Source organism: Electrona antarctica (assembly GCF_951216825.1).
Source record: "Electrona antarctica genome assembly, chromosome: 11".
Lineage (NCBI taxonomy): Eukaryota > Metazoa > Chordata > Actinopteri > Myctophiformes > Myctophidae > Electrona > Electrona antarctica.
The window spans coordinates 25,955,382-26,027,470 of NC_136792.1; the positions used below are offsets into that span (position 1 = coordinate 25,955,382).

Here is a 72,089-nt window from a genome sequence, read left to right on the forward strand (position 1 = left end):
CAACATGTTTCCAATGTCCAACTGGACAGGACCCTTGCTCTTCTTCTCATTGACCTCATTTTTCTCTGCTTGTGCTCTGGCTTTCTTATTCTTTTCCCTCTTCTTTGAAGCACCTTCTTCCCGAGTTTCTTTCTTCTGAGCGGTGCTGCTGCTGACTGACCTTTCTTTAGCGACATGCACTTTCAAAGGCTGAGAGGCAACATTAGCCCACAAGGTAACTGGCTCAGAGCCATCGGTGTCAGTCACAGCCCTAGTCGGCTGACCTGCTGGGTCAGCAGATGAACAAGGCTTAGCATCACTGGCACTTTGACGGGGCCCATGGTTTTCTCTCGGTCCAGTCCTGTTGCTCTTGGATACTTGCTTTCGAATTTGAGGCCTTGGTGACTGAGCTCTTGACACCCAGCACCCTTTATGTTGAACGGGAAGTAGTGGACTGCCAGGTGTATTTATCCTCAAGTCAGAGGAAGCAGACATCTTCACCTCAAATGGCAATGATTCCATCGGTGACGATTTGGGTTGATCTCTTTTCAACACATCCAGAGATTTCTTGACGTGCCTTATTTGCTGAGAGGAAGGGTCACTGTTGTATTTTGTGACCTTCGACTGTGCATCTCGGAAGGGCCTCTCTTTGGACCGGTAAGCACTGACATCTGCGATCCCTCTAAAACAACGGCTGTTATTATAGCCATTCTTCCTTGGGTGGTCTCCTCCCCTTTCCGGCAACATGCCATCAGTGGCTGATGGATTCTGCCTTGGGTTAGCAACTCCCTGATTCCCTTTTGAACACTGCTCAGAGACATTTGGTAATCTCCAAAGGGGAGACGATGATGCTGTGGACAGCTCCCCAGGAAGATCAATTACATCTGAGCTGTGGAATTCGGGGACAAAGGGCTTGGCAGCACGTAACAAGTTAATCTCCTTGCCCATTTGTGAGTTTGTATCATCATACAATAACAACAAGTGTGTGGGCTGTTAGATAGCTAGCGATAGGAAAAAGCTGCAGCTATACGGTTCATCAATTTATGCCCAAATATGTTGATGCCTGCCTTTTACATTGCTGACATCATACTAGTTCTGACATCACACAGGGGTCTCCATGGGGGTCAATTGGGTCAGCATGCTTTGTACCTAGATCAGCCACTTTCATTTATAATTTCAAAGTGGCCTTGCAAAAACAACAATTGACAGCGGCAAATAATGGCATGCCAGCCTTGTTGTGGATCTTCAATGTCATATATTTATAATGTCAAATATGAAGGGATAATGGGACGGGCACCATTTATTTGGTACGGACAGCAGGCATGTCTTGCTTCCTGGACCAGTGGCCCCATGGTGACGGTGTATGCTGCAGTTGTGAGCTTTGAGAAGGGCAACCATTGCCTGTAAGTCAACCTTCAAGACAGACTGCAGAAAGACAACGTTTCATTTCCAAAACAAAGCCTGCAGAACATAACACTATAGGAACTGAAGAGAGAGTGGAAACCTTGTGTGCACAGGGTAACAGGGCTCACAGGGGAATCGATTTGTGTAGTTGAGTGGGGACAACTGAGATTGTGTTTTGGAAACAAAACACCATAAGGAACTTGCAGTTTTTCCTTTTTTGCCAGCACTCAGACCAAAAGCTTCTGTGTCCCATGCACGTATGAACGCACGCACACACACACACAGATCCACTACTCATATTTCATGGAAATAGCTGTTCTTTCACACAGCTCCATTCCATCTGTCTCCTAACTTGCAGTGAACGTCTAACCACCTGAATAAAGTCTGAGAGCTCATTAGCAAGAAATTAGGCTACACATTCTCCAAAAGGATGCACAGCCTACAAAGATGAAGAGACAGAAACACACATTCAACACACCACCACCCACATTATGCATGTGCACATCAAACATACTCATACGTATTTACTCATGCACATCATGACCTTCATTTAGATGCATGCATGTGGCTGTTGCTTATAAACTAAACTCATAGACACGCAAGGAATATTAGACCACATATACAAAACCTGCCTGATTAACTTCCCATTTTCTCTTCCCTCCCTTGCTCTCTTCAAACATGAAAGAATTATCAATTAATGAGTTTCCAGACATGAAACAAACAATACAAATTACAGTTTCTCCTTGATAAACAAGCCTCTGTAGTAGTTTGTTCAGAAACTGCGGACTTTGCACTAGTACTAATTACTATGTAAACAAGGATAATGTACTTTGTGATGAGAATCTCTGACTAACCAAAAACAAGCATCTACAGTATTGCTTTGCTATTGCTTTCAAGCCTCGTAGAATGAGCAGATTAGGCCTAGGGAACCAAGAGAGCGTTAACTCTCACCACTTTCATCTTCAATTAAATCCACATAAAAGTTACTCTCGAGCGGAAGCCTCCTACCTCCACATTTCATAGGTTTGTTTTTTGTTTTCTAAAATGAATGCCATACACCATCATCATACAACAGTAGTGTTGTGCAAAAGAAGCAACAATTGTTTCCGTTTTGGACATACTGTACTGTACTGTAGGCCCTATGTGAAAACGTTTCCAACTCGCCGCATTACTAACCCTGTCCCTACTAAATAACCATAACCACACGCGGAAGCCACGTAGACGGAATGGCGGTGAATCAGAATGCCACTCTGTCTCTGGGTAAATTGTGTTCGGTAGATTCTTGACAAAGCCGGCGAACCCACAACCTCTGTGGTGGTGGGCAGGGACTTTACCACTGCACCACCCAAGTGCCCATGTGAGAATAACACTTATATTGACAATAATTGTCAGGGGGTGTGTAGATAATGAAATAAATTAGAGTCAGTTTGAGTGGTTTGATGTTGGAGTGGGGATGAGGCTTCATGGCACGCCTGTTCACTTCATGATTAGTTTGTCTGCACAGTTGCTGTTTGCTTGTCTTGACCCGCTTCAGTTCCTGTTGTTTGGCAATTAGGAATTGGCACACAATAACTGCAGAGAAGAACAGTCAGTGACAATAAATTATGTAAAAAATAAAAATAAATAAATAAATCTGCCTTTATCTCTCATTCAGGTCCCCCAATCATTCTCTCTCGCTCTCTCTCTCTATTCGCTATTGTTCTGGTTTCCTCACTTTTCTGTAATCCTTCTGTTTTTCATCTATCGCTCTAATTTATTCTGTGTTCTGCTGTTTGCACTCTCTCTGTCCAGTGAGTCAGCGTGTAGTGCTTTGACAGAGTTACAGTTGTCCCAGAGGTGGGAGCTGTCACTGTTCTGAAGGCCATATAGTGCACATACCTGTATGCACATTCGAATACAGACAGACAGACAGACAGACAGACAGACAGACAGACAGACAGACAGGCAGGCAGGCAGGCAGGCAGGCAGGCAGGCAGGCAGGCAGACAGACAGACAGACAGACAGACAGACAGACAGACAGACAGACAGACAGACAGACAGACAGACAGACAGACACACAAAGAAATGTGAAGAAGTGTGCAAATATGCATGATAATGATACATAGAAAGAGAGATGGGGAACTGTTTTTTTATTGCAAACTCTCCTTTCTCTCCAGTGTATGAAGTAGATATAAGAAACAGTGCTCAATGAATGGTAGGATATTGTACATTACTCACATTAGTCTATGGCTCTGATGCTGGCAAGCCAGCCGGACGGCGTGCCGCGTGTCACTCCCCATCTGTCTCCCCCTTTCCTATCTGTCGACTGTTCACTATCAATAAAGGCATAAAAAGCCCCAAAAACAGCTACTGCTGTTGCACTGCAACGTACATATCAATTCACCCGAGTCGTCAGTATTTTTGTACTACTGAATCTGACATAGTGCACTACTGAATCAAATCCATTTTTTTTAAATTTTTTTTTGATAGGTTGAAAGTAGACTGACAGGAAATGGGGAGAGAGATGGGGGAAGACACGCGGCTGGATCGGGAGTCGAACCCGCGGCACGCCGTCAGGCCTAGGTGCCCAGACGGTTGAGCTAACCGTCCGGGCCAGAATCAAATTCATTTTATATTAAATTAAGTTTAGGTTAATTCATTAAGGTAGGTTTTCAACAGTGATAAAAGCTTGGACAGAGTGGCGCTGGCTGATGACGTATCAGCAACATCGTGGCTACTACATAACAGGTGACGTTATGAAATACGAGTCAAACAGGAGGCTGACCAGACTGAGTAGCGAAGTGACAAAACAAATCACAGAACCCAACAAATCAGGCTGGAAACCAGGCTAGTTAAATCCTCACTGTTCATGTATCCATTTGGAACTCAGAGAGTGTACGAATGGAACCAAATGGACCATTTGTGGACTATGAGTTTCATTTAGTGTTTCACTGTCCAAGAATCCAGGATACGAATACAGATTTGTTTCGGATGTCTGAATGGTGTTATGTTAAGTTGGCTGTTCACTAAGGGCATTTTTTGTTTTAGGAAAATTCATAGAGAAGGCATGGCAGTTGACATATCCGTAACTCAACCTGGAAAATCAATTTGAGTTCTGTTTGTGGTGTATCTTGGTGTATGTAGGCTACGTTTTGTGAGTGTCTTGTAAGATGTGCGTGTGGGCTGGACATATTGTGGAGCAGCTGGACACTGTAATAATACAATCTATCTATCTATATACTGTATCTATGGACTCAGATTTAACACTGAGGAATCTGTGCAGTCACTGCAACACTAGCAATGTCCTCGTCCTTTGGCCAGCAACACAGCACGGGCTGGGATTGCAACCTAACAGTTAGGGTAACACTAGTAGAACACTGTAATACCAGCAGGCTATCATCTTGTTGTGGAAGTCTTCCATCAAGTGATGCAGTTAAATGTCAATCCCTATATGAATGAATGAATGAATGAATGATTTTATTTACGTGTCTGACTGATTTTGCAGCCCATCCCTTAAGTTACGGGATTATTCAGACACAATTTACAGTACAATATATTTCCTGTGCCAACACACTGACACCAAATTATTAAACAAAAGTAAATATACATAACATAATCAAGATTACTGTACATTCAAGTATTCCATTTTGTCGAGATAGAGACTAAAGTGGAGGGCGCGCGTGCGAGAGAGAGAGAGAGAGAGAGATAGAAAAAAGAACATAAGGAGATAATGGACAGAAGACCAATTTGTGTCTAACTTCGACAAGGTATAGATGTATACACACACATAGGCTACATACGTATATATACATGTGCATATGTACATACACACACAAATACATACACAAATAACTCAGATCTCAGCATAGGAGTTGGTATGATCCATCACCGTGCCACTATGCATAAGTTGTATGTTTTCTTCTGTTCCAGGCTTTATGGATAAAGTTTGAAATTGCGAATGCATGGTTATCAAATAAATATTTAACTAAAATGCTGTCCAGGGACAGACCTACATGTATTTTATCAAAGAGTGTTTTTCTTAAATCATGATAAAAAGGGCAGTACAATAGAAAATGGATTTCATCCTCAACCTCAACAAGTTCACAATAGCTACATAGTCTTTGCCGAGCGGAACTGTGCACACAGAGATCGTTGGCTCTTAGATAGATCATACACAACATATTTTTCACATTCATACACAGTTTTAAACTGGCAATATGTACGTAGTTTAGGTTTGTCATTGATTACTTCCAACCATTTAACTCTGTATTTTGTCATAGCCAATTCCTTGAATATCATGGAGAAGATCAGACACTTCCTGTGCCCAATAACCTCCTATTAGAATATCCCATCTGAAAATCCTATTTGCCATTCTGTCATCTGGTAGGTCAAGCATTCTGTTCCACAGGTTTATTACATTGATTGTCCACCTAACTTCACACGGTATAAGTTTTCGCTGTAAACAAGTTTGCTGCGTGAATCAATAGACAAACAAGCATGGTTGGTTGGTGGGATGTGAGGGTCAAACATTCAATCTATTTCTGTGTGCTGCTGTGATGGAAATGATAGCAGTGCAATTGTAAGTGGGGAAAAAAAACACAGCATCAACGTCCTTTTACAAACAAGAAAACACAAAACCCATGAGATTTTAATTGCAGTGCATTGCCAGCCAAACATTGATTAAGAGGACTAGGGTCTATTATGGTGCATTGTCTCAGATTGAATATTGTAGCATAACTGGAGCAGAAGCCATGAATAATTCAATATTCCTCAGTATTTCAGGTACAATAGGCTAATCAGACAAAACACATGAATAATTATCTTGAAGATGTTACAAAAATGAGAAACAACTCAATCCATAATAAAAAAGCCATAAGGGCTTCACAAAGACATGTTTACTACTACAAAAACTGCCTCAAAGCTCTTTCATAATACATTCACTGCACCAAACCGCTCCTTCTGCATTCATTAGGGTCCTGCATAATCAGGTCGATCATTAAATTATTATCGACCTTATCATTTAATGATGCCACTATCCCCTTCAACTCCCTGACGGGCCTTGTGATCCTCGGCACTGAGGGACTCCCACTGTGTCCAAATTGATAAAGATATATGTGGCTTCAAAGAGAGCCATTGTAAAGCAAATTAATGCTGAGCGTCAATGCTACACAGTTTGCCACAGCTCCTCAGAGGAGTGGCACGAATCGCCCTGATGGTGTTTGGGGACAACGGTGGTATGAAGTCACAGGGAGGGAGTTTGATATGCTTGAAAGAGGACCATACATTTGCCACGTTTATGCTTGAGCTTGACACACTTATAATAACCATACCCACTGAATGGAGAGAAGTGAAATAACAGTAATATAAAGTAGTATGCTTCAAATCAGCATGATGACATAATGATAATAATTCTGTGTGTGTGTGTGTGTGTGTGTGTGTGTGCGTGCGTGCGTGCGTGCGTGCGTGCGTGCGTGCGTGCGTGCGTGCGTGCGTGTGCACATGCCTTAAAATGTGTGTATTTTTAAAGAAGAGAAATGAATGGGTGCAGAGACTGTACACTTACACATACAGTATGCCACTAAAGCCAGCATATTAAAATGCTGTGTCTGCAGTGGCTAATGTATATTTTAGTCCCTCATGATTCCTTGAATATACATACTGTACACCTTGTGTAACTCAGAGGAGAGGGGGTTGTCCAACAACAAATTCACTTTATGGAAATGTAGCAGCAGAAGCCATGCATTTATTGTGAATCTATCCAGCTTTTTACAATAGTAAAGTAGGACCAAATTAGTTCATAGAGCAAAAACAAATACAAAAGAATAACATTATCTAAATCAGTGTAGCATGTGTAATAAGTGTACCATTGAGTAGGCCTACAACTCTTTATTATTTGGCAATACTGTCAACCATTTTTACAAAGCATCATGTTACATCATAGTTGCCTTTTAAAGTATTTTAAACCAGGTGGATTTAAAACTCTTAAACTGAGTCTTTACTTATACGTAATTGAACAGCTAGGGCACCAAGGGCTCTATCGGTCTCGGTCTGCTGCTCCACTTCTCCACAAACTCTCTTTGGTAAGAATAGCCAACTTACAATCTCACAACACATTGCATTGCAACACATTGTGAGCTTCAGCTATTTTCACAGAATGTTTGCCCCAGAATAGGTACACTATAGGTTTATTTGTTTAAAAGTACCCTATAGCCTAAAATAGTTCCTGGAAAAAAGATTGATCTGTGAATGAAAATTAAACATCCATGACTAACCGCACCATGTAGTATATGGCCAACACTGACTCAGTAAATTATGTAAGTTTGGTTAGCTGGAGAAAATGTAAACACATGCAGTATCAAAAAAATAACTCCATCAATAGGGAAATGGTATATATGTTTAGGAATTATATCTAACCGAATCTGTGAATAAACTATGACATACTGGCACTCGGATGAAATGTATATTCTTGGTCTTGCTTGTTTCATTCTACTTCCCAACTCCCCTGGTATCACAATATCATTTAATGGACGGGAACCCCTTTTGGTGTTTTAAGCATTATGTTATACTTTAGATATTGAAAAATTGCAGATCTACAAACTCATAGCCGCGCTATGAGCTTGTAGATCTGCTATTTTTGAAAAATCTTGAAAATGTGGTGCAAATCTTTGAATATATATTCTTTCACAGCGTTTTTAACTCAAATCTTTGATTCTCGGGGGTGCTTGGAACAACATATTTTCAGATGGGGGTCCGCGGCCAAATACAGATAATTCCCGGGGGTCCTTGACATGGAAAGGTTAAGAACAACTGACAGAAACATAGGTTTTTCAGAAAACTGTTCTGATTTAGAAGCCTTTTTTTTAAATCGTCCTCAGGTCTAAATGGGTTAACATTACCACTCCCTTTGCCTTTACAGAAACAGATGTGCATGTGCCCCTACGGTGTTCTGCCATTACATCTATAAATAGAGTATGTTATTATGTGTTACACCAGAGAGTCTTTTCTCAGCTCAGGACCCCAATGAAAAATCGAGCTTATGAAAACATAATGATACTGGTGTCTTCATCATCCTACTATTTTAAGTCAGTGTGGAAGTCTGGAAGCGAGGTTCTGCTAAAGCTAAATGGTCAAATTTGAAATCATAATCGTCTTGTATCATTAAAGTAACATCCTGTACATGTACAGTATGTTACTTGTCACTTGTGACACACACACACACACACACACACACACACACACACACACACACACACACACACACACACACACACACACACACACCAGTGGTGGAAGACTCTGATACGACTTTACGGGTCCCGCAGTGAAGCACGATGGTACTCTTCTACTTAATCTACGTCCGGGTCTATAGTCAGGTCTGACACCATGTTTGTGTGTATAATAATGAGACACGAGACAGCAGTGCAGTGCATTCTAGTATGACTGTATTAAACTGGGGCCGGACGTAAACATGACATACAACACTTCCCCAATGCTGCTGGGGCATACCATTCCAAGGGGAGGGGGTTTCCACTCTCTATAACAGCCACTGAACAGCCACAGTAGGCCTTGTCAATCTAAGATTTGACCCAAAATAAATTGCAATAGTAATCGTTCAAGGTTTTTTATGATCCTTAGGGTCATCCAAATAAATTTGGGATCATAGTAAATGCAGGGGTTAAACGTTGCGGTACCATTGAAAACACAAGGCAAACATTTCAAATTTGAATTACGCTATAAGTAGCATGTGACATGTCAAACTAGGAGTTATTCATGATTCTGAACCCATTCCAAGCATTAGTTTTTCACAAAAAAACACTCCTTGGGCTAAAAACGGCCATAGCCGTCTTCACAGTGGCTATGGCCTTTTTATAGCCCAAGGAGTGTGACAGTAGTTTCACTGCCGCACAAATAACACAACCCAAGAAATAATTCTCTGCACTTTTAGCAATGCACAGAGCCAGCAGACAATGAGGGATCGGGACCAATATTCTAATTTGCACATAAATGAGTCATACACAGTCCCAACATTACGTGCACATAAATCACAGCAGGGTAAGCAGTGCACCATTTGCAGGGGAAAGTTATATTCCCGATACTACATGGGCCTACAATGCTATCAAGCAGCTGAGTGTTTACATTATCTAGCCTATATCCTATGAGAGACGTACCATTAGTCATGCTGAATCACACTGTACTCACGTTGTTCAATTTCTGCTGTTGAACTAAAACTTGTTAAAATGTGTTAAAAAGAACACTATTATTGTCGAGTTTATCCCCTTAGTGCATCTATATATTAATAATTAATCCATCTTATATTGGTAACCAATGTATGTAATCAATTTATGAGTAGATGGAGACCACAAGTGGTGAGGTCAGGAAGTTCATGTACAATAGATTGATTTCATTTATATAATATAACGCATAGTGCAACATGATATTGGATTATCCACCCATATTGTTCATAATCGCAACACTCTCATCAAGACATAGGGCTGCTGCCCATTGTTGTATACACTGTATAAAACTACAATCTCCCATCTAACACCACATGGTCCGTGTTGTTGTTTATTTGTGAATATCGTGTGGCCGACTGAAAAACACACACTCTGCGGGGACCCCTGGAACCCCCTCAAAGACCCCTGGGGGTCCCCAGACCCACACTCTACAGCGCCAGTACACGCAGAAACACCACTGTTGAGAACCATTCAAAAGAATGTCCTCCATACCAAAGAATATACCAGATTTTGTTCAACATACCATATAGTTAACATGAATGAGAGTGGGGTTTCCCAAATGCCCACTGACATTACCACTCTAATAAAGACACTGCCAGACAGGTATACAAACCTTATGTTAAACCAGGTACCAAACAGTGGCGATACAGAACATGCTGGGCCTGGAAAAAGATCTCTCAGAGTTTTTGAGGGGCACGCTAACCCCTCCAATGTATGGCTTTCAAATGTCTCTGCTATGAAAAGTTCAAAAGCAATCACTTCATTATAGAAATTGAAGAAGGTGAAGTATAATTAGGCATTAGGGTACAGAGATGGCCATAGAAATAATAACAATAATACACTTGACATTTAAAGCATATTTAAACTGTGTTACAAATTGCTTTCCCTCTCAGCTTTTCAAGTATAAAAGGGTTGAGGTCAAACCACTCTCGCTCTTTAAAAACACAGCTTGTGTCTACTGGATGAGTAAACATTTAGTAGGCTATTTATTATTGACCACTCAATGTGTCCGTGGCAACACTTTAGTTTGAAGAAAATGTCCATCACAAGCCGGGATGTTGATGACCCCTGATTGATACTTTTACTTAAGTAAATCATGTGAATACCTTTTCCACTACTGCTTGCTGCACTCCACAGTGTTGCTGGCCCTCAGAAAGGAAGTCCAGGAATCTACGAAATCATGTTTTTCTTTTTTGCTCTGATTTTAGACAGCAGGTGCAAATAGTTTGAAAGCTCCTATCCTGTCTTTTTCTTTGATAGTTCACAAACCCTGGAGATTTTTTTGTTTGCTGATCAGAATTTTGTTCTGACTAATCAGAGAGAAAATAGATGTTGGCGTTGTGGCTAGACTAAGAGTTTGAGCAGATAATCCTGTTTCTAGAAAGTCTTCTTAAGTCCTGTAAAACACTCTGCTTCACTTTCAGCTTAGGGGATTGTCTGTTATCTATTCTGTCTTTCTTGTCTCTCTCCACTGAATGAGCCAATTTGTTAAAGATAATCAAAACAACAACCATAATGCCCTCAAAACAGCTTTAAAAGTATAAAGGTCAGAAAGGATTTACTTTGTTAATGGAAATGTTGTCAGTTGTCAGTTCTGGTCAATCTTTCTGAGCTAATATTTCACTTCAATTTGAGGAAAGAAGTTAGAAGGAGAAGAAAGTTTTAGGTTCAGGATTAATTCAAAGCAGAGAAAGATTTCTTGACTTTGAGAGCCCTCACATGTCATGACATACCACACTTAAAATCAGGTGTCACTGCTTATTACGATGTATTCAGTTGACAGGCAGACTGTGTGTGTGTGTGTGTGTGTGTGTGTGTGTGTGTGTGTGTGTGTGTGCGTGCGTGCGTGCGTGCGTGCGTGCGTGCGTGCGTGCGTGCGTGAGTTTTTCAGCATGCAACCAAGTATAAAATCAGCCATTACGATGCCATCACGGCCCGCCAAAATCTTTTTTAAGCAACAAAATCAACTGTAGATTTAGTAAACTAAAATCGTATGATATTTAATTGACTAAAAGTAGACTAAAACTAAAACCTTTCAGATGACTAAAATATGACTAAAACTAAATGACATTTTACTCAAAAGCCAATGACTAAACAAAATACAAATTTCCTGTCAAAATGAACACAGAGTCACTCACAATAGGCTATATCAAATTCTGACAAATAGGCATACTCTAATAGCCCTGCTGGTGTCGGGGCTGAAAGTAAGATGATGTCATTCGATCCTACTCTTTGGTCCTAAACAGCATATCAAACGTGTACGTCCATGCTCCCCAGAGGACAAACTGTGTACGTCCATGCTCCCTAGAGGACAAACTGTGTACGTCCATGCTCCCCAGAGGACAAACTGTGTACGTCCATGCTCCCCAGAGGACAAACTGTGTACGTCCATGCTCCCCAGAGGACAAACTGTGTACGTCCATGCTCCCCAGAGGACAAACTGTGTACGTCCATGCTCCCCAGAGGACAAACTGTGTACGTCCATGCTCCCTAGAGGACAAACTGTGTACGTCCATGCTCCCCAGAGGACAAACTGTGTACGTCCATGCTCCCTAGAGGACAGACTGTGTACGTCCATGCTCCCCAGAGGACAAACTGTGTACGTCCATGCTCCCCAGAGGACAAACTGTGTACGTCCATGCTCCCCAGAGGACAAACTGTGTACGTCCATGCTCCCCAGAGGACAAACTGTGTACGTACTACGTCCATGCTCCCCAGAGGACAAACTGTGTACGTACTACGTCCATGCTCCCCAGAGGACAGACTGTGTACGTCCATGCTCCCCAGAGGACAGACTGTGTACGTACTACGTCCATGCTCCCCAGAGGACAAACTGTGTACGTCCATGCTCCCCAGAGGACAAACTGTGTACGTCCATGCTCCCCAGAGGACAAACTGTGTACGTCCATGCTCCCCAGAGGACAAACTGTGTGCGTCCATGCTCCCCAGAGGACAAACTGTGTACGTCCATGCTCCCCAGAGGACAGACTGTGTACGTCCATGCTCCCCAGAGGACAAACTGTGTACGTCCATGCTCCCTAGAGGACAAACTGTGTACGTCCATGCTCCCCAGAGGACAAACTGTGTACGTCCATCCATGCTCCCCAGAGGACAAACTGTGTACGTCCATGCTCCCCAGAGGACAAACTTAATTTCCTGTAGTTGTAGTTGTAGTTATATTATGTTGCACGTAATCTAATCAGTCTACAGGATGAATCCGATCCTACTGATTTTTTTCCATACATTTGCTGTGGTTTATATTAGTTTATCCTTAATGTAATACAGTATGCTGTACAAACAATAGAAGCCTATATCTGTGTGTACGTCTTTGCTTAAATCAAAAGGTCGACATATTATGGTCCATTAATAATGTGACGCACGCACACACACACACACACACACACACACACACACACACACACACACACACACACACACACACACAAATACACACACACAAATACACACACACACACACACACACACACACACACACACACACACACACACACACACACACACACACACACACACACACACACACACACACACACACACACACACCATTAAGCTCCTATAAGGAGCTAGTACCTGACTCCTAATCCACCACGTAATGTCTTCACTTCCATCCTTGTGAGGGCAAAAGTACATGGACACTTAAATCACTATTCCTGCCAGATTTAATGTCAGTGTCTTTAGCAACCCCCCACTTTTCAGACATGCATGCACACACACACAGACACACACAGACACGCACGCACACACACAATGTCACACATGCGTGCAAAGGCAAAGTGCTTTAAGGTCAGATCTAGTAACCGTTCCAATTTAGATTAATTTGGTTGCCATGACCTCCAACTGTCGCCCCTGGCAATCTCAGTAGATTAAACGAGTGATGCTTCAAGTGATGGTAATTAAGCAGTAACTCATGACAGGCCATGCTACATATTGGGCCCGATCTGCGAGATTAACTGAGCTGCTTAGACCCATATGGAATTTTCCAAACTTCCCATGTTAGTAGTCTGATTCAGTAATCTTTCCTTTTTGTCTGTGAATTTTGCAGAGGGCCGCTCTTTCTCAAGTCTGCTCGGATGCAGATTTACATGCATGGGACCAAAGCTTGCTGTATGTATGCCATTAGAATGGCTTAGTTATTCTAGACTACTAACATGGGACTACTTTACACCCAAAATATGGGTCTATAACACATAAGGTAGTCGAGCCCGGTTCGATACACTTAAAGAAAGAGTGGGAAAATAATCAAATAGCTAAATATTACAGTAACAGACTTTGAGCAATGAATGTCTGCATGGATTCTACTGCGTGCGTGTGTGCGTGCGTGCGTGCGTGCGTGCGTGCGTGCGTGCATGCGTGTTTGTGTGTGTGTCTTATTTGTTTACTGTGATTTGTTTCGGTCAGACTCAGCTTTATAATATTTGCTGGCTTGTGCACCATGGGTTCTTGGGTCACAGATGAAGACACACCATGTCAAAGAAAATGGGATTAAAGATTGTTTTGTGCCTTTGTGCGCACTCGCGCATGTGTTAGACTAGAGAGTCTGTCTGCATCATCTTCATCGTCATACTCTTAAAGCACAGAATGGCTCAACCTGCCCCAGTGTCCATCACCTCCTTCAACATTATATGATTAGGCCTATCTCGTTTTGCTCCTCAGAGACCTCTGGGATAATAATGCCGCTGTTCCACTTCCCTCACCAGGTGACCACAAAAGAGTCTATACGTCTCCCCTCCACCAAAGTCACAATCACGTAAACCCCCTGTGACAAATGGAGTGAATGTATCAAGTAGACCTCTAGACCTACTGTACATGTAAACAGAGCTGCTGCTTTTACACATATTTAAAATCTGTCTTTTTTTGTATATTATTTCAATAGTTTTGAGGAAAAAATATATCTGAACCAAATTGACTGCAAAGGATTTGTGTGATTTGTTTCAAAAAGCTTAATATACCTTGTATAGGCTAGTATAACAACGCAATGTGACATAGCTCTGTTTGCACAATGCTATATACCCCCTACAACTGTATATACTTTCCCCATTTTCAACTGTTTTAATTATATTTTGACACTTGCTTTGGCAATGTAAACAGATGTTTTCTCATGTCAATAAAGCTCCTTTGAATTGAATTGACCGGGCCGGACAAAATGGCCCAATTCTCCAATATCCAGTATCTGATCCATCTCACAGATTACTGTGTTATATAACCTCATATTATGAAGACATGACCAAACAGTAACACACTTTCTCTTTCTCCGGATTTCTCCTCTCCTCTCCTCATTCCTTCTCTCTTTCTCTCCCACTCATTTCCTTACCACCGTTCGTCTCATGTGGTGGCAAGGAAAGGAAAGGAGAAAAGAGAAGAGGAGAGGAGTAATAGTGGAAAGAGGAATCTGCTTCTAAATGATTGATTAGAGAGAGGAGAGAGAGAGAGAGAGAGAGAGAGAGAGAGAGAGAGAGAGAGAGAGAGAGGAGCACTTGCTGTTGGGAAGGTCATCATACTTTTGTCCTGTCATCACTCTTTCCAGGTTCTCCTTTCAGGTTCATCCATCTTTTGATCTCCCCCTCTCTCCTTCATGTCTTCTCTCATTGCATTCTTCTCTATCTCTTTCCCTATAGGCTCCTCCTCCTCTACTCTCATGTCTACCTCTTCTGGCACGTACTCTCCTTTCTTCTGTTCACCTCCCCTCCTGTCCTCACACCCATCTCCCCCTCAGTCCATTCTGCCTCTGTATATTTCCTCTCTTCCTTCTCTCCTCCAGACTTTGTTCATAATTTTTTCCATCCTATAGGCTATACCTTCTCCTCACCTGCATGGCCCCCTCTTAGAAGAAGAAGAAGAAGAAGAAACGTTATAAACATTATGCACCTTTCATAACAAATGCAGCGCAAGGTGCTTTACAGAACAAAAAAGGAAAGAAAAAACATAAAACATCAAAATCAAGACAAAATCAATAAGACAACAATTTCAAAAGAAGCCAAACAGTGAATACATGAATTGAATAACACAGATATTTAAAAACTCAAAACACGAAACAACGAAACAGGCACAACAGTGAGTAGCCTACACGAATAACAACATAGATTTAAAAACTCAACTAAAGGCAAGGGTGAAAAAAATTGGTCTGTGGTCTTGAGCTGTGCTTTAACCCATTCTGTACGGGAACCCCTTTTGGTGTTTACAGAGGCTGCCTGTCTAAGGTGCAGTGGGACCTCTCCTCCCTTCCATCATCTTTCTCCATAATTCTCTGTTCCTTCCACTCCTCTTCACTCTCCCCTCTGCTTCCTCTCCCCTCATCTACCTCCCCCCTTCTCCGTGTTTTCTCTGTGGTCTTCTCGTCATCCAATGCTTTATCTTTATCTGCAGGGTAGCACACAAACACGCACGCAAACAATCTCTGTCGCACATGACGTAGTCTCTTGAAGTTCACAGGGGCTCCGTAGAATGCTTTCACATGGCCTCTATGTCAAATATTCATGTCCCCACTTCAAAGGTGAGGAGAGGAAATAGAATAGAGGAGAAGAACCGGAACACAGAGACAAATAAAGAGGTGTGGTGCAGTCAGGTGAGAAGAGGGAACACAATGCTTGTTTCAATGAGGTCACGCACCTCCTATTAAACCACAGCTCCGGAAAAGTGTTATCATCTAACCCCTAAAGTGGAAGGGCCAGGCATACATATTCACAGCCATATGCACGCACATCACCTGTAGATACGTGTGCAGTGCACCTGCAGTGTGAAACCATATGGGTTGCACACTGGGGACACACAGATGCTAACAAGCGTGCCTGTCAATGCTGTCACAAGCTGTGGGACCACATATTCAACAGTGGCATCACACGTACAGTATGCACTGTTTTACCGTGAGACATTAAGGTGAGACATGGTAGGTGAATAGGGAAAAAAAGTTAACTAATAGCTATCACAATGAAACTTCTCCAGTCGATTACTTATATTAAAACTAAGATTTTTTGTATTACATTTTTGAAATTATATGTTTAAATATGCAAATTAGGCATTATATGCGCTAATTTGCATACATTTCGGGACGATAAATCTGAAGATCGGATAAAGCAAAATGATTGTTTCATTTTGTTGACATATTAGAGACAAAGAAAATTACAGAAGGGATTTTAGATATCTCTAATTATCACTCCACAAATCAGAAAATAGTGTCAACAGGCATAAAACCCCTAATTTCCGGCATGTTTTTAGGTATAAAATGTGATGTAAATCAGGCTGTGAATGATATATCAACAAACCCATCTGTAAATATCTGCAGAATATAGTTATGAATAAGACTGGAAGGTTTGGTGTATGTGAGTGCAACTGAAGTGGAGATTCTTTGTCCCAGGTATGAGGAAAACTCATTTTGAGTAAACAGCCTTTAAAGAATTGTATTGTAAAATTCCAAAACGTTTTATTTGAAGCCACTATTTTGAGACAAAATATCTCATCCAAATCTTGGCAACAACATATAATGCCATATATAATTGGAAAGGTCTGGACCTCGAGCTGACTGTGGTTTGATCCAAATATGGTCACTTCCTTTGTACCAACAACCAATCATGAAAATTGAGAGGGTGGATTTTCACCCAGCAAAACGAGCTGTCATTGGCTAAAATAAACTACTAAAATAATATATATATATAATAACTAAATCTGTGTTTTGAATGTTTATTTTGCTTTAGTTTGGAAGAAAACATGTTTAGGAAGCAAAATAGCAAAAAAAAAAAAAAAAAGGAAAACTCTGATTTCACCTACCATGTCTCGCCTTAAACAAAGTAGCTCCATCACGCAGGGTTAAACACGCAAGTAAGGACTGGCATCTCTCTGATTTGTCTTCAAACTGACTATATGTAGGTAGCCTTCATTACTTACTGTTCAGAGTACTTAATCAGAGTACTCTGAGGCGAATTCCATATTTGGGCATGGTGACCTCATCGTGAGGATGAGAGCATCACCGCAAGCCAGCTTACACTGCCTAACCGTCTCAGATTCCCACTGTGGACCTGCATGGATCTCAAATGCGGCTCCCATTTCAACACTCACTTACTCAAAGACTCTACTTTCATGAATGAACAACTCTGACAGCTCCCCATACCAGGTGTTTACACAACTCGATTATTGAATATATTAGTTTATATCTTGAGATTCTTGACAAACACAAAATATACCGTTGTGGAAGAAGCGTTAAAGCCTATGCAGTGATGAACAGTGACAACTTCACTCTATGTGAAAAGATAGTTTCATCTTCCTACGTCCGACAAGGGTCTCAAGCTCGCCGCAGCCATGAGCAGCTCATAAGGCACTTACTGGAACAGGGCAAGTGTCCAGAGGAAGGATGGAATGAGAGTACCATAGAACTTTTCCTGAATGAGCTGGCAGTGATGGACAGCAATAACTTCCTTGGAAACTGTGGCGTTGGAGAGAGGGAAGGCAGAGTTGCCTCCAGCCTGGTGGCTAGACGACATTACAGGCTGATCCACGGCATAGGTCGATCTGGAGACATCGCTGCTGTTCAGCCCAAAGCAGCAGGATCTAGCCTGCTTAATAAGTTGACAAACTCACTTGTGTTGGACATTTTAAAACTCTCAGGTGTCCGTAGTGTGACTAGTTGCTTTGTGGTTCCCTTGGCAACTGGGATGAGCTTGACCCTGTGTTTCCTGACTCTTCGCTACCAGAGACCCAAGGCTCGCTACATCATCTGGCCTCGCATTGACCAGAAGTCATGCTTCAAATCCATGATAACTGCAGGGTTCAAGCCAGTGGTAGTGGAGAACACTCTAGAAGGTGACGAGTTGCGGACAGATTTGGAGGCAGTCGAGCGCAAGATTGAGGAGTTTGGTGCAGAGAGCATCCTGTGTGTCCACTCTACAACGTCCTGTTTTGCCCCACGTGTCCCTGACAGGCTTGAGGAGTTGGCTATCATTTGTGCCAAATACAACATCCCCCACATTGTTAACAATGCCTATGGAGTGCAGTCATCCAAATGTATGCATCTGATACAGCAGGGAGCTCGAGTCGGAAGAATCGATGCCTTTGTGCAGAGCCTGGACAAGAACTTCATGGTACCTGTGGGTGGTGCCATAATAGCAGGTTTTAATGAATCCTTCATGAAGGAGATAAGCGAGATGTACCCAGGTCGAGCATCGGCTTCACCATCCCTTGATGTTCTCATCACCCTGCTTACACTAGGAGCCAGTGGCTATAAGAAACTCCTGGCAGAGAGAAAGGAGATGTACTCTTTCCTGGCTCAGGAGCTGAAAATACTGGCTGAGGAACATGGAGAGAGACTGTTGCATACCCCACATAATCCTATTTCACTGGCCATGTCTCTGGATGGCCTCCAGGCCGAGAATGATGAGGCAGTTACTCAGCTGGGCTCCATGTTGTTCACTCGGCAGGTGTCCGGAGCCAGGGTAATACCCCTGGGCAAGGAGCTGACAGTGAGCGGACACACATTCCGCGGCTTTACATCCCACTCAGAAGCATACCCCTGCCCTTACCTCAATGCTGCCTCGGCCATGGGCATCGTGCGAGAAGACGTGAAACTGTGCATCCGAAGATTGGACAAGTGCTTGAAGATGCTGCGGAAAGAGGGCAGCGCTGCGAGAAGCACTTCACTGACACCCTCAACAGGCAAAAGGACTCCTCTACTGGAGAGTAAAGGCTAATTTATACGCCATCACATGCCTTACAATACTGTAAGTGTCGCTCAACAAAAAGCGTCAAAGGTTTCCTTAGAAAATACATACTATTTGACAAGTGGCACTTGTCCAAAGGGTTGTGCAACAAAAGAGGTTACCTTTAAATGCCTAAATTGAGTGTGTACACACTCACAATTTAGGCATTTAGCATAATTGAGAGTTTAGAGTGCAAGGGGCATTTAAGTGGCAATGTGTCATTTTTGGTGGGAAAAAGGTTAATGGCTGTATAAAATAAATAGTATTAAATTATCAATCTAACAATTATGGATAGGTTGACCAAATGCATAGGCCTATTTGCAAATGCTGATTGTTAGCTTGCTATATAGTTTGCTTGTGGTAAGCAAGGCACATGCATGCTGCAGTAAGCTGGTGAAAAGCTAGCCCCCAGTTAAATTGTGCAGATGACTTGATCAAATTGCTTAACATATAAGAAACCATATGCATTTGGGGGCGTTTGTCCACATGCAAATTATGTTCTTGTCCCCGGATAACAAACCTTTTTTGAAAACTCTGGCCACAGTGAAGATTTTAGATATGCATGTTGCTGTGTGGATGGGTCAAACAGATGCTTCTCACATTATAAGCACACAATGCAGTGGGAGTACATCATTTATTTTAATATTCCAGCTGCCTTTCCATGTTGACACCAATTAGCTGTGACAACCCTGGCATCGTCATGGTTACTAATCTGGCATTTGTGTTCCACAGTGATTGGAGGGCGGAGCGTGTCATCAGTTGACATCAGGCCTACCTGGTCTCCATATAAGAGGCTGCAGGGCCAGTGTCGGTTTAAAGGATACAAATGGAGACTTTCCTTTCAAGCTGCCATGATTTACTGAAGGGGAAAGGAGATACCAGTCAAAGGTTCCATGTCATTCTGGGGAACGAGGCATGTGATCTGGACTCCATGGTGTCTGCTCTGGCCTACGCCTACTTCCTGTTTAAGACCCAGCCCAGTGATGAGCTCTTCCCCTTGCCAATGTTGAACCTGATCCAATCAGATTTGGTGCTGCGGAGTGACAGTTTGTTGCTGTTGAGACAGTGCGGTCTGAACCCGAACCTGCTGCTGTTCAGAGATCAGCTGGACCTCAGACACCTGCACTGCCTCGGACTGCTGCAGCTGACCCTGGTAGACCACAATGTCCTGCCCAGCTCTGATAGTGACCTTGAGGGGGCAGTAGTAGAGGTCATCGACCACCACCTTTTGGAGAGAGACCCCTCCCCCTCCTGCCCAGTTGCGGTGGAGACAGTGGGCTCCTGTGTTACCTTGGTAATGGAGCGTATTGTCCAGAAGGCTGCAGACATCCTGGACCAGCAGCTAGCTTTACTACTGTATGGCACTATACTGTTAGACTGTGTCAACATGGCTCCAGAGGCAGGGAAGGTGACTCCTAAAGACAGTCAGATGGCTGCCCTGCTGGAGGCACGCTTCCCTGACCTGCCTCAGAGAGGCGCTCTCTTCCAGTCCCTCCAGAATGCCAAGTTTGACGTCTCAGGTTTGAGCACAAAGCAGATGTTACTGAAAGACATAAAGACGGTGTCGGAAGGAGACTCGAGCCTGGCAGTTTCAGTTATATACATGACCCTGGAGGAGTTTCTCCAACGAGCAGATCTGGACCAGGATCTGAGTTCCTTCTGCCAGAAACATGGCTATGATGCGCTGATAGCCATGACCATAGCCTTCAACAACAACCAGCAACCATTCAGACAACTGGCTGTGTACAGCCACAGTGCCCCCTATAGAGAGGAGGTCAGCCAGGCTCTGGAAGACGACCGGTCCAGCCTCAAACTTTGTCCAATGAGAAGTCCCTATACCCACGTGAGGGCCTATCACCAAGGCAATGCACTGGCCTCGCGTAAAGTGCTCCTTCCCATCTTAAAGGACTTCCTGGGGACGGGAGCTGGGCGGAGCTAGTCTAGTAGTAGTCTCCATAGACACCAAGCTTGCAGATTCGTCTCACTGGGTGGCAAAATGCAGCTGGGATTGTGATGGAATGCATTTGAAGTCAATGAGAGCCATGTGGACGAGCTTATAAATAACCACTATTTCTGAATGATTGAGTACATTTCCTTCATTTACCTTCCTTGATAGACACCAAGAAGAGCTCCGTTCCCACCCACCCCCACAGTCAGTCAGACAGTCTGGTAGAAGGCTGCCCATTGGATGCTGGCATGCCCATCCCTCTGAATGCCCTGCAGGAATGGTTCAGCAAGATAATAATAATGATCGCTCTGATGTATATAGTGCTTTTCTAAGTCAAAGTCGCTATATTACATAAAAGAAAAGGAAGGAATCAACTTCAGTAAATAAAAATCACACTTGAGGGGCATCCACAGATCCACTGTATTTATATTGGCCACATGCCGTCTTATGTTGTCATTTAGTGCCCTAAACAATCATTGAAGTCTTGACTGGCAAACGATTTACGCCCTAAGTGCTTTTAACAAACATTGTAATATCCTCAAAATCACATATATAGACTTGGCTGCCATATGCCCCTACAACGATGATATAATAATAAATAGTCTAATAAATAAAAAATCACACCCGTGTGAACTGAGTGGTGTAAGGTCTTATATAGACTGATCATCTGTGGTCTGACGTAATGTCTGACGTAATGAAATGACACCCATGTGAACTGGGTGACCATAGCAACCGTGCTCATTTTTTGAGCACAGACAGACAGACTAACAAAGCCAGTTGTAGGAGTGGTTTACACCACTCAAAAATAAAAACAATAGAAAGACTAGAAAGATTCAATACTGGGGAATTGCAAGTGTGGACTGCATATAGTTCACATATTGTGATGTCACCGTATATTGTCCAATCATATTAGGGCTAAAACATGCTTTCAATTAGATACTCAACTCAACTCAACTTTATTTATATAGCACATGACCACATGACATGACCACATGACCAGGTCAACCAAAGTGCTGTACAGGTTCAAAGAAGCAAAGAACAAAACAATACCATATATACAACCATTTAAAACCTGAAAACAAACAAAGCTAAATGATACAATATAAGCAGACAATACAAAGGAACAAACAAAGCAGACTATTGCACTAGTGAGGGGAACAGGGCTACCTCAACTGACACTAAAAGCCAGGGAGAATAAGTGGGTCTTAAGCAAAGATTTAAAAGTTATGATGGACTGGGCAGCTCTGATGTGAAAGGGCAGATTGTTCCAGAGCCTGGGGGCAGCCGCCGCGAAGGCTCGATCACCCTTGGATCGTTTGTTGGTCACTATCACTATCTAGTTTTAGCTGGTTGGCCGACCTCAAAGCCCTAGGTGGGTTGTAATTTGAGATGAGGTCTGCAAGGGATGAGGGTGCTAACCCATTTCGAATTTTAAAAACATACATTAAAATCTGAAACGAACCGGGAGCCAATGGAGAGAGGCTAGGACTGGAGTGATGTGCTCTCGCTTCTTAGTTCCAGTGAGGAGACGAGCAGTGACATTTTGGATCAGCTGTAAGCGCCTTAGCAATGATTGGTCAATACCAACATATAGGGAGTTACAGTAATCCAGTCTGGATGAGATAAAGGCGTGTATAACCCTATACGGCATGTAATCGTCATCCAATCAGATGAGATAAATTAAAGACCAATAACAATAGTGTGTTTGCCTATCTGGGTGGGTTGAGTGCAGTTTTGAAGGAAGGGAGATCCGAGATAGGGGCATCTTTACTTTTTACATTATGTTAATCACTTATAATGAATGTCAATGGGGCTCAGATTGCCCAAATTTGGGCAAGGATTACACATGACCTCATTGACCTTTTCATGCAAGGATGACATTGTATATGATGACATATATGATGATATATGATGACATACTGGAGATATATATAGGGCTCAAGAGACTGTAAGTTCATTCTGTGACTGTTCTAGCCTCTTTCAGAGCAAAATCATCTACTGTATAAGAGGGGCCATCAAACACATGAATTACGAGATCTACAAGAAGTCACGCCGTTATTAGACCACATCTTCTTTTGAGACATTTTACACTCTCTGGGTGTGCAGTTGGTTCTCTAGAGTGTCACCCCACTGCAATGGCGCTCCTGCAATTATTCCAGCTGCCATCACTCCTGTGTTCGGCCATGGCGGTGACCCTGCGCAGGAACATTGGCATTTCCGCTGTCCTCTTCAACCGGGCCAAAGACTTGGACCCGGTCCAGAGACTCTACCTGGATAAGATCCGTGAGTACAACAATAAGAGCAAGGCTGCAGGTGGCATTGTGGATGCAGGCGCATCCTACCAGAAGAAGCTGAGTGAAGAGATCACCAAACTGCAGAGACTATATGGCGGAGGAGACCTCACCAAGTTCCCTGACTTTAAGTTTCCTGAACCCAAGCTTGAGGAGACAGCGAAGTGAATGTGTGGGACATAAAAGTCACAAGATGTGAAGGCCTGGTAAAATCTAGTTTATGCATGGTCTCCATATGTGGGTATGTTATGCCTGTGACATCCACGTTGGACATAAAGTTGTCTCCACAATATGCATGTTTGCGACTCCTAATGTCAACTGTCGACCCACCGACAAGGCAATTTTATAAGATTGGACTATTTTTTTTCTTCGGAAATACATATTATGTTGACATAAAACACACGCCCGGCAGCCGGCAAAAGTTCTCATCAGGCCCGAAAATTATGGCCCGGCAATAGGAGATAGCCTACAGGCGGTTGAAAGAAACAGATAGAATGGATTATTATGGCGACAACGATCTAAGACAACCAGTGCTGTGACAACATAGCTAGCTAACCGGCTAACGTAAGTAGCATTATGGCTCGATCGATCGAATGCACTATAAAAGCGCAAAAGCGTAGTATCAAAAATAGGCTTCAATTGACCTACATCTACAGCAATGGCGCTGACATAATTCATATTTAGAAGCATTAACCCATTAAGACTGGGACAGCATCTTTGTCACTTTAGATTTTAACCACTTTAAGGATTATTTTACACTTTGGCTATTCAAGATTCAGGGTATCTTGGGTAGGCCTAATTGCAAAAAAAAGCAGTTACGGTATTAAAACGTTTTCACCGTTGGCTTGTTACACTGTACCTTACATGAAAAAAAGAAAAAGAAATACCCATTTGGTTCCATTTGTTTGTACACTCATGAGGTCTAATCAAGTACTTAGTAACTCGTTGCTACAGTAACCTTGGTTATCATCATCAATAAGGGTTACAATACAGTAATAGTAATCAATTAATATCTATAGTGGCCGCAATAATAGTTAATTCTTGCGGGTAAGGCATGGCATACGTTAGAGCCCCAAGTCTTTGTCATGGACACATTTGTTCGTGTACGGACATGGTGACCACTGATTACCGGCACATTATAGATGAAAAAAAAATACAATCCAGAGGTTTTTCTGCTCTGGTCAACAATTACAATACGAACCAAATGACACATTGTTAAAGCAAACATTTTAAATTCAAATCTTAGTGACTTTCTTTTTTTACACACTTTGTTGAAATTGTCATGGCAGACCCTTAAACAGTGCAGATTGGAGCAAGATGTGTCTTTTTGTCCCCCAGGTGCCTAGAATCATCTGTGGCCCCTGGAGTGACTATTGTTTTGTGATTGAATACTTTAAAAAGTGTGTTAACAGTACAGACTACAAAGTGCAGTTAAAGGTTATGCTAAAAACGATAACAGAAAAAGACCCATGGGACTTATTTCCATTGCAATCCATTATATAATTGCAGTCGTGAAAAGTATTTCCAATTGTCAGTACATTTACTTGTACTCTAGTACATGTCAGAGGCAAATATAATCTATTCACACTTCACACACTGGTGGTAGAGGAAACTAACCTCCTCGTGGGGAACATTTAGGGGTTCAGTTCATTTCAGATATTGTTTTTATGGTGTCAGGGTTTGTTTTTAATGGTGTGAGGCACAATAAGGTGATTGACAATGTTTGGAAAGGACTGTTAAAAAAGGGGGGGGGAGACCCAGGGTGGGCTGTAGAGAAAAAGCCATTCCCATTGTTGCTGCTAACCTCGCATGCTTGTACTGTTGCTACTGTTGTTTAGATCTGCCTATTGCATCTGGTTATTTCTACACATTCATGCACAGTTATTTCCACTCTCTTCTATAGACCGTATAGCAATACAAACGATACAGTTAAATCATCAGTCTGTTGTCAAAATATACATTTAGGCGCTCTGAAAACAGAGCCTCCCTGTGTCATTCATGCCTTGTAAGAAAAAGAAGAATCTCAAAACCCAATGAGCCCAAAGAGAACAGAACTGTTAACACTGCACCTGTGCAGCTATTGGCCATTATTATTTTTTTCCCTTTAATTTCAATGCTTTTTTTTGTCAACAAAATGACACAGGGAAGGAAATTCTCATGCGGAATTGTACTCAGAAATGGAACCACAGAGATACACCAAAAACAGGACTATGATATAGACCATGAATCGGCCAGCACAGTATGACAAAAGTAAAGACAATGGGAATGCAACAGTGGATTCCAAACAGTCCTTAAGCATGTCTGAGGTCAGGGTCATGGCTAGCCCCTCTTGGGACCCCCTCGGTTGAGCTCTTTTCATCGTTCACCCGTAGGGTCCCTTCGCATTTCTTCCACTCGCTATGGTAGACAGCTGTACATACGTGCCGTTCAGGCCGATCTGCGCTCCGCTTAAGTGGTGGTGAGATGTTTCAAAGATGCATATGCTGGCTATAGGAGACAACGTAAACGTGGAAGAATTTTCATTTGGCGCAGATGCCGTTAAGTATATATTTTTTCAGATTTGGCTGCTCTGAAATTCTCTCTTCCTTCCTTCCTTGACTTACTTATTGACTTCCCATTGTACCGCTTCCCGCACCGACACTGGCTAGCTGCGCGTCCCTACGTTCCTGCCTCTGATCTGCTCTGTCGCAGCTAGCCAGTGTCTTTGAAACATCTCACCACCACTTAAGCGGAGCACAGATCGGCCTGAACGGAGCGTATGTACAGCTGTCTATCATAGAGAGTGGAAGAAATGCAAAGGGACCCTACTGGTGAACGATGAAAAGAGCTCAACCGAGGGGGTCCCGAGAGGGGCTAGGTCATGGCTGGCGTTCTGTTAGTTGATCCATTCGCGAGTGCAGCTGGTCCAGCTCACCAGCTCCTCTGGCTTGAACCACAGGGAAATCTCTTGCTTCGCACTGTCTACTTTGTCACTGCCATGGATGATGTTCCTCCCGACTTGGATGCAGAAGTCTCCTCTGATGGTCCCTGGCATAGAATCAGCAGGGTTGGTCTCACCCAACATCAACCTGCCAGTCTTCACTGCTTCCTTTCCTTCCCACACCATGGCAACTATTGGGCCAGAGTGCATGTAGTCTACAAGGCCGGTGAAGAATGATCTGTCCTTGAGGTCGTGATAGTGCTTCCTTAGGAGATCTTGAGAAGGATGGGTCATTTTCAAGCCCACAAGTTTGAGTCCTTTGTTTTCAAACCTCTTGATGATCTCCCCAGTAAGTCCCCTCTGAATTCCATCAGGCTTAATCGCAATGAAGGTGCGTTCTTCATTCTCAGACATGATGATTGATACCACCCTTGAGTTGTACTTATCCGTTCAAATATTTTCTTTCCCTTAAAGTTTAAGAAGAACGCTGATGCTCAATAACACCCTCAGAGCCTGTGTGGTGTAGCTTTTAAGCTGTGCTGCCTCAAATATTGTGTCAAAAATGATGTTAGTCTTGCCCAAATATGGAGTTCCACATGGCTTCAGACTGTCCTTCAAGTTCTCTGATCAGGGTACAGGGTACAGGGAATGCATAGTTGAATGTGTGTGGTATCTAATACAGAGGAAATAAAATACATTTTTACAAATTACAGTTCAAAAGTGGGGAGTGGAAAAGGACTAATTAACACCTGGCTGTTATGGGCTGGCTGTTTTTCTGTTTTTTTCCCTTTTTCCCTATATGGTCTGGCATGGGCGTGTGACTGACTTCCTGGGCTGTGACGTGCTGTATCTACCTCCTGTGGAACTGCACACCTTGGGGTCATCACCTCATCAAGCCCAGCTGATAAAAGACCTGAATCGTCACTCCAGCCCTTGCCAGTTTGTCATTTGCCGATCGGTAAAGTTACTGTGCCTCTGAGCTCTACGTGTTTTGCGTGCGAATCAACTTTATTCTAACTCCTCGTCTCCTTGTGCCCCCAGTGTTCTACGCCGCCTGCCTGCCTGCCTGCCTGCCGACCAGCTCAACATAGCCCAACACAGCCCCCAGCTTATTTTAGTTTTTTCACCTGTTTTGTGAATAAATACCTGAGTTTGTATTCATCTGGTTCTGAGTTCTGCTTTTGAGTCCTATCATACTAAACCCTAACACTGGCACAATTGCCTCGTTAATCAAACTAATTAAATAAGCGTCAAATTGCATCTTACACAATATTTAAACAGTAGCACAAGCACCAACAAACAGGCACGTACATTATGGATTTAAGCATAGAATTGTAAATCCGTAAAACGCGGCCGGTCAACTGATAGAATTGTAAAACGCGGCCGTTCGACTGATATAATTGTAAAACTAGGCCGTTCGACTGATAGAATTGTAAAACTAGGCCGTTCGACTGATATAATTGTAAAACGCGGCCGTTCGACTGATAGAATTGTAAACCGCTGCCTTTCGACTGATAGAATTGTAAAACGCTGCTGTTCGACTGATAGAATTGTAAAACGCGGCTGTTCGACTGATAGAATTGTAAAACGCGGCCATTCGACTGACAGAATTGTAAAACGCGGCCGTTCGACTGATAGAATTGTAAAACGCGGCCGTTCGACTGATAGAATTGTAAAACTAGGCCGTTCGACTGATAGAATTGTAAAACGTGGCCGTTCGACTGAAATATTAATTATTCATCCACAATGTATATTAAATATTACTCTCTTTTAATTATTGTATTTGATATTGTCCTATTATCTGAATTTCCCTTTGTTTCTTCTATTGATTAATCAGGTCATGCATATGATAATTGGTTTTCTGTAGGCTGTATGCTAAACTTATCAAGTACTGTAGGCTATGGCACTTCCCCCATTCCAATGAAAGATGAAATGCACTCATTCAATATGATAATTGCACTTTCAGTGTGCTAAATCTGACCTGGTATGTTTCTGAACTGTTTCTGAACCTAGGATGTCTCTGAACCACTAAAATGGGCAAAACAGTCATGCTGTCAAAGGCACTGTCAAGTGTGTGCCAAGCTTGCGCCATGCTATTCATGTTGGCACAGTGTACATTTGACCTCTCATGTTCAGGATCGTTACGCACCAGTGAGGCACACCGAAAAAAGCTGATCATCAAGTTCATAATGTGAGCCAGCATGATGCTTTATGTATGAGATTGTAGATCTGCTATGTCCGGTTTGACTTTGACAGAGTACACTCATGCAACATATACAGGAGTAAGAAGCTCTAGCAAAATGTTAGAAAGTAAGTGTGTGTGTCTGTGAGAGAGTGTGTGTGTGTGTGCACGTGCGTGCGTGCGTGCTTGTGTGTGTGCGCTTGTGTGTGTGCGATTGTGTGTGTGTGCTTGTGTGGTGTCAGGTGAGGTGTGTGCTTGTGTGTGTGCCAGTGGATGTCCCTCTGGCTCTGGGGTTCTAAGGGATTATGGCTTCCAAAGATAAACTACAACACTCAGACACTGGCGCTGAACATGTAGGCCTATACGACTATTAACACCCTAATACTGAACCAGAGAGAGAGAGAGAGAGAGAGAGAGAGAGAGAGAGAGAGGCGGGTGGACAGACGGACGGACGAAAGGAAGAGTGGAAGAGCAGGAGAGAGTGATGAAGGCAAGAGGATGAAAGGAGATTGGTGAAGCACTCACCGTGATATGATAATATCTACATTCAAGGCTGTGTGTGCAGTGAAAATCAACTGTAACTCGAGAATTTCCCCCATCTTATACCCCAAGTTCCAACTTAATGTATAACTTTCCAATTAGAAGATCCAATCTCTCTACTCTGGTAAACAAGCAACAGCAGAATAACAACCTGGCCCAAGAGCACAACAGCATCTGGTCTATGCCAAACAGCCCCATTACTTCACAGCGAGTCTCAATCTGCACTAGTTGCCGTCCGTATATTTCGTAACAGATAATGGCTGCACAACACATCCAGATGTCTTGGTAATAATTGATTTAGTAATGTTATGTCATAGCTGGCACTGAGGATTATATCAATGTAAATTTAAACTGGTCTGAGAGTGGCACGAGAGCGGTGTTCAAATCCTCACTATAGCACCACAGCTTATAGGCAGATGCGGTCAAAAACCCATTGCATGCTCCATAGGACGAAACCAATTGATATGTGGGAGAAAGAAGACTTCAAACTCTGTGGGGGAATGCTTTGCAGAGCCTAGTGGACACGATCTCAGGAGGTCAATTGAGAAGATCCGTCCGCATATCCTTACTAAAGAGACAGGAGTGCGTAGTAGGGTTCACAAGGCGTTCCTGAGATATCGTGTTCACAACGTTGGGGCGAACTTATAAGGCCTACACTTGGCTCGGCCATGGCTTTAGCCAGACAAGGAATAAAAGAGGAGAGGGATGATGCAAAAAATGAGTAATAAGAGATGTCATATAGGGGATATGTAAGGAGGAAGAAAGTGTGAAGAGACAGGAGAGCTCTGAGAGAATGTCTGATAAAGTGATGAGTTGATGATGGTCTGACTAGATGAAAGACTAGCCAAATGTTTAACAGACTGGCTGACAGACACGCCATCTGGCTAGATGACTGATTTTAATTGGCAAGTAGGGTGCCAACGTGACTGAAAAATGTACTGGCTCATTGACTGGCAGGCTGACGATTGGTTGTTTGATTGGCTGGTTGTTCTATTGGCTGGCTAACATGTTGAATAATCGGCTTGGCTAACTGATTGCCTGGCAGGTTTCCTGACTGACTCCCCCATTCTTACCTGTCTCAACATCTGTCATTCCATCATCCATCCGTGCTCCCATTGTTTACTTTTTAATTGTTTTCATTCCATCTGTCAGTCCTGTGCCTTTTTCTACTATGTACATCCATCCGTGACACTGTTGAATGTGACCAAAAAAAGAGGGGAGAGTGTGTGTGTAGAGAGTGTGTGTGTGTGTGTGTGTGTGTGTGTGTGTGTGTGTGTGTGTGTGTGTGTGTGTGTGTGTGTGTGTGTGTGTGTGTGTGTGTGTGTGTGTGTGTGTGTGAGAGAGTCAGTCAGTCAGTCAGTCAGTCAGTCAGTCAGTCAGTGTACAGCTAATCTCCGGCACTGTTGGCCCGATCCATGCCAAACTTTGCACACACACACACCCTAGATACCAACGATGAACCTCTGCCCCAAATTTTCCAGAACGGCAGAAGCGCCACCAGGAGGCCAACTTTTGTAAAACACATGTTTTGCTATTACTCCTCCAGATTTTGTCCAAAAATCCCACAAATCATCACACAGTATCTCTATAGTCATGTGCTCAAGACGGATCTGTCCGATATTTCATATTCCATCCTAATTGGCTAACATTGGCTTTCAAAGTTTGCAGCATGCAATTTACGTGAAATCTTTCACGCACTTTCCTACTAGGCTGATAAATATATCCCACCCTTTTCACATTGACCTGTTATAGCGCCACCAACAGGTGGATTTTTGCAAAACACATTTTTGTTACAAAATGCCACGTCCAATTGCCATCAAAGGCATAAGAACAAATGGCACCCTTTTCACATTGGGCTATTATAGCGCCACCAGGAGGCCACAACCTGACCTGCCCTGGTGGAGACATACTGTATGTGCCCCGAGGGGCACTTTTTCTAGTTATGTATCTTTCTATTTTTGCTTTGTGTACTTCCAAGCATGAATGCATTCAGCAATTATTATTATTATTTATATGTGTGGTGTATGCATTCTAATTTATATGAAATATAAATATGATTTATTTTCACTACCTACATCATTATAGCCATCCAAAAGCCATGTATCATTACTGATGCGTGTGTGCGTGCGTGCGTGCGTGCGTGCGTGCGTGTGTGTACTAATTGATAACTATAACTATCTATAACTACGGCGTTACAGCCAGCCCCCTCTTTGTGTTTGTACAGTTGATTTAATCTAGGTACAACGAAAGTGCTTTATAAATAAACGTGATTTATTTGATTTGATGCCTCTGCACTCATGACCCCAATTATAGTTTCACACCTTCCACCTGTGAAGGTTGGAGTGCAAGTGTGCGTGTGTCTTTCCCCTGGTGGATTTGTGTCTGTGTGTGAAAGAGAACACACTGAACGAGTGTGTTGTGAATGTATAGGCCATGCAAGTGTATGTTCATGTGATTCTTTGTGTGTGTGTGTGTGTGTGTGTGTGTGTGTGTGTGTGTGTGTGTGTGTGTGTGTGTGTGTGTGTGTGTGTGTGTGTGTGTGTGCGTGCATGCGTGCGTGCGTGCGTGCATGTGTGTGCGCGCAAACCACAGGTTCTCTGACATTTTTGTCCTCTGAGATAATTGGTTTTCAGGTCATGACATCACGCTGCTGCCCAGAAGAAAATTGAGAGAGCGAGAAAGAGTGAGTGAGAGAGAGAGAGAGAGGGGGGAATACGATAGAGGATACAGTATGTACTGTACAAAGAAAGGGCAAGTGAGAGGAAGAACACCACTAGCCACACAACATTTGGACAGAGCAGTACAGAGGGGTGGTGGAGAACAGAGGAGTGGGTTGGACCAGGGTTACTAAACCTTTTTCAGTCTTAAATGCCCAAAAGAAAAATCTGCTGACTTCCTGCGACCCCCCCAAAAAACAAACAAACAAATAAAAATCATCACTTAATCACTCATATGACCCCATTTTAAACCTATCTTCATATAATTGGTCCTCACAAATGCTCATTATGATATCGTGAATATTGGGGGGGGGGGGGGAAGAGAGAGAGAGAGAAAGCATCTGAGTGAAAGCACGGACTAGTGTTCTTTGAGCCTGATCTCGCAGCAAATTTGTAGTTCTAGTCAGGGGCATCATTTGGGTGCCTGGAGATGACAAATGTCACCCCCTAGTTTCAGCATTTAACCTTAAATTTGCATTTTATGCATATTTCCTCCGCCTTGCATTTTATGCAGATTTCCTCCACCTTCAATGTTTGTTTGTTTACATCCTGTCGCATCTGACCCAAAACCAACACACAGGAGTGGTGAACCAACGTTGCTCTTCCAGGATGTAGGTTTCAACTGAGGTGAGTATTAAGAATAGGATTAATTTAGGATCTTGGCAGATAATTAACGGAAAGTCACTGTCCTAGAAGCCAGACTATGCAAGGGAAACAGTCACTTGTATTAACGGGTCAATCACTTATCCTTTCCCTGGGGACCAGAGAGCTGGGGGGAGATACAAGGTTTCCACTTCTGAGCGCCTCCGGTATGGAGTCGCGTTCCTTATGCACTCCTCTTTAACTGTGTCATTCGGACTCGACACAGGACCAATTGCACATGCCTGAGAAACATACTGTCACTATAGAGCGTCGCAGTCCCGCCCCTTACCATGGACCAGGAAATGAATCCCAATGCATTTTTCCCATAGACATTTCGTAAAGTATTTATTTAAAGACCTTTTAAGCGTCGTACGAAGCCAACTCGAGTCGTGACAAATCATGACAACACACACAATATTTTGGACCAAACAAATAATTACATAGAAGAAAAACAACAAAAAAAGTGTTGTAACCTGCCGTTTTTTTCTTCTTTCTAATTATTTTTTCGGCCCCAAAAATTGTGTTTGTTGTCATGATTTGTCACGACTCGAGTTGACTTTGTCCGCGGCGTAAACGTCTTTAAATAAATACTTTCTGAAATGTCTATGAGGAAAATGAACGGAGAATCATTCCGTCCATGGTAGAGGGCGGGACTGCGACGCTCTATAGAGTCAACATTTAAGGAGGCTATGAATGGGGTTAACCTACCGCCGCCAGCGCCAACCTTCACCAAGAGTGTGCAGACGCCGACTGACTGGAGGAGGGCAGGCCGCAGGTTTGTATGTTTCCAGGCGTTGCACACAGGTGAGAGAGATCGATCTGATTAAGGACGAGCTGTGGGATGTACCTGTGATTGATAACCAGTCCCAGTCCCAGATAACCAGTCCCAGTCTTCTCCGCGGCGGCCTGCCCTCCTCTGTCTGTCTCGCTCTGGTGAGGAGGCAATTGCACCTATCTTATCGGCGGCCCGTTAGGGAGACTCCATGCCTTTAAAACTGAACACCTTATTTTTTTGGGGGGGGGCATGCAGCTTTTTTCAGCTTTTTTCTTTTCTTTTTTAAGATATCTTTGGGTTTTGTTTTTGCCTTTATTGATAGATACAAAGTAACAGGAAGTTGACAGGAAACAGGGAGAGAGATGGGGGAAAGACACAGCAAAGATCGTCAGGATCGGAACACTTCATTGTGGCTATATTATTTGATCATCAATTGACGTAGACATCAATGTGCCATGCCGTGTGGTTTTCACTTTTGTCCAAAGCAAAACCACTTGGATTGGGCTTCGCACTTGAAATGAGTTAAGACTAGACCAAAACACTGCCTCGGGACTGTTTGGCAACATCAATCACTCACATTTCACTCTGTAGCTTCAAAGCTGTAGAGAAGCATTCTACAGCTGCTCTTTGAATAATGGGACAGGACAGTAACACAAAGTTTGAGTAGCAGGCTTGTACCCGGAGGTCCATCCCAAAATGTCCATTTGATGGGATGTCCATCCCAACATGGATGGTAGGGGGGAATGAGAATGAGCACAGGTCCACTTTACACTCTGAATTCCTTCCTCTCCTTGTGGTACTGTAGATAAACTGTATTACACATAGCAGCCAGTGGGATTATACGCTAGATTATGTCCCACCTGGCTCCCAAGCTGTGGAATATCCTCCTCCACTCAGTCAGTACCCCCCCCCCCCCCCCCCCCATTTCCACTTCAGTCTGAAAACTCACCTGTCAAAGACCCCCTCTTATGCTCTTTTTCTTTCTGTTAATGCCTTTTTGAAGCTTAAATATTGATCCTTGTAGTTTCTTGCACAGCCTTGAAAGTAACATCTGGTTTTCAGACTGATAGCATGCACTCCCTGAAAACAGGTTTGATGCAGGACATACAACTCAGACAATGTGCGCTATACCGCTATTGATGTATCTGAAATCAACGGCTCTTATACAATGAACAGTGATGAAAGGCTTGATCGTCAAGAAATCCAGGCGGACAGTTTTCCAGTCTTAGTTTTGTATCAACGTTTTAATGATAAAAAGTCACTCAGTAGGCCTAACAAGGCAGTTTGTGGGGTACAAGGGCCCACGGTTGGAGACACACCACACCTACACCCTCGAATCAGTAGATATGTGTGAAGACAAATTATTATTATTTAGAGACATGGGTTTTTAAGAAAGGGTTTAGACCCGCCTCCCGGATGCAAGAACAGACCCATCCTCCTGGCCCGCCAATCAGAACAGCTATAGGCAGGAGGATGTTCCGTTGACATGGGCGGGCTCTGGTCCTTATTATAATCAGAAATGAAATATCCACGTTAACAGTAATAGAGCCCTGGAGTCCTGATGTCCTGTCAGTAGAGGGCGCCAGTCCACAGGTTTGTGTACTTTTTATTTGCATTGAATTCCTCATAGGGGGATTTTAGATCTCTTCATATAAGAACTGTGTTTGAAAAATAAACCGATCATCCCGGCCTTTTCACTCATATGGATATGAAGCATCGACTGAAGGTGGAAATGTACAAATATACCCAAAGAGTAACAAAATAAGCACTAGAAACGAGTCAAACAACCCAGAGACTACATTTCCGGGTAGGCAGGGTGGCTGCATGCAGCTGCCCGTCGCACAACATAAACTGACATGTTAATTACGTTATTTTATTTTTTTAATTGATATTTAATGTTTCGTGGTTAGTACGAGTCAAGTCACCGAGCTGAGCTTAAGGATTACAACTGTTTGAATGTTATCTCTTAAAACAGATCCCTAGGACCTCATAAATGAAGTGAGTATGAGAGTCAAATATTGTCTGTCTTATATATTATTGTACATATAAGGTTAAAATATCCATCACTATCACACACCAAATGCCAATCAGAGCCTCACAAAATTCTGTATTGCTCAGTGAGGAACTATGCAGGTGTAGCATTACACGGGGGAAGCGGGGATTGAACCCGGGGCTCCCACTACACAGGCATGTTGAGTGCTCTCTTCCGCTCCATCTTTCATATAGCAGGCTTTAGTTTCAAAATTATATTATAGCTATAATTATGGGTTTATGACCTCCTCTGAGCAAATTATTACCTCCACTGAGTGCAATTAGAATAATTATGTTCAACAAGCGGTTAAAGATGGATTGATGGATAGATGGATGTGCGTCTTTGCCAGCTGGACTATTATTTGGCCTGGAGTCCTTATTGAATGTGGAGGAAAACAATTCTGCCTTTGTCTCGTTCCCTGTGAAGGTAGACGTCAATGTGCCATGCTGTTTGGTTTTCACATTTGTCCAAAGCAAAACCATATGGAGTTCACTTGCAATGAGTCGACCAAAACACTCCCTGGGGTCTGTTTGGCAACATCAATCACTCACATTACACTATGTAGCTTCAAAGCTGTAGAGAAGCATTCTGCAAAGTTTGAGTAGCAGACTTGTACCCGTAGGTCAACCATTATTGTAGGTTAGACATACCATTGGTCTGATATCTCAAACCCTCACCCTAACCCTAACCTCCCATGGGCGCAACACACCAAAACCTAACCTTAACCCTCTCCCAACCTTAACGCACCCCTCACCAACCTTAATCCGGTCGTGTTAACGCACCCCTCACCAACCTTAATCCAGTCGGACCAATGCTATGTCTAACCAATGCTATGTCTAACCAAAGTATGCCTCCCATGAGAATGAGCACAGGTCCATTTTACACAGTCTGAATTAAATAAACACTAATTTAACAATGAACAACATCCTCCTGGTTTAGGATTATGCCGTTTCAGGTCATTTTTGCTTTTCAAACTGTTTTCACAGTTTTTGAGTGGTGTAAACCACTCCTACGACTGGCTTTGTTAGTTTACGTGTCTGTCTGTCTGTCTGTCTGTCTGTGCATGAGCATGGTTGCTACGGTCACCCAGTTCACCCGGGTGTGATTTAATTACGTCAGACATTACGTCAGACCACAGCTGATCAGTCTATATAAGACCTTACACCACTCAGTTCACACGGGTGTGATTTTTAAAGTGACATACCACTTTTCACAGTTTTCAAAGTGGTATGCCGCTTTTCAAAGTTTTCAAAGTGGTATTCTGCTTTTCAAAGTTTACACTGTGGCATGCCGCTTTTCAAGGGGATTTTCAAAGCGGCAAGCCGCTTTTCAAAGTCGCATGCAACTTAAGCGGCATGCCGCTTTTCAAAGTTGCATGTTGCTTTTCAAAGTGGCATGCTGCTTTTCAAAGTGGCATGCTGCTTTTCAAAGTGGTATGCCGCTTTTCAAAGTGGTATGCCGCTTTTCAAAGCGTTATATACCACTTTGCTACTTAAAGCATAATTATATTTAGATTTGTTGGCCTGTAGGTTGTTAATGGTACCCCAACTTTCAACTCCTTAATCTACCATGATCCACTAAATATTTCATTGACAATTTTCAATATGTTATTTGGATGACCCTAAGGATCATAAAAAACCTTGAACGATTACTACTGCAATTTCTTTGGGTCACGCGCCTTTTTAGTTTAGATTGACTGGCCTATTTGTGTAATATGCTTGTGTGTGTGTGTGTGTGTGTGTTGTGTGTGTGTTGTGTGTGTGTGTGTGTGTGTGTGTGTGTGTGTGTGTGTGTGTGTGTGTGTGTGTGTGTGTGTGTGTGCGACCCGTGCGTACGTGCGTGCGACCCATGCGTGTGTGCGTCCGTCCGTGCGTGCGTGCGTGCGTGCGTGCGTGCGTGCGTGCGTGCGTGCGTGCGTGCGTGCGTGCGTGCGAGAGAGAGAGAGAGAGAGAGGGAGAGGGGGAGAGAGAGGGAGAGGGGGAGAGAGAGAGAGAGTTACACAAATAAAATAAAAACAAGGAGAGAAGACTGAGGAAGAGACAGAAGCGAAGACAAAGACCAGAAGGAACAGATGATGTAAGGACACGTCAAGAACACAGTAGAAGTTCTGACAGCAGAATAGTGTAGGCGGCGCCTCATGAGCTCTTTAATGGAGCTTTTAAATGTCAAACTGTTACACTGCCTTTATCATACTGAGACAGAGAGAGAGAGAGAGAGAGAGAGAGAGAGAGGAAGAGAGAGAAAGAGAGAGCGTTGCAGTTGCAGTCATGGTGACTCCTTTTACCATTTAACCACTTAACCACCAATATTTAAATGAACCACTTATACTCAAATAATTATGGTAGCGTTTTATGTAGACATAGCACTCTATAGTGTATACTCATAGTTTCATTGTACAGATACTCTACTGTTAGATGGACGTTATAGGCTCTCAGCTTGCTTATGATCTTTGATTACTATTTCTATGTATTTGCAGTATTACCAGCAAAATGTAAGTCGCTCTGGATTTAGTGCATCGGCTAAAGGTCTACATTGTAAATTGTAAACTAGTCTTAGAGAACTGGACTTAAAACTGTACTTTGACCACATTTTCCATCCTGTAGATCTACTAATTTTGGAGAATCCCCCCCTGGGGTTGGTTAAAGTAGCTAATCGACCAACGTTGGTGCTGGATGCCATACATAAGGATGCATACAAACAGCCACAGACAGAGAGGGGAAACAGTTTGCAGACATGGGGAGGTCCTCAACTGACCCATATGCTCCTGCTGGACACCTGACATTTTACATAACACCTCCTACAGAGAGAGAGAGAGAGAGAGAGAGAGAGAGAGAGAGAGAGAGAGAGAGAGAGAGAGAGAGAGAGAGAGAGAGAGAGAGAGTCAGAGAGAGAGAGAGAGAGACGGCATGGCGAGGTCCTTAATCGACCCATCTGCTGGAGCTTAGAAACCTGACATGTTATATAACAGCAGGGGGAGGCAGTGAGTAGGCAGGAGGAGGGGAGAGTACTGTTGAGTTTGACAGCACATTTTGATTTAGTTTGAGTCATATTCTTTCGAATAAAATACAATTTTTGTCATCTGAAAAGTTTTGGTTTTAGTCTAGTTTTTGTATCATAAGATCTTATAGTCGACTAAATCTACAGTTGATTTAGTAGACTAAAATATATTGGTGGACCTTAAGAGCATTGCAATATTGATTTTGCACTTGGTTGCATGCTGAAAATAGCAGATCTACAAGCTTCGTCCCAGTGAGTTTGTAGATCTTCTATTTTCAGAGCGAACCACCCAACTTGTCTTTTACTACTGGATCTCTTCTCCACTAGTCCCTCGCTAACATTTAGTTCTACTGGATCTCTTCTCCACTAGTCTCTCGCTAACATTTAGTTCTACTGGATCTCTTCTCCACTAGTCCCTCCCTAACATTTAGTTCTACTGGATCTCTTCTCCACTAGTCCCTCCCTAACATTTAGTTCTACTGGATCTCTTCTCCACTAGTCCCTCCCTAACATTTAGTTCTACTGGATCTCTTCTCCACTAGTCCCTCCCTAACATTTAGTTCTACTGGATCTCTTCTCCACTAGTCCCTCCCTAACATTTAGTTCTACTGGATCTCTTCTCCACTAGTCCCTCCCTAACATTTAGTTCTACTGGATCTCTTCTCCTCTAGTCCCTCCCTAACATTTAGTTCTACTGGATCTCTTCTCCACTAGTCCCTCCCTAACATTTAGTTCTACTGGATCTCTTCTCCACTAGTCCCTCCCTAACATTTAGTTCTACTGGATCTCTTCTCCACTAGTCCCTCCCTAACATTTTAGTCTAGTTTTTGTTGACGAAATTGTCAATATATTTAGTCATCATAGCTTAGTTTTTATTTCGTTTTTATTTCATTTTTCAATTCAAATTTATTTTATTAAAGTGTTAAATCACAACAAGTTGTCTCAATACACTTTACATAGAGCAGAAAACCGACAGAGATCCCACCCAGAGAAAGCAATATTGCGTCATGCAGTGGTAACGAAAATCTATAAATATTTTTTGTCAGTGAAAAAAAGTTAGTCGACGGAAATTTTCCATCATAGTTTTAGTTGACACAATTACCACTGCAAGAGAGTGAGCATTCTAGAGATAAGAGTCAGATTTAGGGCAACACCGTCACAACAACACATCTGGGAACCCATCGGCAGAGAAAAGAGAAAAAAAAGTACAAAAAAATGTTTTCCTTTCACGGAGCTCTGAATCAGTCTTGGGAGATTAGAGCAACACAGACATGCCTTTCATTTTCCTCTACTGTCAAACAGAGAAACCTACTGAGAAAAGGGATGGAGATGAAAAGAGGCTGATGGTGAAAAGTCAGAACGTGGGTACCAGAGAGAGAGAGAGAGAGAGAGAGAGAGAGCAAAGACAAAACAGACAGATGACAGAACTCAACCCTGCTTCTTGATCTTGTCGCCATAATAGCTGGCGTCAAAAATTGTTAATTATTAACCACATCACTGTGGGAGCTTGTGGTGCCACAGTTCCCCCTAACCCCCCACCACCCTCCCCCCCCCCCCCCCCCCACCACCCTGCACGCGCACACACCCACCCACCCACACACACACACACACACACCTAGCACCATGGTTACTGTCAATCTTCAAAGTATCATCCAATAAATTATTCAAATTGACAACATACACATTCTAAATAATTCCATGTTTATTTACATTTGCAGTGTATGTGAATATCAGTCACTGACAGAAAATGAGGCAAATATTGTACTTTTACTCCACAACAATTATTTGAAAACGTTTTTTTTTTTTTTTTGCAATTGCAAATATATTTTACTTCACACTGTGGTATAGTGGCAAAGTATTAAAACATTTTAGATTAGACTGTTTTGTAGTCATTTGTGCTGATGAGCTGGAATGTGTCTGAACCAGGGGTCATTGCAATGCCGGCTTGTGGTGGACATTGTGGTCAAAATTCCATTTTTGCCACGGACATACAAAATGAGCAGATAATAATATCACCAGAAACACACAAAGAGCTAGTCCTAAATGACCAACAGGTCTTTAACTCTGAGAGTGTAAAATGGAACCAAATGGACCCTTAGGCTATGGGTCCCATATGGTTCCATTTCTACACTCTCAGAGTTAAGGGGGTCCTTGCAGATAAAACATTTGAGAACCACTGGACTCTAGTCAGTGTCCATAAGTGTCATATTCTGATGAAAACCTGACTGACATTCAGTAATTGGGTCTTACTGTATATGATCAAAGTGAGAACATTGATATGGTGTGTAATAAAAAGAAAATCAAACAGCCACGGACAAGACCAACCCACCAAGCATTTTTGTAGTCTAATAGACGTCTAAATGGCAAAAAAAAAGGTCTAAAAACTGGGGTAAAAATAGTCTAAAAATGAAAGTTTTTTTAGCAGTCTAGGCTTAGATTAGACGGTGAAACAACGTCGTTTCAAACGTTTCAAACGTTAGATTGGCCGTTGAAACAACGTCGTTTCAACGGTTTCAACGGTTGAAACGACGTTGTTTCAACGTCTATTTTTACCCCATTTTTAGACGGTCATTTAGACGTCTAAAAGCCGAAGATTGCTCAGTGGGAAGTGTTTGCCACGGACACATTTGTCAGTGTATGGACATGTTGATGACCCCTGGTCTGAACTCTTTAGAATCTAATTCAACAGCTCATCGATTTCATTCTCCATGTGGTCAGTGTGCTGGATCTAAAGTTTAGATCCAGCACACTGACCACATGGAGAATGAAATCGACGAGCTGTTACAGGAATTTGCGGGAGAGAGAGAGAGAGAGAGAGAGAGAGACTTTTTTGACTTTTTATAAAACCCTTTATTTACCATTTACCATTAGGGTTCAGCCAGTAGCATGCTGCTGCTGCCTCTGAACCCCCTCTATACACCGAGTCCTCCACACCCAGCCCGTCTCTGGACACAACACAACAGTACAGTCTCCTCTCCCCTCCCGTCTCTGGACACAACACAACAGTACAGTTTCCTCTCCCCTCCTGTGCATGATTCTCAAGCTCAGTGTCCTCCATAGACAGTCTTTCGATGCGCAGTTCTTAGAAACAACCCACATGGTAAACTGATATCAGCCCCAGCAGATCAGCTACTGCTCCTGCATCCACCGAGCTTCCGGTAGGTCCATCCTGGCCCTTCCAACCAGAGGCCCGTCTGAGAATCAGAGCCTACAAGTAGCAGGCTCCACCATTGTCCAGCCAACCAAAACCAGGACGGCTGTATCATTGTCCAGTTAATCTTCATGTTCATTAAAGACAAAACCAAATGCAAAAGAGGACCCAGCACACAGAAGGAATCCAACAGCACCACCACCATCACACTAGCCACTTTTCAATTTCCAATTTCGCAACAACCCTCTGCACCAATTTATTCACTCCGAAAACCTCTTGCATGGTAAAACATACTCCTTCTGTTAACTTCATGTCTTGCCTGGTAGTCTAAGTACACAGAGGTCATCTCGCCGGTCAAAAAGGTCAACTTTTCACTTAAACGATGACAATTTATTAAACAAATGGACCGCTACTATACTCTTCATCGGAATCTGTTGATTCTCCAAACTGACCCCACTCATTATCAGTACTACTGTCATCTGAAGAGCCCCGAGGTGGGAGCTGATGGGGAAATGGGGGAGGGTATGACGCACTGGTAAGGTAGTTTGTCCTTTCAAGGTGAAGATTCAGTGAGTCGTCATCAGGTAGAAGACGGAGTGTAATTTATTTTCTCAAGTTTGTGCCACTTTGAAGCTCTGTCCTTCCCACAGGTAATATCTGCACTCTTGCCATAGACGATGGAGAGGACAAATCACTTCATGTCTGCTCTGACATCATCTTCTACCTCCAGACTCTCACCCACTCGTCTCAGGAGCTCTCTTGCCTCAGGATCACCTTCACCAACACTTTCTTCTTTCCGTGCCCATATAACCCTTAGGTGTGGTCACTGCTAGGGTTGGGTGACGATACAAAGCAGGACAGTTGGTGCCCTGGACAGGATTATAATCTAGCTGTTCAGAATGTGGTAAGCATCTTCTGTGAGAACTCTGGAGATTTAAAACAGGAACTTTATACTACAACATTACCCAAAAGGCCCAGGGTCACTGACCCTGTCTCACTGTATGTGTTGCAGGGTGAATCCCAAACAGACAAAGGGAACTTGTGGAGGATACTGTTATTAAAATACAAGCAAAATGCAGGTAAGATGAGAGGTATAACCAAACCATTAGATCAGTAGCCTGGAAGAGCCCTGTGCTTCTCTGGGAATAGATGGGTGGGTCAAACCAGAGCCATTGAAGAAGAGTTACGACATCTCCTCTCACTTCATGGGGCCAGTCCAATGGCGGCTCTTCTATAATAGCCTTCTATTGGCAAAGAGCATGGCTAGGTGTGACAAAGTCTTGGACTGGAAGTTGGCAAAATGCACTGGACTCAGGCAACAGCCCAGCTTTAATGATCTTAAATCACTTCATTTTAATTATTTTTTTAGTAATAGTACAATACTTTAAAACAAGTCATGTAGCACACATGCCTAAAATTGCTGATATTTGCGCCGCTCTCGTTGAAAACAATGTATTTCAAACTCCAGCTTGTCACACTCCAGCTCTGCTCGACTAGTGCTCAAGCGCTGTTTTCTGCCCCCTCAATGGCGCCACTCTCCTGGATCAAACTAGCGCTGGAAACCGACGCCAACTTCCTATTTGTTCACCAACATTTGTGCCTGTGAGGGGTGCAGGTGCAGGGGTACAGTGGCACTGAAATTACCATGATTTTTAGGTATGCAAAGGACATACACGCACGCACGCACGCACGCACGCACGCACGCACGCACGCACGCACGCACGCACGCACGCACGCACGCACGCACACACACACACACACACACACACACACACACACACACACACACACACACACACACACACACAAATGCGCACACACAAATTCAATCACAGAGATTTAATCACAGAGATTTGCATAGAATGGCAGAACAGGCACCAGTGGAGTCACAGACGTTGGCAGCTAGGTCACCAGTTCCAGCATAACCAGACTCTGGCAGCTAGGTCACCAGTTCCAGCGTAACTAGCAATCAACACCACAAATGTAACGTGTCAGATTGTCACTGTCCGACAATCGCTTTGTGAGTCCTTTGTGAGTGGAAGAACATCATTTTGACAGGTCTGTAGCAGTCTTCATACACATTAATTGTCGAGCTGTTGTGGGATTTGGGGTCTGTTGTCACATATCTTTAGCTGCTTATATCTCGGAATTGAACCTCAGCTTTGGTGACATGAGAAAAACTATGGAGTAGGGCGAAGAAGATGGTCTGCTTTGATATGCCTTGATCAATATAGTACCTCACAAGAATTCACTTCAAAGGTAGGTACATTGTACAGTATCAAAATTGTGCAATTAATTTACACAATTTGCTAGCTATTACATTTTACAACAGAAACAGAAAACTACATTTCGGGTTTTTTCCAGCACAGGAACAGTATAAGTCCTGCTATATCCACGGTGGTAATGCAGCAACCTCGCACTAAGGTAAGACAGGATGATGAAGCTAGCCTGTTATTGTAAAAATACAGTTGGGAAATCTTGGCGTCAATCAACTGTAGTCTTAGAGCCAAATAATGCTATTTAATCTTTCTCTACCTCGTTTTTCTTCTTCTTCTATTCTACTGTTAACTCTTGTTATCTTTATCCCTGCTGATTTATCTCTCCTTGCGTCTATCTGTTTCACTCTATTGCTCTTTAATTGGCCCATCCCATATGTCTCCGTATTTTTTATTCCTTTTTCTTTCTCGGAGGACTTTCTCAACCTCTCTCCATCCTGTCTCTTCTGCACTGCCTCACCATCTCTCTCTCTCTCTCTCTCTCTCTCTCGCACGCAAGCACGCACGCACGCACGCACGCACACACGCACGCACGCACGCACGCACACACGCACACACACACACACACAGGGCCGTCACCTCCTATGGGCAACCCGTTTGCCTAGCCCTAGGGCAACCAATCAAACAAACAAACAAACACAACAATCTTTTATTATTATGTAGCCTATATAGCCTCGCGTAGTGAAATGCTACTAATATCACTGTGTGGATATTAGTCTCGTCCCTCTCAGTGTTATTATTATTATTATTATTATTTTACAATGTCCCGCCCCATATTTTAATACTGGGCCCTGGTTGGTTATAGCCTGGTTCCAGACGAATCTGTTTGGCTCGTCACCACTTTGGCCGTGAAGTCCTCCCACAATTGAGAGGGGCACTTATGTTTAGACAAAAGAAAAGTCAGATCTACAAAAGAGAAAATAAAAGCATACTACGGATAAAGCTTGCCTAGTTCACAAATTGTGCTAGGCTCGGCCCTGGTCCCTCACACTCTTCAGTGCCTGTTGCAATGCTTGGAACCTGGGCCACTCACAGTGACATGAATGAACCTGGGCCACTCCCAGTGACATGAATGTTGTTATTGTAGCGCATCAGTGATCACGTGCCCTATGGCAGCCGACGATAACGGCCAGGCGTAGCAATGATGACTCCATGGCTTCATTCTAGCCAACACCATGGCACTCCTATAAAGATTCCTGAGCACCATGTCAGTGACTAATATGAAAAGCTTTGGCCCTGTGGCAAGAACCAGTGGCATTTACATGTACACAAAGGATACCTGGCACCGTTGTAGAGCAGCTGTCTGTATAATAGCCTACAGGAAACAACGGCTGAAAATTCTGGGCTCCACGTTTATTTTGCAGGAAAATATTCTGGTGAGTGAAGGTGAAACATAAAACTTCATGACACTGTATTCACTCTTTTTTATCGGAATGGCGGTGCATGTGTCGGAATGCCACTCTGTCCCCGAAAACATTATTCCAACCAGTTCTTTTCCCCTCTATCAGGAGCCCCGGCTGGCCAGTGGGAGGCAGTATAGAGACCAGGATTACTGCATTTCTTTACTGCAACATGCAACCTCCACACAGGCCCTTTCACTATGGGCGCTGGTGATGTGGACTGGAGGACAGAACACACCCCCAGGGCCCACAGCGTCCCCAGCTGGAATCAAACCCAGAACCTTAGCTGTGAGGCGACTGTGCCACCGTGCCCCCGTGTAAGATTGTATTCTCAAATGTTAAGCAGGTGTGAATCAAGTATGACTGAAAATCTCCAAATGTCAGTTGTTTAAAAAAAATCTTATGACTGTAAAAAATCTAAAATGTGTCCCACTGTACACTCCATTAAACATTATTATAATGGCTGACAAGACTCATTGACTGTGATCTAGATTAGTCCCTGGTTTGTACAGTTTGACTTACCACAGATGATTCTAGAGCAAATTTAATATTTGACATTGGCAACTTGAATATGTCATTGATAGATAGTTACATAACCCCCCCTTGTTCCACCTCAGCAGCCAGTTAGTGTGCCCTATTACTGCTCAGGATGCATGAAGAGAGACAGCATTGTCTTTGTTTGAGAAACAGAGCTTTCCCTGTTCCCTGATTTCCCAGAGGAGCAGATCAAATCAAATATATATACCTTAATTCCTAGATGTAAACATGGTCAAGATTCTACTGCAAGCTGGTGTGCATGTGAGTGTGAGACTGCTATAGGCTAGGAGTGCTGACGAATAATCTGTATTCATGAGATGCAGCGACGAGAGCTATAGGACAGGATGAGAACCAAATTGAGAAAAAGAGAGAGAGCTACATGAGGGAGGCAGAAAGTGAGCAGAAGAGTTGGAGAGAAATGAATTAAGAGACACGAGTTGAAGATGGAGCGACACAAAGAGAGATACAATTCAAATTAAACCACGTTTTGACCTCATCCTCTACATAATGAACTCCCATCCCTCCTTTGCAGCAAAATGCATCAATAACATGCATGTTGCTGCCGTCTAGAATGTGATATTAGCCAGCTGAGGTCGCTGTGAGGCAGTACGGCAGTTGATACAAAATAAATAATATAAAACGGGTCAAAGATAGGGATAATGAAGTGTCAACTACATCCAGCCTCAGTGTCAAATGTTACATTGCAGAAGACACAGGTACCATAGATACCAGGTGTGATTTCAGCATGGTGGCATATGAAGCCATGTACTGTAAAAATGCATGATCTGTGTCGTAATCCGCAATTGAAAATGACTGTCTTGACGCAGGATATATTAACACTTCCTTGGGCTGGGGTTCGAAATGTCTTCAAGACTATGATGAATAGATAATACCATAGCTATTTCTCATCTATTGAATTCTGACACTATTACTGTAAATGCATTCATTCTCTACTGTTCTCTAGCCCCGGGGATTGAGAGTAGTGTAGGTTTTTATTCAAGATGTGCAATCCATTATAATGCAGTAAAAGCTACAGTAGCAGTAGTCTGGGTCTTCAGGACCAGATAAGGATTCAACAAAGCATGGATGTGTGCCAAATATAAAACACAACACACACTACTCTGCAGAGCCTGTCCTGGGCTTCCACTGATAGGACTGAACAGTAGTCAACAGGTGGTTCTCAAATGTTGTAATGTCAAGGACCCCGAAATTAAACTGTATACAGCTTACCATCTGAAAAGATTTTGTGACAGAGACCAAGGGACCCTGTACAAGATTTGTGTTGTTAAAATATACTGTGTGTGTGTGTGTGTGTGTGTGTGTGTGTGTGTGTGTGTGTGTGTGTGTGTGTGTGTGTGTGTGTGTGTGTGTGTGTGTGTGTTTGTATATATTCCACATTTATTTCAAATCTTCAAAATAGTGGAGCTACAAGCATCACGATGCACTGTAAGTTTGTAGATCAGCTATTTTCACATAGCTGGTGTCAATAGAGCGTCGCAGTCCCGCCCTCTTTCATGACGACGCCAGGCCCAGGAAATGATTCCCAATGCATTTTTCCCATAGACATTTCAAAAAGTATTTATTTAAAGACGGTTACACCGCGGACAAAGCCAACTCGAGTCGTGACAACTCATGACAACAAACACAATATTTTGGACCAAACAAATAATTACAAAGAAGAAAAACAACATTAAAAGTGTTGTAACCTGCCGTTTTTAAACGTCTTTAAATAAATACTTTTTGAAATGTCTATGAGGAAAATGAACGGAGAATCATGTCCTGGGCCCTGGTAGGGGGCGGGACTGCGACGCTCTATAGGGTTAAAGTGGTTTAACTGATTTTCATGCTACATTAACTAATGTTGCTGCAAGGACCCCTGGGGGTCCCCGAGAACCAGGCAACTAATCAGGGAAGGCCAGGGGGACACCAAAAGCAGTAGGGCATATCCTGCAATCTACCAATTAGAATAGTTATATATCTTTGATTATGGTTCATTCACTACGAGCACATTCAGCATTATGATAATCCACACTGTCCACACATATTTTAAGACATATTAAAATCCAATAGTTTGCAGCTATACGACCAGCGACCACACATCTAGTTGGTTGGTCTTCTGTCCGTCCAAAATGTCCAAGTGCAAACAGAGAGCTGATCGTATATCACCTCATTGTAGGTTGTTGTTGTGTAGATGTGTTGCTTGCAATCAAAGGTCACCATCCTGGCGGCTGTGGCTCGATCAGGAGGTAGAGGAGGTAGAGCAGGTCGTCCAATGATCCCTGGGTTGGCGGTTCGAATCCCGGCTCCTCCTGTCCACATGTCGAAGTGTCCTTGGGCAAGACACTGAACACTACATTGCCTCCAATGAGTTGGTCGGTGTGAGCTTGCCACCATTGGTGTATGAATGTGGGAAGTGAGAAGGCTGGTGTCGACTGTTCGCTGCTTCACCTCCCAATGTATGAATGAATGAACCATTGTAAAGCGCTTTGAGCACTTGGAAAAGCGCTATAAAAATGCAATTCATTATCCTAAAAACAAACCCATTCTATTTACACAACAGTATTAGCTCACATGTACAAATTAATGTGTGTAAAAAGTACAGTACATGTATATGGAAAATCATGCAACACAGCATTCTTTATAATAAGGGAAATTAGTAGAACTTTTAAAGTGCTGCAAGTGATATTTTCTGAAATATTTATGGTTAATCTAGCCTCCGGTACCTCAAAAATGTATTAACCCAAAATAAGTCACTGTGCATAGTAACTCAAATAACAAAACAAACTGTCCCTTAAAGTGCTCCGCTAGCAGTTGTTTTGAGGTATTGTACATTAGCATATTGCAGAGGGAAGGAAACTTACCCTGAAAATTCCAAAATGGCTACGCCTGACAATAATTTCAAGGTTCCTTTGGAGACAAAACATCTGAAAGTTTTGCTCATTTGGATTCACTGACTTTCCACACTTCTTCAAATCCCTGTTCCACATCTCCATGTCCCACACCCGTCTGGTTGCCCCATTCTCCCTGCTACCTTCTTCGCACACACCCTTGGTAGCCCCCTATTCTTGTTGGTAACATTATGTTCATCCTGGTTGATGCAGTACTGCATTCTGGTGTAGCACAGTGGCCAGGGACATCTGTAGAGCAGGCTTCAGGGTCCAGCATTCACAGCTGTATAGGAGAACAGAGGACTGCAAAGAAGCTGAGCTTAATATGGGGGGACATACTGCGAAAGATCAGACAGGACACTGGAGACACTTTCACCTGATTTCCTGAGTATTGAAAGAGAATGGAACATAACCCACTGCGTGATAACAAAGGGAATATTGGTTAGAATGTGGTTGAATATTTAATAGATATTTTTTTAATCCAGTTTAAATCAGATATTGCAATTTCATTTCAATTGTCTGCATTACAGTTTGGTTATAGTATGACGAATTACTGACGCAGGTACAGGACATTTATATCTTTTTAATTCTTTAGTATAACTCAGACATACCATTGTATGGTTCTGAGAACTAGGATAGTTTGTCTGGAAGCTAGCTACAGTGGAAAGAAATATTGTCGCATGCGGCGTGCTGACGCTACACTGCCACTAGGCGGACAGTACACAGTCATCAAGGCCATGCCATTCAGAGCACAAACTCCTCGATAGCTGTTGCTGTCTGGTGTCATCACCGTGCCTCATCATCAAATGTCCACCTCAATGTCGTTCAGTTACGCCCTCCCACGTCAAAGAGGCCGGCCTCCAATGATGGTCTATATACAGGGGGCAGGTGATGAGCATTTCCGCAGTCTGCTCAAGCTCCCTGCATTTGCATGCACCACCGTCTGCCAGGCCCAGGCTCCACTTCTTCATCAATGTTTTGAAGCAGCCAACCTCAGTACGCAGTCGGTTCTGCAGAGTACGTGACGTCACACTGATAAGCACCAGCATGCGCAAGAATGATTAGGATTTTTATTCTGATCTCTCGCCTTTGAAATATAATAATCCTTGGTTTCTGTTGTGTGTGAACAATAATAGCAATTCAAAGCAGTTGTCCTCAAAACCACACCTCTAGTCGCTGTCAAAAGAACGGGAGGAGCTCCGTCCCACGATGGTGTCGCGCGCACAGATCTCTAACTCTAAGCTCACAACAGTCGCATCAGAGATGCGATGTGAGCTTGTATATCAGCTGTTCCCTACGCGCTCCCCAAAACAACAGGTTTGGAGATATGTTGGGAATAGATTACATGAAACACCTGTGCAACCGCCAACCAGTCTCAATGTTTGTAAACAAATAATTGGTCTATTGCCCGGCATGGCAAGTCTTCTCCTTTGACGCCATCTCCTGGGTCCCAGACGTAGCAGTGACTTTGTGTGGGCCCAGCTGACTCCCTGCACTCTTGCCCCCAGGATGCAAGTGGTGTCATCCTTTCACCCCCCTTTAGTCTGTACATCTTCGTTGAAGAAATTATGTAATGAAATATTAACTGAACACAAAGTGAGCCGTGTTGCCTGGGTTCCTCTTAACTGTTTGTTCAAATCAGTAGATTCAATAATTATGCCATTTATTTGGGGGTTTAAAGCTCATAGAATATCGAAGACGCACCTTGAGTTGGGTGGATTAGGTTTACCATGTTTTTTGCATTATTATTGGGCAGCGAATGTAAGGACCCTTGCATATTGGCAGGATGGCTACAAAGTGGAGGTCTCCACTGACACCCCTTCATGGAGTTCCATTGAAAAGAAAGATATTACAAATTCTTCTCTCCCAGCACTCCTCTGTTTGTTTTCCCTTCTGTCTGTCTTTATTTGAAAAACGTAATACAAATATTAAAACAACTGTTTGTTCCATTATGAAAGACAAGCCATACCGGTACATTCCTATTTCTCTCTATAACTCAGTGAATGTTACAGCTCTTTCATAACTGTCAATCCCCCCTCCGTTTAATATGCTTAAACCAAGATGCTGATATTAACAGGCTGGCTGGCTCTGTCCCCAAAGACCTTCAGAACAATGCAGATAGGTGTGTGTGTGTGTGTGTGTGTGTGTGTGTGTGTGTGTGTGTGTGTGTGTGTGTGGTGTGTGTGTTTCTGTGGCTCTCTGAAAGGTTATTATAGAAACCATCGGTCCATCAATTAACCAGCACTGTGTAATATAATTGAAACACCAGGCTTTATTTGCCTGTGCGTGCATGCGTGCGTGCAAAAATGTAATGCACTCTTGCACGTTTCAACTGCCATTTTTCAAATGTGCAATAATGAAAATGCATGATACCTTAGAGGTAATACAGCAAATAAACCAGATGTTGTTGATGAGGACATTAGAGAAGTGTCCATTTAGGACATTTTGAGGCATTCCCTACCAAGGTGATAAAGTACCAAAGCCTTAAGGATGCTTTTATACAGCTTGGTTACAAATGTAAACTGCTTGTGTTCATATTTGGAAGCCTCTGCAATGTCCATAAATTAGTTGTGAGAGGCCTGCAGATTGCAGGAATGCCCGAGCCGAGAGCTAAGGCATTGGCATTTTGTTCAGCGTCTGTGTTAATTGGTAGTCACCATATAAATGGAGGAGGCGATGCTCAGCTGTATCCGTGATCTGTATCCTGAAATACTTGTTGTTGAGCTTCCCAAGCCTGTGCTGTGCATCTACTACTGTTTGTGTTCAAGAATGTCTTGCTATATGTGTATGCTACTGTATGTTCGTATGTGCATTTGTCGCGTTGCGTGCATATGTTTATGTGTGTGCGTGTGTTCGTGCATGCACATGTCTGTGTGTCAGCAAGTGGGGAACAAAACAAACCAGGTAGTAGAAGTCAATCAAGTCATGACTATAGAGATCATGTGTACCGATTTGTGTGATGTTTTTCAATATATCGGGCACCTAGTGGCCAGCGGAGTAACTAAACGTCATTAGCCCCCCCACGCAGGCTGGTCAGCGGAGGCCCCCAACAGCACCCAGCCCAAACTGCGTTTTGGTTTATAAACAGCGGGGCATTGTACAATAGTTGTGAACAGAGTAAGTCTGGGTACCGAGGCTGAACAGAGCAGCAGCAGACTTTAGATGAGCCAATCATATATCAGACAGATCTCATTGATCGCATGACTAAAGACATGTATATGTGTACCGATTTGCGTGATGTTTGGACAAAATCTGTAGGAGAAATATAAAAGAATCACACCCGTGTGAAGTGAGGGGCGCTCTTATCATCGTACCAGACGCATAACTAGATGTCAGTGGGCCCCGACGCAGTCACGGTAGTTACGCCCCTGCATCGTATACATCATCATACACCATCTCATTCCGGCCAATCACAATTTGCATCCTCACCTTCGTCATCAATGATTGTGTATACGCAATGTTTGTGTTTATACAAACACTCAAAATTATCCATTCATTGTCAATGGCATTTTAATGTTTGTGTAGGACAAAGCTTGTGGACACACACCAAAAGCTGGACATAAGAGGGGCTAGTGCCCCTCAAAAGATAATCACACTCGTGTGATGTTAAAGCTGCTCATCATCGCCAATCACAATCCTCACTTTTTATCCTCAAATCCGTGGTACACACAGTCACAGACACAGAAACATTCCGTTCTCAGCCAATCAAATCATCGCTATGGGGTACACACAAACACACAAAGCTGGGTATAGGAGGCCAAAAATCTGCATCCTCTCCCCAACACCTTGTCTCAGATGTCGCAACGATCTAACCTAGCAACATTCTGTCTGCTTTGGAAGTGACCTCGGTATTCAACTTTCTGATGTATCATATCTCTGCTGTCGGGAGGAAACCTCATAACTCCAAAATGTTCATTTTGGAGCAATACAGCCTCAGCAAAGTTGGTGTTGTAACTTTATATATTGTCAATTACTTCCATGAGAGGGGGAGAGGTGGTGGAGTTAGTTGCTTAAGCAGACATTAAGAGGGTCCAATGGAGTTAAGAGGTTTTGTCCAAAGCACTTTTTACTACTTTCCATTGGTTCAATATTTTCAAAACAACACACAGACTAAAAGGCTGTTCAATAGCACTGATTTATGTCAAAAACCTCAAAAAAGGAGTTATGAGGTTTCCTCCCGACAGCAACGATATCTAACACCACTGCCACAGAGAATAATTTGTCTCTATTATTAAGGTTATTGTAGCAGTCAATTTATATTGGGGGTCGGGAGGGGGCCAAAGCATTGCCAAAGCATTTCCGGGGGTCCCCGGCCAAAAACGTTGAGAACCCCTGCAGTAGACAGACTAACAAGGCCAAACAATCCAAATAAATACGTCTGTCGATATGAGAAGCAAGCCATGTACAGTGTGGATGTGAACTTTGATGCTCGTCAGCAGCGCGGTGCATCCAATCAATATCATGCACTTATTAAGATCTTCTAGCAGGTGGGTTTATTACAACAACAAAATGGCAAAAAAAATACACATCCACACTATATGGCTTGCTTCTCATATTGACAGACGTATTTAATTGGATTGTTTGTCCTTGTTAGTCTGTCTATTGGAAATGTTCTCTCAGTGCTTGCACCCAACCTTATTAGACTATAGCTGAGGGTGCTCCATGTGCAACCAGTCAGGACAGAGTTCTCCACAGAGAGGCTAACCATGGAGCAGATTCCCAAGAGCTTCATGTGTGCATGTTTGTGTGTGCCACTGCCATTGGTGTGTGCCATCTCTCTCGTAAGTGCCATTACGAGAGCGAGAGAGAGAGAGAGAGTGTGAGAGAGAGAGAGAGAGAGAGAGAGAGAGAGATATTAAAGGTGAAACTAGACGTGGACCTTTGAATATTGATAACACAGTCTTCACTCTCCACACAAGGGCCAACTAGTAATAGCCTCAGCTATCAGTCATTTTTAGGTCTGTCTGTGGGTGTGTGTGTGTGTGTGTGTGTGTGTGTGTGTGTGTGTGTGTGTGTGTGTGTGTGTGTGTGTGTGTGTGTGTGTGTGTGATATGTTGTTGTTGTTGCGTGTCTGATGTCTTGACATCAGTTCTTGTGGCTTTGTTACTATCGTTTTTGAGTTATTAAACACTTTGAAGCGACCTCCAGCTCTGCCTCATCCTGCATTTGGGTCCTACATTCTATCCTGACTGGCTGACTCCAACCGTGACAAGCAGCTCCACTGCTCCTATTGTGCTCTGTTCTCCACAAGGTTTTAGTATAAGGAATGGTTTAGTTTGACTAATTATACTGTACAGTTGGGTGCCACCGATATTGTCCCTTATCATTTGACCCATTTAGGCCTGACCTCAAAATCTTAAAAAATCCTCCAGTTTTCTGAAATAAATATTTTCACGATTTTTCAAAAATAGCAGACCTACAAGCTCATAGCGCGCCACTCGGTGGCGCTCTATGAGCTTCTAGATCTGCTATTTTTCAATAGCTAAATTATAACAATGTTTAAAACACCAAAAGGGGTTCCCGCCCAAAATGGGTTAACTGTCCTTTTGCGCAGATCACGCAAAACTCAGCAAAAAGAAAAGGACAATATCGATGGCCTCCAACTGTATATGCTGCTCCATTTTTGAGCTGATAAAAGTACTCTTTGTTTCTCTTTACATAAAAGCCTTGAGGCTTATGTGAGGCTAAAGCCTGATTTAGTTGCATGTCAGTGTCGCACAGCGATAAGCGGAGACCTACAAGCTCACAACGCCCCACCCCACACTGCAATGCGTCATGAACTTGTAGATCTGCTATTTTAGGTGCTTGACAGTGCACAACTGTCATGAATGAGGCATTAGGCTTTTCTCAAGCGAAAGGGAAGATTAAAGTCTTATTTTTTTACCACTGAAGTTTCCTCAGAAAGTAATGATGATCATTCTCTCATTCCTGATGACAAACTGTCACAGAACCAAGGAAACTCCACAGGATGGGCAGCTACTACTGTGGAAATTATACAAACATTATGGTCTGCAGTCTCTCTAATAGGGGATTCACACTGAGACGGACTGAGTCCGTTTCATTCGAACCGTTTCCGAATATGGTTGCCTGGTCCCCGCTGGCCATGATTCACATTGCCCGAGATTCAACAGCGCACCCGGGTACACTTGCATAACACACTTTGATCCTCCAGGTGGCGGTATGCTTGATGGCTGGCACGCACGGACACTGACCATCAACTCTGCGACATTGTCTCCAATAAATCCAGACACACTGTTGCATTGCCTCTTTGGCTCTTTGCCGTTATACCACTTCACTGTCAGCCTGCCTGCTATTCACTGTGTCAGTCAGTTCTGTGCTCCAGTGTCGTGTTTGATTAGTTTGCTATGGATTCTACTTTAGCATCATTATTATTGTGTTTAGCTCGGCCCGAGACTATATGCCAAGCAAAGCCCAAGAGCCACATGTAGTCCGCAGAATAAGATCAGCGCGTACTGTGCGTATACGCAGACTCAACAGGAGACGGGCGGCGTTGAGAAATGCACTGGTGTTACGCGTCTTGCAGCGTGTTTTTTTTTTGTTGACGCTTGGCTCGTCGACTAGAGATTATGTCACGTTCTAAAAAAACAATCCACTTCCTTCTTTAGGTATGCATGCATTCACATTGGAACGATCCGTAGCTGAATACACTTCAACGGTCCAGAGACCCCCCATGCACGGTCCCGGGGACGGTTGGGCGATCCGCTCCCGGGAACGGTACGCATCATTCACACTACCACAACATCTGCCAAGTGGTCCCGAGTGCACACCCGGGACCATAGTGTGAATCGCCCCTTAATCCTTTGAGCAGCTAGATCTTTGATCATGTGGAGGCGATCCAATGGGTCCCCCAAAGGCCCAATAAACATGCAGTTCAAAACCTTCACCATGGGGCCTATTATGGACCAATAGGAATCAATGCTGCCAGTAAAACTTGAACTGATTGGTGGAGGCGGTTGCCAGTAAGGTCACGTGAGTGATGTGAAATCAATATGGAACAGATTCACTCTTACTGCCTGAGTGCCTGTGGGTCTCACCAGCCAGTATAATGTATTGTTTTAATAAATAAACATGATTTATGAGATCTGCATGGATCACTCCATAATACGTATTACAGTCCTACATTGTCAGTGAGAGCAGAATTCTTTTTACTTTCAATCTCCACAGGTTTGTAGCAAAGTAATCTAGGTTTTTTTCTATAAAACGTGCCATATAGATAGATAGTGGGTTTAGTACTTTATATGTTCACAACATGCAGGCGGAAATACATTAACACACGCATGCATACACGCACGCACGCACCGTTTGAGTGGCCGAAAACGCCGTTTGCGTGTGGCTGAAAGGCCCAAACACACAAAATAATGTGCGTTTAGCAAAAGATCCAGATACGTGTGGCCTGGGCCTTAGCCTATTAGCTCCTTGCTCTTATAAAGTTGAACAGCCAATGGATGCACATGATTCTTGCCACAGTTGTACTTGACATAAACAGTTGCTTTGATTGGTCTATGGTTGTTATGGTGGGAGACACAATGCACATCTGATGAGGTGCAATCACATCAGTCATATGAGGACTGCTCAGGGCAAATGTCAGGTGAAAGCAATTTTAAAGGTATTCAGCTGTGTGTGCTGAAGTGTGAAGTGCGGAGCTTCCCTTTATTTTTTGCATTGTCCCTTTGTGACTCCAGCACATCACTTACGTTTTTTCGGCAGATGCATCTACAATGCAAAAGCAAAACATGTTTGTTCTATTGAGTCATTTCTGATAAAATAATGTCACTAGGCCTACATTTTATTAATAATACAATGAATAGCATGCAACATACAGTGTAGAATTACATTTAATGATAAAACAAATTAGTTTGTTCAACAATTGAAGTCTGTGTTTTGGAAGAAATGTATAGTATGTGCATGCAAAAACAGCCCCAATCACAAAGATGCAACCTATTTGCAATTGTGGTCTCCTACAATCCATATCTTCACTATATTCATAATAATTAGGCTACATTTTGGTCACCGTGCTAATTTGATGGTTCATGGGTGAGGAGAGTAAATGTCTGAGAGCTCATCACCTCAGCCAAGTACCCAAGTGTATAGAAATTACACGACACAATCACACAGGTGCAGGCATGCAGAAATTATATATATATATATATATATATATATATATATATATATATATATATATATATCGCTTACATTATTACAAACACACAAATAATATGGCAAAATCATTTTATAATATATTGCTTTAATTTAACATTTAACTGCATAACAGCCATAACATACTGGGACAGCTTCACAAAAAAGGAAAATATTTAAAATGTTCATGTGTGAATAAATAAATAAAATAATCTGCAAATATCAAGGCCACTAATGTGGTCTGAGGTTGTTTGTATTGTATACATACGCACATAAAAACAAGCTGACACGAGTGTGTCAGCTTAGCATTTCATTGTGGTGCCAATTATCCTTTATGAGCCTGTCCTCAAATTCTATCCATTTAGATATGCTCGCAACTCTACTGTGAGCTTTTATGTATGTATTTAAAACTATAATGACATGCCCGCGTCATTATGCTAACATTCAGTAAAATAACAGATCTACAAGCTCACAGTGCCTTCCTTACCTTGTAGATTGCCTATTTGTGGCTAATATACTGTATATATGGTGAAGAGGGGCAAGAAGTACAGCCTCCGGGGAGACCCAAGTCAATGGCCAGCAAGCTATGACATCTGTAAGAGCTTGGGTATAGTGATGAAATTTGATAGATCCTCTTCAATCGATGTGCTGACTGATCGATCGAAGAGGAGAAGGCACTGTACCATTGGTCTCCTGGCTTGTCCTGTTCGTGTTCTGTTCACCTGTGGACTGACTTGTCTCTTGGAGAAACCTGCCAGATGTCTCAATTGGCAGACACATAGACGCTCCAGCCGCTAGCAGGCAACAGCCACAGTACACCGACAACGATGCATATACGGATGTCCTGAGCAGTACCTACGGTCAAAACCAGCAGACGGTGAATTGCAACATCGACGGTCAATAAATCACTATAAAGCTGCAATCTATTTGTATGTGTGTTAGACTATTTTAATACAACATTACTAACTCAACTGCGGTGGTTTTAAGTGGTTTCCGTGCTCTTCTATTGATTAGATCATGTGGTCATGTGGGACCATTACTGGTTGACGAGAGTTATTGCATAAAAGTCAAACAGAAATAACTCGCCTTCTGAAATGTGCTCGCCCTCATAGCTCAACCGTAAAAAAAACTACAATGTTGGCACTTGCACAGGGGAACATGGTTTGCAAAGGTTTTAAAAATACAAATTTGGAAATCACTAACTATACAGCTGGTCAGCCATGCTTACCTGTGCCACAAAGGGAGTAAGCAGAGCACCCACCCTGCCTACTCCACTGCTGGTTCCCATTCCCAAAGCTCTAATTTCCGTAGGGAACACCTAAAGGAATGAGAGGAGAAAGTATGGTGACAAATATAAAGGATCTAACGAGTAGATTTTACTTGTACATGGCAATGATTTAAATACAATACCTCTGGTGTGTAAACATAAGCCACTTGAAATCCTCCTGTGATGAAGGCTCTGCCGATGAAGATGAAAATTGTAAGAGCCACCCTGGATTGATAGAAGGGGAAAGCAGACGAAAAAATAGGCGATTTGTAAGCTCACAATGCATCAAGGATGCGATACCTTATGAGCTTACAGATCAGCCGTGATACATGAATACCATGGATTTGGCTAAGGTGTGATTGTGTGTGTGTGTGTGTGTGTGTGTGTGTGTGTGTGTGTGTGTGTGTGTGTGTGTGTGGGGGGGGGGGTCTTACCTCCCAATACAGCCATACAGAGGTAAAATACACAGAGAAAACATGATGAAACACATGGCCATGCTCTTCTTCCTGCCGATACGGTCAATCACGAAAAGTGTTACAAGGAGCCCTGCAATGCAAGAGATGAAGATATACATGTTACAGTGAAATCGAGAAACCAGTGAACTTGAGAAAAACGTAACGGGGGGCGCCTGTTTTTCCGGCGCAGGAGGCTGCGCCCGGGGAGAAGAAGTACAATTTGGATGCCAAATTGGCAACTTGGCATCCATATAGGCCTACTTAAAGTACTTATTATACATGGCCCTTTCATCATATTATTGGATTGTAATTAATAATGCATTCATGTGTTCATCACTTGAATGATGCAGCTGGTAAAGGTGAGACGGATAATTGATTTACTTTATGTGCTGCTGGGTAGCTTAACTTAGACTAATACATATTATAATGTTGTACATCATAGTATGATAATTATAAACTATCACTCAATTAAAGTAAAAGTTCCTCAAAATTGTCTGTTTTATCAGTGTAGAACTATGCTCTGTTGTCATTTCACCTGGGAATTCAGCCAACGTGGTCCATAAAAGGTCTTTGTAGTCATCTAACGTCAAATATGTGCATTCCAGGTTACAACTTGGCTCAATCTTGGCACCTCTGGTAACTATGAAGAAGGGGGGGGGACAGTTGTATTTTGCAACAATTGAATTTGCATTCATTTTGTTATTTTATTAAAGATAGTTTAACTGATATTTTCTAATAGCAATCATTGCTGTAGTCTCTCCAGCTCTTAACATGTGGATGACCAAAATAAATTTCTGCCAATTGGGAGAGAGTACTCATTTATCAGCTTCAATTTGATAGTCTGTGTCATCAGATTCAATTGCACTTGTTTATCCTGTATCCTGTGTGTGAGTTCTCTCTCTTGATTGGATAAAAAAGGTATCCCAGACTGAAAATGCATTTTCTTTTCACTAAAGAGCTGCAGAGACATGGAGATTCCTGATAGTGAACAAACACTCTTATGATTCCTATCAGAATATAGAGCTAGTTAACACTTATTTTAACAAGGGAAAATACTTACCCTACCTTTAACATAAATGTTAAACTAAATTATTAAATTGTGATATATCAAACATAAATATCAACGACAGTCTACAAAGTTCCAAAAGGAAACTGAATTCAGTTTGACCAGAAGCACAAAAACGTTTGATATTTTCAAGTGGACCCTCATCCAGGAAAGGTTGGGAACCACTGCTGTACGAAACCACGGTGCATCGGGTACTGACCTCCACATGCATGACCAGCTTGGAACAGCTCAGTAGTCATCAGCACTATCCCATAATACGAGAAGGAATTTGCAAACCTGAGAATAAAATGGCATTTTTATGTTAGTGAATGCTGGTAAATAATTGGTGTATGACACTGGTAAGACAGAAAAGAACAAAACATGGTAACAGCTATGACGTATGTGCAGGAATGTAGCAAAGGCAATGTGCTATTCGTGCTTACCATATAAACCACAGAAGAAGAGTAGTCCTGCGATATTGTGGTTTAAAGAGATCTCTGATCCTTCCACGTTCTTGCTATAAATACAAAAAGAAAAACACCATGATTTGATTTAAGCATTCATATATTGTAATGGCGACGATGTTGAATATCCTCTCTCACACAGAAATAGTCGACCCATTCTGAACAAGCACTCATTGCTAGTTAGTAGGCCTACAATTGTATAAAACATTGGGTCCAAACAATAATCGAAACCCCATGAATAAATAAAACAGGTACAATACATTACAATATACAATAGACAACACATGTAGATAAAGATAGGAATGGTGCTCAACCACAGTAACAAACATAATATTTAACTACTTCACTAATTCAAGGTGAGAGAAGAGGGAGCATTTATACGGTTTAACCTTCAACTTTAATGCACTTATTTTCCTTTCCGAACTTTGTTTGTGCAGTGCTTAAAACCTTGTTGTCTAGAACAGAAAAATCTGCAGATAGATATCTTGAACAACAAGCTCTTCCTCATCTTTAAGAAGTCATAGGCCTATTGGGCAATGGCATATGTATGGTATTTTATAAATTAGATTTTATTTTATTATAGGCTATTACTCTTTTCTTATATCATTCAAATAAGCTTATATTGTAATTGCATACAATTACACATGTGATTTTACACGACTCTTATTATATTTGCAGGATATAATAATATGACTACTACGTGTTCATAGCCTCACCAGCTGGTTGACAACCAGGGTCCCCTGGGGCATTGGTTTGCCATTGTCCAATGCAATACGTTTCATTGTCGCCACCGCCTTTTCCCTTTTCCCTCTTAGTACATCAAAACGTGCACTCTCGGGAAGCCACTGTGTAAAGATATAGAGCTGTAAGTTAACTTTCTTGTTAGGAATGTCGGCCGGTAATTTCACCGACCGACCGCCCTCCCTCAGCAAGTGGCTGGGAGATGCAAAGCAATGATCTTAAGAAAACAAAACAAAACAAAACAAAAAACAATACTTACAAAGCAGAGGCTTACAAAGACCACCAATGGTATAGTGGACAAGCCTAGTAGCCAACGCCAACCACCAGTGGGCATTACCCAAATTGCCAGAAGTACCTCAACCACTGCACCCAGAGCCCAGAATATCTGACATGTACAGACAGCAAGTGGGGGAAAGATTCATTACACTACTGCATTGCATCAAACAAGCCAAATCAACAAGACAAACTGTCACAACAAAATAAATTAAAGGTGTATTATGGATCACAATACCTGAATCAACATAATGCAGGTACCTCTTGTCTTCGTAGGAAGAAATTCCGAGTATAGTGTCACCCTTAAACAAAAGAGTATGTTTTTTGTTATCTTCTTAACAACTCTGATACTCCAGTGGAACCAGTGCTGTTGGTTCGGTATAAAAAGGCTGTTACATTTAAAATGTTAGTTAGAATAATATAGCCTAGCAGGTAATTTGAAATATTTGTATTAATTAATTAATCTATTTGTGTTGTAATTAATTCATTCATTCATTCATTCATTCATTAATTCATTAGTGTTTTATGGTTTTTAGTTCAGCATACACGATACAGTGGACGAGACACTGAACTTACGACTGAGGGGCTCCTCCAATGCCAAAACCAACGAGTCCTCGCAGTACTAAGATCCATCCATACACTGGAGCCAAGGCACTGAGAATGCCGTAGTACAAAGTCCATGCCATACACAGTATCAGACCCTGTTTTGCACAAAAAAGCATACTTAATCAAAACCAAAATAACTCAATGATTAAAAATATGAATCAAATGTGTGCTTTATTTATATATATTTGTATATGATATGAAAGCCAAATATGTGAGACTCACAAATTTCCTGCCGTATTTGTCAGATACATTACCCCACATAGAGGAACTGATCATCATCCCAATGAACACCGCCTGGTAGACATAATAACCATATTGTGGTTATAAAAAACAATGTAGGTAAATCATTATTTATTGAAATTATAACTTTCACATCCGATGAAGAAATGATGGCATGAACACAGATATAACGATAACAAAAGAGACTTTATACCGATGTGATGAGAGCCACCTGGAGGCCGGTCAATCTCCACTCACAATGGAGCTGAGGGGCCAGAATACTGAGGAGCATCATCTCCATGGCATCTGCCATCTAGTGTAACAGAGAACACAAAGATGCAGCCGTTCTGAATTAGTTTCAAGAAAAACACTAAACAAAAAGAAAAAAAGTATGCTAATTGTACAAGCTAATGTGTCAGATTTTATGACAGTAGATTCCCCACTACAATGAACAAAATGAACAATGATAAATGTAACTATTACAATTGGACAGAGGGCAGCAAGGCCATTTCATTAGTGCAATGCAGGTACAGTAGACCAGAGGTGTGCGATTAAAGTGTAAAGACCACTAAGTGGCTAGTTTAACTTAAAATCAGGTCAGTCAGATACCAATATTTTATTTTAGAATGTGGATATAATATTTATCTTGGTGTTCAGGCTCTGCTACATTATTTCTCAGCACAATTAGACAACCATCATTAACCATTAAGAGCAGGGAGATATAAATACTGCCCCAGCTATCCACCAGGAGGATAGGAGTGTTTGTGATAGATAGTTTATACCGATTTGCGTGATGGATGGATGAAATCTGTACGAGTAATGTAAAGAAATGTGTCGCATGGTGGCGCTATAACACGCAGTTGAGGAAACATCAGGGCATTGGCCTCTGGGGAGTGCACATACAAAGTTGTACACAGATCGGTGTAAAATCATTTGGCCTGTTATAGCGCAACCATGAGGCTGAATTTAAGTGGCATTTCTGTAGTGGGAATGTGCATGCATAATTTCAAAGAAATCGCACGCTGTGTTCATGATTTGAGCCATTTTGTTCTAAACGGGCCAGTCATGCAAACTTTAGATCGTAGCCAAATCAGGATAGAATATGGAAAATTGAACAGATCCGTGTTGATCACATGACTATAGAGATATCGATTTGCGTGATGTATGGTTAAAATTTGTACGAGTAATGTAATGAAATGTGTTTAGCAAAACTCGGCCTCATGGTGGCGCTATAACAGGCCGTTCTGAAGAATTTGGGGCAGAGGTTAGCCGTTGGCATCCAGGGAGTGTGTCTTCAGATTTTGGCTTCTCCCGGGCCAGCGGTGCCGGAGATTAGCTGTACATGGACGGATGGACGGACACACGGACAGACGGATTACAAAACATGCTCTCTCCCCATGCCTTCTGCCTGGTGGAGACAATAACACCCCCCATTGGGAACAGAACAGCAGAGGCGGTACTGGTGGTACCAGGTGGTACTGGGGAGGCGGTGGGAGCAAACAATGCATCTGCTAAATGCCTAAATTGTAACAATGTGTGTGTGTGTGCGTGTGCGTGTGCGTGTGCGTGTGCGTGTGCGCGTGCGTGCATGCGTGTGCGTGCAGAACCACATTTCTCTTCTTTTTTTGTCTTTTATCCTAGTACTTTGAATCCATGTTCTTTTGTTTCGTGCTATGCTTTTTGCCTTCAACGTGGTCTGAATGCAACCATTATAGATCCCCTTCATGTCCTCTATAGAGCGTCTCCCCCTTTCAGAACGACGAGGGCACCAGGAAATAATTCCCCATTCCCTTCTCCCATAGGCGTTTCAAAAAGTATTTATTTAAAGATCTGTAAGCCTTGGACAAAGCCAACAGCCGAGTTGACAAATCATGACAATAAACACATTTTTTGGGCCGAACAATAAATAGAAAGAAAAGATGGGCAGGGCACAACACTTATTTTAGAGTTTTCTTCTTTCTAATTATTTGTTTGGCCCAAAGAATTTGTTTATTGTTTATTGAGACTGCGACGCTCTATATGTACAGTGTTTGACAGAATTGACAGAAGTGTCTCTTACCCAGGCCAGTCCTGTAATCATTGAGAGTTTAAACTGGAACTTCCCAAACCCAATGGCCTCCACTATTTCATCCACTGTAAGGGTTCCTGTAAGTGTCAGGAGAAAGATAACACATTGTGATTCATTGATCATACAACATTGGTCCATACAGATAATGTTACCCATGACTATACATAATTTAAGAATATTGGCAATATGTATATGCCTTATAAATGAATGACCTATTTTATACTAATAGTCACATGACAGTGTTGTGCAAAACTAGCTGGAATAGCTGATCTTGTGAGCTTCTGTAGATCTGCATTTTTACCTTATTTTTTCTTTGCCTCTATACGGAGGCCAACATTCAAGGCTTCCACCCTAGAGCCAAATCAGACAATACATTGAGGTAGCCATCAATAGACAGTAAAATCAATAGTGATCCACAAACCTTGGGTTGGATGATTTGGATCAGGCCCCGTTCCGGGCACAGACACAGGGATCTGCAGGGGGGCGGTATGTGTGGCCGTGGTATCGGTACATATCTCATTATCTGTGCCCTGGACCTCATCATTCAGACCTCTGAATGTCACCACACTGCAAACAGGATGACCTCATCGTTATTAGTCATGCAAATCCATTTGGTTCCTTTCGTACACTCTTCAGGGTTAAGTAGGGTCAGCGATTCTCAAAGTTTTTTTAATTTTCAGGAACACCCAGTTTGGTATGGATTTGTACATTCTCAGAGTCACAGACCTCAAAGGGTCCATTTGGTTAACTACCAACAATTTAGCTGGACATCTGGAGGTCATCAGACCCCACTTTGAGACCCACTGCTTTAGGGGGTTTCCAAGGGGTCCCCAACAAAATGGGGTTTAGTTTCACAAGCTAGAGGGTTAGCCCAATGGGAGTATGACAATACAGAGCATAGCTTGTCTCCCCAATTCTGTACTGAATCTAATCTAACAACTCTTCTCTGATGGGGGGCCTGGCATAAAATATTATGTTTCTTTGTCCCAGGTTGGTCTTTGACTTGACATGAAAATGTTTGAGAACCGCTCATTTCAAGTGCTGTCAGTACAGACTTTATAATGTAGTGTAGACAGTGGGGATATTGTAATGAGATCATTGTTAGTGCATAATATTGAGCTACAAATTAAAATACACAGTAAAATCCTCAGTGTGAAATTAACTTTAAGGGTGTAAAAAGGGATTAAAATACTGTTTTACACCATCTGAGTTGATTAAACACTGATGATTGTTGACCGACTGTTGATGATTTTACCATCTAGCTACTGGACAGCAGTAAACTTCATCACAAACACTGCATCTAGGCCTACCGTTACCGTAGTAAACTAAGTCATCACATTCACAGCAGTACAGCAGCAGTAGCCGCAATTTGCAACTCTAGATTTTTTTATAATGGGATGAATCTAGAGTTGCAATACCCTCCATTGACTCCCCACTCATCCAATTTGGTTTGTGATCTGCTTGTCTTAAACAACGTTAAACTCACCAACATTGCAGCTGTAGTCCAAGCTTGAATTATCCTCTTTCAATCTGCCGAGCTTGTTTTTCATACAAATCCCCCGTAGACATGTTATGACCTACTTTCTGTCAAGACATCCTCTGCAGGTGATTCTTTTTCTAAGTGCTGCAGTTTGGAAGCACTCGTTTTTGTTAACGGGTCGCGCTGCTGCCTCCTGCATTATGTGCAAATTCGAAACAGGTGGTACGCTGGGCCGTTCAGTGACTTATGACGAGTGCTTCCAAACTCCAGCACTTAGAAAAGAATCACCTGCACAGAATTTCTTGACAGAAAGTAGCTCACAACATGACTACGGGGGATTTTTATGAAAAACAAGCTCGGCAGATTGAAAGAGGATAATTCAAGCTTGGACTACAGCTGCAATGTTGGTGAGTTTAATTGTTTAAGACAAGCAGATCACAAACCAAATTGGATGAGTGGGGAGTCAATGGAGGGTATTGCAACTCTAGATTCATCCCATTGTAAACAAATCTAGAGTTGCAAATTGCGGCTACAGCAGCAGTAAAGTAATCACAACACTACAACTACAGTAACTAATTAAAAGTCATCACAACACAGCTAGTAGGCCTAAGTAATATCAAGAGCACAGCTACTTACTGTCAGCCTACTACCTTGCACTGCTCTAAATACAATGTGGCATACAGTAAGCGGCTTCATTGTCCTGCATGGACCGATATTTACTCAGTTAAAAATGTTCCTCTTGGTCACAAAAACAAGGTAACGGACGGACGGAAGGACGGACGGACACACACACACACACACACACACACACACGGACGGAGTGCAAAACATACTCTCTCCCCATGCCTTCGGCCTGGTGGAGACAACAACATCCCATCTTCAAATTATGAGACAACTTTTACACACCTTATTTCTGGGTCTCTCCACTGCTTGTAACCAAACTGGGTTGATCTGTTCCAGTTGCTCATCATGTCTGTTGAAGAGTGATGTGTACACAAAACTGTACAGCTCTGAGGTTGTAGTGCTGGTTAAACCAGTGTCAGGTGATCTCAGGTTACTGGGACTGAGACATGGGTGGAGTCGCAGTAAACAAAGACTCAAGTTATGAGGAGAACAAAGGATGCAAAATAGCTCATCTGAGGAGAAATAACTTTTTGGCCTGGTTAAAAAAAAATCAAAATGTTATAATGTTAGACTAGATGTCAAACTCTTTAAAATAAAACATGAATTTAGATCGACCTTTGTTGATCCCCTGAGGCTGTCACAGCAGTATCTGGCTGTGCCCCTGTTTGTGTCTCGGAATGGGTACTCCCACACAGTAGATTCACATTATGCAAGTTGCAATTTAGAGCAGGTGCTACTAACTGGATGGAAATTAAGCTCCACCCACGCTTGCAGCGTCGGCCAGAAAACCGGAAATGCTTTGTCCACATGGGTGGAGCTTAATATCAATTAAAGGACCACTTCACCACTTAGAACCTATCTTCATATAATTGGTCCTCAGTAATAATCATGATAAAATGGCACCATTTTTTTGTGTCTCATAGGAGGGCTGTGGGTAGTTCAGAGACCCGTCCTCCAGTGACATCATCGATGGGGAATCCAAGCTAATAGAAACTGCAGGCTTTCTAGTCCTGAAAAGTTGCAATGCGAAAATGGAAGCCATCGTTCTCACGATAATACAAATCTAAAAATGTTTGTAAAAAAATATTGTTAAAAAAATATCTGCATACGTGACTAGCACAGAAATAAATGATTTCCTAGATGTCACTGCTTTCAGGCCCAAAATTGAACACAAGCGGGAAATTAGATTTCAAAGTATCTTTTAAAGAAACTGACACACACGCTAAACATAAAACCTCCTTCCACCCACCACACATACAGAGGGAGTTTGAATTTAATCTCGTTCTCCCTTTTGTGGGGAAAAATGATCCTTGGCCAAACAAATCCAGCAATTATGAAGTATTGCAATACTATGAGGTCAATATAAAATACTTAATCGCCAAATTCAGCGGTTTGTTATTTATTGATAACTCTATAACAGACCGATGCCTAATGAAACCCTCGGCGCACCTGCTGCCCCTCGCTGATTTACTGCTGTTTCCAACATGACAGCCATGTAAACATACACACACAATATCATTTACAGATAAACATTGCTCTCAAAAAATGTTTTTTAAAACATTTTAGTGAGAAATAAACAAAGCAGTATACCCAGAAATGTATTCTATTTGATCAACTCACTTCCTTGTTTTCCGACTGTGCTGCAGCTGGGCAGACGCTGGCCAGACAGACAGACAGACAGACAGACAGACAGGCAGACAGACAGACAGACAGACAGACAGACAGACAGACAGACAGACAATTGAGTTTCCTACAGCACTTGCTGCAATTATGTTCTGCAGCTGCGGTGCCTATACTACTTAAAGAGTGGATATGTCCATATATGGACATGTTTGACATGCAGATATGGACATCACGACAATGGTGTATAAAAGGAACGGGAAAACCTTTATACAGATCACTTGATACAGATGGTATATAGGTCAGACACACCTATAGTTCCTATGATTTTTACATATTTCAGGAGAGAACTAAGTCTTCAATGCCAGAATGCTAAGCGCACTCTCGAGACAACTGAAAAGCCACCCAGCTTTGATCCCCCTCTTCGTCTTATGTGGCACTGGAGGGGCCATGTTCTTTACGTTTGTTGGTCGGACCCTCATGAAGAACCCTGATATCTGCTGGGACAAGAAGAACCAAGAGCCCTGGAACAAGCTGGCCCCAAATGATCAGTTCAAGTTTTTCACAGTTAACATGGACTACAGCAATCGGAAGAAGAATGGTCCTGACTTCTGAAATCATATCTGCTGCATGGGACAGGGACCAAAGGAACTTGATTGAAAAGAATAAAATAAATCACACCCATGTGAAGTGAGGGGCGCTCTTATCATCGTACATCATACGCAATGTTTGTGTTTACATGAACACTCAAAATTGTCCATTCATTGCCAATGACATTTTAATGTTTGTGTAGGTCAAAGTTTGTGCACACACCAAAAGCTGGACATAGGGAGTGGATAGCGCCCCGCAAATCCGCACATTTTTAGCTGTATATGGAGATCCGCTAGTCCAGAACCGCTGATCCGTCCAGTATGCCCATTTATGGGTAAACCCATATATGCCTGGGCAATTGGACACATACTGATGACATGAACCGTCATTCTGACCATCTTCAAAGTCAGTCTCAGAGGACCCGATGGAGGCTGAGGCGCCAGCATGCATGAATGAAGTCAAATTAACACTGAACGATAGATTATGCCATCAGGGATCTCCATATATGGTCAGAAAAGGACTGACGGATACGGCCACGCCATACATGGGCATTAAAAGGACGAAGGCAGACAAATACAGGGATGTCCATGTATGGGCATAAAACGGACACAGACATATGGTAGCCTGACAATGGAAGCAACGGTATCACATAACTGGGCGGGCCGTGTTCACATGGGCAGACACAAAGACGTAAAGACGAATGGGAGTATCATTTGGAGCAGCTACATGCATCATTGTGTCATTGATATGTTGCTAGCTTCCATTGACAATGAAAGGCAGTATAGACTGTGTCTTTGAGTCTGCCCGTGTGAACGCAACATAACTTTATTCTGAAGTAGGCCGGTGCCCAATGGGGGACGGTCTAGTTTATTAGATAAAAGGATAGTGTTTGGAGTGTTTTTGTCTTTGGAGATGAGAGATAATTGGTGCAGTACCAAGGTTCAAGGTTGTGATTTATTGTTACATCTTGTGTACAGGTACATAAGAGTAAAACTTAATTTTGTTTGGCTTCCTTCAGACAATGCAGCAGCATACTGTAGATAACAACAGTGACAACAGCACAAAAGATAGCATGAAGAGAGTATCTTCATATGTGCATTTTTAAGCCCTCAGCCAGTCAAATCATCGCTATGGGGCGCACACATTGCTCAGCCAGTCAAATCATCGCTAATATAAGGGGTTCACACAGACACACAAATCTGGGCATAGGCGGGGCTAGCGCCCCTCAAACATAGGATGGTGCAGTCCAAGCATAGTAGTTAGTGCAAGAAGAGGACGGAGGTGTGAGGGAAAAGCGGGCTAGCATTTTCCTTTGCCCTGATTCGAAAGAGTTACGATATTGAGGGGGCAGAAAACAGCCCGGTCACGTGGTTTATGTACTAGCGCGAGCCCATAGACTCCAATGCATTCCGTAAACTTCCGGTTCTCCCCATTCCAATAGAAGTCTATGTAGAAGAGCCGCCAGAAGTGAACGGAGTTTGCGTAACTCTGTACTACGGTGTCAGTGATCTTCTCCATATTTAGGCATAAAGCCAGAAACAGAAGAAAATATGATTGTAATTTATTGATATATTAATGATAAGCGCATAGGGCAGTAGAGAGAGAGTGAGAGACAGACAGACAGACAGACAGACAGACAGACAGACAGACAGACAGACAGACAGACAGACAGACAGACAGACAGACAGACAGACAGACAGACAGACAGACAGACAGACAGACAGTGATAGAAACATTACCACTAATATCTAAAATATGTATTCGCACAGTTTACACACACTCCCGTTACCTAGTTAAGGATGAAATGTTATTCTGTTACCTGCTGTTATTCTGTTATCTGCTAACCTGTACAAAGCAAAAGCAGAAAATGAATTGGAATACACAGAGAAGGAGCAACATTCAGAAAATAGCCTATATATTTTCAGAACATTGTAACTGATGGTACATTTCCACTGTTATTGTGAGGTCCACCTCAAATAAAATAAAATAAACTCAAATCAAAATCAATCTGGTTGAACGCACGCACGCACGCACGCACGCACGCACGCAGTCACGCACACACACACACACACACACACACACACACACACACACACACACACACACACACACACACACACACACACACACACACACACACACACCTATAAATAACAAAGGCTATTACTAGCTGTCATGGCAGTTGAGTGGAGAGCTACACGAAGACTGTGTTATAAATATTGATAGGTCTAAGTCTAATTTCACATCTAATCAACACTCAGCTGCCCCGGCCTACTGCACAAATCTCATTATCACTCACCTGGAAAAGTCACACACATGATAATTTCAATATAACTTGATTGGTTCAATACATCTGCCTAATCCCTTGTGCTTTTCTGTCCTTTACCCGCCTCTCCTTGTTCCTCTCCTTGTAGCTCCCCTTCCCAGGTCTTTGTTCCTCACCAACACTTATCAGGAATCACTGGGAACAGGGTGGTATAAATACAATATATAAAGTCACAACACCAACTTTGATGATGGCACTGGCAGTATTGCTTTGTTTTTCATTTACTGTAAAAAATATATTTTTCATTTTCTGAAAAATGAACATTTTGGAGTTATGTGGTTTCTTCATGACAACAGAGATTTTGTTGTCTGATTGAGAGCATAGCTATTTACACGCATATCAATGGTGGGTGCTGGGCCAATAAGGCAATATATGAAAGGAGATCAGGTCTATACTGACCTGATGAAGATCTGTTGAGATTGAAATGTTGTCGCAAAGCTAAAGTGAATCCTTTGCCTGAAACCGGTGTGCGGGTGCTATCTTCTTTCACTCTGATTGGATTACAATTATATTGTCTAATCAGAAAATTCAAAAAATGTCCATTGAACATCTGAAATGTCTGCTTTGTTAGTGTGTTGTCTACAGCAACAAAGAGGATATCCCTTAATCAATACACACTTCACCTTTGCAGTCACTGGAAATCAAATCAGTGGAAGGCTGTTTAAAGATGGAGTGCCACAATTTTTGTATTTTTCCAGTTTGTGTTTACGAGGTGACGGTACTTCATTAGACACCCTGGAGTCGTTTTTATGTGCAATGGTGTATTAACTTTGTATTTAGGGTTTCTTCCTGGAGGCTGAACCCTTGACAGTCAAACGGGCCAATGAAATAAACAGTAATATAGTGACATCACACTATCAGCCCCTCCCCTAACCCCTCCACTTTTATCATACAACTACAGCTGTGGGTGCGGCTTCAGTTCAGGTAGATCACCACCCACCAGGCAAACCAAGCATACTTAATGAACTGGTGGGCGTGCCCACATAAAAACAACATTTTAACAAATACTGTACACTTTTTTGAAAAAATTATACCTCCTTATATAACAATAAGACCTGATGATCATGTTTTAGGGTGGAAAAAAATCACGGCACTCCATCTTTAACATAAATAAAAATTATATATATATATATATATATATATAGTGGTGACTGATACACAACTCAGGAGCGGGAATCAGGATTGCCTATTCACAAAGGCATTTATTGAATATAGTTGCAGAACAGAAATTCTGCAACTATATTAACCCGGAGTTTCTCCGACGAGGTCGGTTTCGCTCAGGGTCTCACAACGCTATGCAGCCAGGGGAACCAAGGCTCCACCAACGGGGTCGGTTTCACACATGGGACCATTTGGCCACGCCGAGCGCCGTCGCAAGGTTTCCCCCAACGTGGTCAGGTTTCACCAGTGACGGACGCACGGACAAGACTGAGCCTTCCTCCGCGAGCGGGTTCGGCACTCAGCTTGTTTGCTGTTGTTGTTTGTGGAGCTACGAGGCGCCCTGAGAGGAGTCGTCGAGATGACCGGCTCTCTTCTTCAAGTGGACTGTGTGACACG

The 72,089-nt window shown here is 42.6% G+C and overlaps 6 protein-coding genes across 7 annotated transcripts; 4 read left to right on the plus strand and 2 right to left on the minus strand.

Moving 5' to 3' along the window:
- Positions 1 to 17,824: 17,824 nt before the first annotated feature.
- Positions 17,825 to 19,291, plus strand: LOC306932071 (O-phosphoseryl-tRNA(Sec) selenium transferase-like; the record flags this gene model as incomplete). Its single annotated transcript, XM_079513776.1, has 1 exon — positions 17,825 to 19,291. The coding sequence occupies one exon, from the start codon at positions 17,825 to 17,827 to the stop codon at positions 19,289 to 19,291; it is 1,467 nt and encodes a 488-aa protein (XP_079369902.1).
- An 835-nt stretch (positions 19,292 to 20,126) lies between these two features.
- On the plus strand, positions 20,127 to 21,239 carry LOC306932072 (exopolyphosphatase PRUNE1-like; the record flags this gene model as incomplete). The annotated part of the gene is made up of 1 exon (XM_079513777.1): positions 20,127 to 21,239. The coding sequence occupies one exon, from the start codon at positions 20,127 to 20,129 to the stop codon at positions 21,237 to 21,239; it is 1,113 nt and encodes a 370-aa protein (XP_079369903.1).
- Positions 21,240 to 23,383: 2,144 nt separating this feature from the next.
- On the plus strand, positions 23,384 to 23,707 carry LOC306932333 (ATP synthase-coupling factor 6, mitochondrial-like; the record flags this gene model as incomplete). Its single annotated transcript, XM_079514091.1, has 1 exon — positions 23,384 to 23,707. The coding sequence occupies one exon, from the start codon at positions 23,384 to 23,386 to the stop codon at positions 23,705 to 23,707; it is 324 nt and encodes a 107-aa protein (XP_079370217.1).
- A 2,707-nt stretch (positions 23,708 to 26,414) lies between these two features.
- LOC306932073 (nucleoside diphosphate kinase A-like) lies at positions 26,415 to 26,873 on the minus strand (the record flags this gene model as incomplete). Its single annotated transcript, XM_079513778.1, has 1 exon — positions 26,415 to 26,873. The coding sequence occupies one exon, from the start codon at positions 26,871 to 26,873 to the stop codon at positions 26,415 to 26,417; it is 459 nt and encodes a 152-aa protein (XP_079369904.1).
- A 29,969-nt stretch (positions 26,874 to 56,842) lies between these two features.
- On the minus strand, positions 56,843 to 66,696 carry LOC306931855 (synaptic vesicle 2-related protein-like). Of its 2 annotated transcripts, XM_079513511.1 has the most exons (16): positions 66,278 to 66,695; positions 64,313 to 64,458; positions 63,883 to 63,968; positions 62,038 to 62,136; positions 61,827 to 61,898; positions 61,575 to 61,699; positions 61,237 to 61,300; positions 60,985 to 61,110; positions 60,701 to 60,829; positions 59,964 to 60,037; positions 59,741 to 59,817; positions 59,011 to 59,115; positions 58,455 to 58,566; positions 58,164 to 58,245; positions 57,982 to 58,071; positions 56,843 to 57,608 (listed from the first exon to the last, which is right to left on the minus strand). In XM_079513511.1, exons 1-16 carry the CDS (start codon positions 66,340 to 66,342, stop codon positions 57,390 to 57,392), a joined length of 1,671 nt encoding a protein of 556 aa, XP_079369637.1. In that variant the 5' UTR covers positions 66,343 to 66,695; the 3' UTR covers positions 56,843 to 57,389. The 2 variants fall into 2 exon arrangements, with proteins under 2 accessions (XP_079369637.1, XP_079369638.1); XM_079513512.1 differs by lacking the exon at positions 61,237 to 61,300 and having other exon boundaries at positions 61,859 to 61,898; positions 66,278 to 66,696.
- Positions 66,697 to 67,984: 1,288 nt separating this feature from the next.
- On the plus strand, positions 67,985 to 68,230 carry LOC306932295 (cytochrome c oxidase subunit NDUFA4-like; the record flags this gene model as incomplete). Its single annotated transcript, XM_079514043.1, has 1 exon — positions 67,985 to 68,230. One exon carries the CDS (start codon positions 67,985 to 67,987, stop codon positions 68,228 to 68,230), a length of 246 nt encoding a protein of 81 aa, XP_079370169.1.
- Between the last annotated feature and the right edge of the window lie 3,859 nt (positions 68,231 to 72,089).

What these genes read in the sequence shown, in the direction of transcription:
- LOC306931855 (XM_079513511.1), bottom strand. Translation starts at nt 66,342, where the DNA reads ATGATGAGCAACTGGAACAGATCAACCCAGTTTGGTTACAAGCAGTGG. An exon ending in CACGTTGGCTGAATTCCCAG is followed by an intron (nt 58,567 to 59,010) that starts GTGAAATGACAA and finishes CTTGCATTGCAG; the next exon opens with GGCTCCTTGTAACACTTTTC. An exon ending in TTACTCCCTTTGTGGCACAG is followed by an intron (nt 57,609 to 57,981) that starts GTAAGCATGGCT and finishes TTTTGACCGTAG; the next exon opens with GTACTGCTCAGGACATCCGT.